At 36.3% G+C, this 60,715-nt stretch overlaps 4 long non-coding RNA genes across 8 annotated transcripts; 3 read left to right on the top strand and 1 right to left on the bottom strand.

Annotated features, from left to right (window-relative positions):
• Positions 1–18,604: 18,604 nt before the first annotated feature.
• On the top strand, positions 18,605–19,652 carry LOC108466526 (uncharacterized). Its single transcript, XR_001868645.2, has 2 exons — positions 18,605–18,929; positions 19,221–19,652. It is a non-coding gene; the product is annotated as an uncharacterized LOC108466526 (long non-coding RNA).
• On the bottom strand, positions 19,045–28,521 carry LOC128289365 (uncharacterized). Of its 5 annotated transcripts, none has more exons than XR_008278995.1 (13): positions 28,333–28,521; positions 28,028–28,245; positions 27,756–27,942; positions 27,464–27,559; positions 26,790–27,066; positions 23,465–26,624; positions 23,192–23,379; positions 22,914–22,977; positions 22,566–22,806; positions 22,370–22,468; positions 22,050–22,091; positions 20,602–21,892; positions 19,045–20,516 (listed from the first exon to the last, which is right to left on the bottom strand). It is a non-coding gene; the product is annotated as an uncharacterized LOC128289365 (long non-coding RNA). The 5 variants fall into 5 exon arrangements; XR_008278994.1 differs by having other exon boundaries at positions 27,464–27,527; XR_008278993.1 differs by having other exon boundaries at positions 23,465–25,380; positions 25,456–27,066; positions 27,464–27,942; positions 28,333–28,520.
• Positions 28,522–28,869: 348 nt separating this feature from the next.
• LOC128289367 (uncharacterized) lies at positions 28,870–30,168 on the top strand. Its single transcript, XR_008278996.1, has 2 exons — positions 28,870–29,127; positions 29,231–30,168. It is a non-coding gene; the product is annotated as an uncharacterized LOC128289367 (long non-coding RNA).
• A 2,638-nt stretch (positions 30,169–32,806) lies between these two features.
• On the top strand, positions 32,807–33,922 carry LOC128283981 (uncharacterized). The gene is made up of 2 exons (XR_008274286.1): positions 32,807–33,204; positions 33,698–33,922. It is a non-coding gene; the product is annotated as an uncharacterized LOC128283981 (long non-coding RNA).
• The last annotated feature ends 26,793 nt before the right edge of the window (positions 33,923–60,715 follow it).

Raw genomic sequence — 60,715 nt, 5'->3', positions numbered from 1 at the left:
AATGATTTTAAGAGAACTAATATATATATATATATATATATATATATAAAAATAAAAGATCTAAAATAAAATATATAATGGTTTGACAGAATACATATTTTTCTAAAGAATAAGCAAGCAAAATATGCCAAATGGTTTGACATTAGAAGGTTTATGACCAAATTAAAATAAAATTAAATTAAAGGGACAAATTTAAAAGAGAAAGGACTCGAATGGAATGCATGCAAAGAAAGAGGGACTTATAAGGAGAATATCCCCGCCCTTATACGCTTTATATCATGCAGGACCAAAATGCGACTAGTGTAAAATCCATGGGGCCAAATTAAAGCGCAAAATTAAGAGCCAAAGGGTGTTGAAAGCGGGTAGTAAAGTGAAGGACCCATAGTGCAAATGCCCCACTTTTGCCTTGAAAACAACTCTGCTGTTTCATGTTTTTTTATTAAGGCCAATTTTCATCTTTTTATTTTTTTTATTTTTGCATTCTTTTCTTTTAGAAAAAACAGAGTTCTTTAACTCTCTCCTCTCCCTTTTCCTTTGGCCAAAGGGCCACGACTGTCCGTCGCACCACCGCACCGCCATCAAATCCGGTGACCGGTGATGCGCAAGAAGGGACCTTTAGCCCTTTTTTGAACAGATCCGAGGATGAACCCCTCCATGCCCGCGAAGATCGAAAGAAAAAGGCCCACTTTCACTCCTTTCATGCCCGATTTCGACCGTGGAAAGAAACTTCCGACGACGGGCCACAAGGTAACTCAGGTGAGCCTTTCCTTTTTCTTTTATTCTTTATGCCCACTCTTGTTTAATAGATTTTTAAGTACAGATAAAAAAGAAATTGAAAAGGAATTGAAACGAAATGAAAAAAATCGAGAAGATAAACTCGAATATGAACCTTTTGTATATATTTTTGATTGTTGGTGTTCCTTCTTTTTTTCTTCCTCTCCCTTTACAAAATTTCTCCTTCGGTTTTATAACCGATTATAATAACAAATAAAAAATGCAACCATTCCTCATTGCTATTCATTGTTTTTGTTGGTGTTTGCGGGGTATGGGTGTGTCGACGCATGAAGGGAGCATATGGGTGGTGGTGCGCGAGGAGACTATTGGTTGGCCGAGTGTGTCTTTGAAGCTTGAGGGCTCTCGCTGTTTTCTCTTCTCTGCAGGGGCTAGAATTTGGGCTTTAGGATTTGTATTTAATTGGGTTTGGTCTTTTAGTTTGGGCTGGGCATAATTGGGCTTGTACAACTTACTCATCCAATTATTGCTTTGATGTACCAAGCTGCGGGTGCTTTGAAGAACCAAGATAACTTGTAGCGGCACCTAGTTTTCTTTGGTGAGTCAAAATCGTACTTCCATGTAGGTCCTATAAGCCGTGACACGGTGCTCCTCCAAGACGCCACATAGCTGAAATTGTAAGTTTAGATTTTGAACAATTTCGAAGTAAAACTCTAACTGTCAAGATAACGAAGAAGTATGGTGATTCTTATGATACGTAATCAGTTACTTTAAATAGCGGTATACTACAAGCACACGTGTAATAGTTAAAACTTACGTGTCCCCAATTATCAATGCCTATTGACATAAGCCCAATAGCATGCATCATCAACATTCATTACTAACATCCAAATGCAGCGCAAAAGCATTTGATGCGTTAAGAAAAGTCCGCTGAGGACGGTAGAGACTACACCTTTTTCGAGTAGTCATTGTATCACACCAATAACATAATGAAACTTGAATAAATCTAGACTTACTAAGGCAACAACTCTAGGGACTGCATTCGGTATATATGAGACGGGTTTATTGACATGGCTTCATACGGTTCCTCCAAATCTCAAATATTGAATTGCAAAAGCTTTGAATCATACCGTGTTTGGGAAAATAACTTGTGCCATGTGCTGCAGATCTTCTTGGTTATCTCGATCATACCTCGTCTCAAGACAAACACCGAACAAAACCAACTTTGACAGCCAAGAGATTGTCAAATGAGACAAATTCAGGCGATAAAAGCAAACAATTAATTTCCCAAGCAAAAAAACGAAAAGAAAGAAAACCTAGATTTTAAAAGCGGACAATCATTAGTTGGAAAAGGTTCTTAAGAACATTAATCTTATTTTGCGAATATGTTCGAGATGACTTACTAATCCAAAGATTGCACCTAATGCACCAACAAAGAGTGCTTTGCGAACAAGCAATTTATAAGGTATCAGAACGAGTTTAAAAGTTGTTACTTGAAAGAGCAGAGGTGAAGAAAACTACAAGGAATCTCCTTGGACCGCTTAAATTCTCCATCGTAGGTCCATCGAATTCAAAGAATAACAACCGACACGAAAATAAAAATTCTATTAAACCAAATATATAAATAAACTTCCTAGTTGAGTAATTTGAAACCATCTAATTTGAAGCCATACCATAAAGCGTCCAATATTAGCATGCAAAGAGAAGATGTGGCCAATCTCCAAATCTCTCTTTTGTCAATGAGGCGATTGAAACCTTAACAATGTAAGGTATTCTTCCCATGGCGGAGTTTTATCCTTCGAATTTGCTGAGAGCCCAACTGCTTTAAGAGGCTCGCCAGTAGGCATGGGTTCACAGAGAGGACAACACCTCGGTTGATGGAGATATGACCTGCAAAACTCACTGGAAAGGTGTTAATATATAGTGTAACATTAATTATGGAAATCATTTACGTGTGAGGAGGCTTGAAGCACCAACCTAGGGCATATAGGCAACCTACACTGCAAGTATGATACCACATGAGCCTCCCCGAATGTAGCTCAAGTGGTATTTTCTCAAAATCTAATACAATTCCACAATTTTATTGTGTATGATTAACTCATGCACCAAACGCGGTTATATTTTTTTGTAATAGTAAAGATAATGACATCTTCTATTTCACTAACTCTAAATGATAATCTAAAGGCGGTGGTGGATACGCATATTGCCATATAAGGAATTTTTATAAATGTTAGCATTAATTAAGTTTCCCTTTCTTTTAACGGATATAATTAAGTGTAATATTCATAAATGAGCGGTCAAGATTCAATGAGCTTCAATATAAGAAAAGGGCTATCTTCACTTCAAACTCCACTACACTACGATATCGAACACGATTGTTTTGCAAAATGCAACACGAAATGGTGGTGAACTCGAGCAGTCGATGATTTATCGAGAAAATAGCTAGGGAAATCATTATCATCCCTTCGATTGTTTCGTGTAAATCACCGATTCGATTAGAATTAACTTCTACCTCATAAACCCCTTGTAATACTTTGCATAAAGTATATCTACAACCAATTTAAATTAGAGCGGTGTCACAGCTTGTCAATACTTAAGGCCGGTTTAGCATTGCTTCTAAGAAGCACTTTTAGGACAAAAACACTTTTGAGATAAAAGCATTGCTAAAAAGATGCTTTTGAGAGAAAAGTACTTTTCAAAACCCAAAATTGGACCAAAGCGCCTTTGATGAAGCGAAAATCTTAGCTTTTGCCCAAAAGTGCTTCGTAGAAGCAATGCTAAAATCGGCCGTTAGATCGATTCATCAAGGTTTCACTTTACATCGTCAAGAAGGTAAAAGCGGTTTTCGATCGAGAATATTCTTTGGCCATTTCGCCATAGATTCATACTTCCATGCAGTCCTATGCAGAAGAATCGCTTGCTCCTCAAATCAAGCCTCCTATCCGAAATTGTAAATTAAGATGTTAAACAATTTGAGAATAAAGCTGTAAATGTCTCGTATTAATGAAGAATATGGAGATTCTTACAATACATAATCGTTACTTTAAATACGGGTATACTACAAGTACACGTACAAGAAGGCATTGTAGTTGAGACTTACATAACCACGATTATCGACGCCTCTTGACATAAGCCTAATAACTGCATGATCAACATTCATTACCACCGAGCTTGGAAAAATAAGAGCAAAAGAACTTGATGCACTAAGAAAGTAGGTTGGAGGATTACTAGATACTACAATTTTCTTCAAGGAAATCATCGTATCAAGCAATAACATGGCGAAACTTGAATAAATCTAGACTTACGAAGGCATCTAACTCTAGGGACTGCATTTGGTATGTATGAGACTGGTTTTTGATAAGATATTATATGGTTTTAAGCTCTCAAACATAGAGTAGCGAAAGCTTAGAATCATACCATATTTGGGGAAAAAACTTGTGCTATGTGTTGCATATCTTCTTTGGCATCTCGATCATACCTCTATGTCTCAATACAAACACAAAGAATGAAACAACCTATACAACCAAGAGAATGTCAAATGAAACAAAGACGGCAATAGAAGCAAACAATTGATTTCACAAGCACAAAAAAGAAGAAGAAGAAAGAAAACCTAGATTTTCAAGGCGGACAATCATTAGTTGTAATGAGTTCTTATGAACATTAATCTTATTTTGCGAATAAGTTCGAGATGACTTAATCAACCAATTATTGCGCTGATGTATCGATGCGGGTGCTTTGAAGAACCAATAACTTGTAGTGGCATTGTCGACGAATAGATTATATTTCATTAGTTTGGGCTGGGCATAATTGGGCTTGTACAGCTGCCCCTCTTTGCTCATTGTCGTGTAACGAGAATAGGGCAAAGACTTTCAGGAAAGACCAATTTACCCGGCCACCGAGTCGACTTCTTTGGTGCTCATTATTCTTCAAGTAGCTTTATTATGCTCCACCGCAACTTAGGGAGATAAGTCTTGCTATTTTAACCGCTCGTTTTAACTTTAAGAAGATAAGGTTTGTTTGGATCTCTCTCGCAACTTCAGAGAAATGAGATCTGTGATTTTCAATCTACTGAAACTTCAAGGAGATCTGTTGTGGCTTTTAGCCGCTCCAACGCCATCTCAGGGAGAAGATATTTGATTTCTAGCTTGTTACCCTACTACTTAGGGGGTTAAGATCTGTAAATTCACTGTTACCCTCTTGCTTAGGGGTTAAGGCCCTTCGCCTTCGATCTGTTTCCTTCATCGCTTAGGGGTTAAGGCCCTTCGCCTCGATCTATTTCCCTCGCTAGGGGTTAAGATCAGTAAATTTGCTGTTACCCTCCGCTTAGGGGTTAAGGCCCTTCGTCTTCGATCTGTTTTCCTCTGCTTAGGAGATAAGATCGTAATTCAACCTGTTACCCTACTACTTGGGGTTTAAGGTTCTTCGTCTTCGATCTACTCTACTACCGCTTGGGAGATAAGATCGCAATTCAACTGTTACCCTACCGCTTAGGGGTTTAAGGTTCTTCGTCTTCGATCTACTCCACTCGCTAGGAGATAAGATCGCAATTCAACCTGTTACCCTACTGCTTAGGGGTTTAAGGTTCTTCATCTTCGATCTACTCCACTACTGCTTAGGGAGATAAGATCTGCAATTCAACCTGTTACCCTACTGCTTAGGGATTTAAGGTTCTTCGTCTTCGATCTGTTACACCATTCTTTGGAGAACATGACCTGTTGAATTCGTTTCATGGACCTATTTATGCCAAATGATTAGGATGTCATGATCAGAATGAATCAAATGCTCCTAGCTAGACGTGTATGAATGACGTTTACATGAATGCAAAATGTCCCCCCTTTTTTAATCACTCGTTGTTCATCAAGATTTTATTATTAACGTATTATTCTGTCTTTTTCTTGACTGGTATCTCTGGCAGAATACCTGAAGGATAATCGCAATCTGGGCTATTCTTTCCCCAACTTTTCCAATCCTTGAATTTGGGCGATTCAAACTAATTAGCCCCGTTTCAGGTCCTTGTATCATTTAGAAGAATTTCAGAGTAATATGCAGAACTCTTTTCGAATATTATTAGTCCGTTAATCATCAATTTAATGAAAGATGTTTGAAAGAGATTATCGCAATAGGCAAGATGGAATTTTATTGAGAGCGAAGCTCAAGATGAACAAGGTAATTAAGATAGCACATTTGCTAAGGTACAAAATGTGAACCTACGAATTAATTACGGTGGCGCATTCTGCTAAACAGAATGAATAAGATAAGAATAGGTGCCCCAGATATCGCAGTATGAGCTTTGTTGCACAAACTTCTCGAGGGCTTTTGAACTCGGTATGTGTTTGGAGGACCAATAGTGCTTTGTTAATGCCCCAATATGTAGCATCCCTCCCTCCTGTTAATTCAGAGAAGGCAAAACTACCGCCTGCCCCGTGTTCGATCAAAATTTGAATTGCCCATTCTTGGGTTTTCAATTCAAACCCCTTTGGTCTCAAAGCGCCCTTTCACGGCTTTTCACCTTGGCCTGTCCCTTTTTTTTTTTTTTAGGTAAAATACCTCTTGACCGAATCCAAATTAACAGGATTAGGCAGGCTTTTACCATCCATCTCGGTCAAAATCAGAGCCCCTCTAGAGAAAGCCTTCTTTACTACATAAGGTCCTTCCCAATTCGGCATCCATTTCCCTCTGAAGTCATTTTGTATGGGGAGGATCTTTTTCAATACAAGGTCTCCTTCATGGAATTCTCTAGGGCGAACCTTCTTATTATAAGCCCGCATCATTCTCTTTTGATACATTTGACCATGATGGATAGCCTTTAGCCTCTTTTCTTCAATCAAGTTCAACTGGTCGTCGAGACTGGATCTATTCTGCTTCATCTAATTTTAGTTCTAAAAGTACGCGTAGAGAGGGAATCTCGATCTCAATAGGCAGAACCGCTTCTATTCCATAAACTAAAGAAAAAGGTGTCGCCCCGGTAGAGGTTCTGACTGACGTCCGGTAGGCGTATAGGGCAAATGGTAATTTCTCGTGCCAATCTTTATAAGTCTCAGTCATTTTTCCTATGATCTTCTTGATGTTCTTATTGGCCGCTTCGACTGCACCATTCATCTTTGGGCGATACGGTGACAAGTTATGATGTTTGATCTTGAAATAGCTACAGACTTCCGCTATCGTGCTATTGTTCAAGTTCAATACATTATCGGATATGATTCTTTCAGGCATCCCATATCGACATATAATCTCTTTCTTTAAGAACTTACTAACTGCCGACTTTGTGACGTTGGCGTAAGAAGTAGCCTCTACCCACTTGGTGAAGTAATCTATGACCACAAAGATGAATCGGTGTCCATTAGATGCCTTTGGTGAGATCGGCCCAATAACATCCATGCCCCACATGGAGAAAGGCCATGGAGAAGTCATGACATGAAGGGGTGAAGGAGGTATATGCATTTTATCTCCATAAATTTGGCATTTATGGCATTTCTTGGCATAGTTGATGCAATCTCCTTCCATGGTGGACCAATAATATCCGAATCTCATAATCTGTCTGGCCATGATGAAACCATTAGCGTGTGTTCCGCAGACACCCTCATGAACCTCTTCCAGGATTTGCTTAGCCTCGACAGCGTCTACACATCTTAAGAGTACCTGATCCTTCCTTCTCTTGTATAGGATCTCTCCATCCAAGACATAATCACTAGCCAGCCTTCTTAGTGTCCTTTTATCATTCTCAGTCTCTTGGTTTGGGTATTCACGACTCTTCATATATCGTAAAATACCCTGGTACCAAGGATGATCATCTTTCTCTTCTTCCTCTTCAATGTTGCAGCAATGAGCTGGAGCCTTACAAATACTCATTTGGATAGGCTTCATATCCTCTTGTTTATTCACTTTGATCATAGAAGCTAAGGTTGCCAAAGCATCAGCCATCTGGTTTTCATCTCGTGGAAGGTAGCGAAAGTGATATTGTCAAACTCCTCGATTAACTCAAGAACCACCTTCGATAATTGATCGACTTAGGTCTCTTGTCTCCCATTCCCTTTAAGCTAATAGATCACTAATGCAGAATCCCTATATACCTCTAGCATTTTAATCTTACGTTCTATTGCTGCACGAATTCCCATGATACATGCTTCGTATTCGGCCATATTGTTTGTGCAATCAAAATCCAGTTTACTGGTGAAAGGATAATGATCTCCGTTTGGGGATACCAAGACTGCCCCGATTCCGTTACCCACAGCATTTGAAGCTCCGTCAAAATTCAATTTCCATAGGTGACCTTCTTGAGAGTCTTCTTCCGTGGTCGCAACGTACATTAGGTCTTCATTCGGGAAGTCAAAGCTCAATGGTTCATAATCTTCTAAAGCTCTACTAGCCAGAAAATCTGCTATTGCACTCCCCTTTACAGCCTTTTGGTTCACGTAGACTATGTCAAACTCAGAAAGCAGAATTTGCCAATGAGCCATTCTTCCATTCAAAGCATTTGACTCCATTATATACTTCAAAGGATTTAGTTTCGAGATAAGCCAAGTTATGTGGTACAACATGTATTGTCTCAGTCTTCGGGTTGTCCAAATTAAAGCACAACACAACTTCTCGATCGACGAATATCTTGTCTCACATTCGGTGAATTTCTTGCTGAGATAGTATATCGCTTTCTCTTTTCTTTCTGACTCGTCATGTTGGCCCAACACGCATCCCATGGAGTTTTCAAACACTGTCAAGTACAGTATCAGTGGTTTATTCGGGCAAGGTGGCATCAGTACTGGGGCACTGGACAAATAATGTTTGATTTTATCGAAAGTTTTCTCGCACTCCTCATCCCAAACACCTGGATTATGCTTCCTAAGGAGACGAAATATAGGGTCACATTTCTCCGTTAGTTGTGAGATGAAACGGGCGATGTAATTTAATCTTCCTAGAAAACCTCGAACTTCTTTTTGAGTGCGTGGCGGGGGTAATTCTTGTATAGCCTTGACTTTATCTGGGTCAATCTCGATTCCCCTCTCACTGACTACAAACCCCAACAATTTTCCTGACCTAGCCAAGAATGTGCACTTTGCGGGATTGAGCTTTAGTTGGAACTTTTTTAATCTCAAGAATAGTTTCCTCAGGACTTGCACATGCTCCTTCTCGATTTTGGATTTTGCAATCATGTCGTCAACGTAAACTTCGACCTCCTTGTGCATCATGTCATGGAACAAAGTTACCATGGCTCTCTGATATGTTGCTCCTGCGTTCTTTAATCCGAATGGCATCACTTTATAACAAAACGTTCCCCACATGGTTATAAATGTTGTCTTTTCCATGTCTTCAGGATGCATTTTTATCTGGTTATATCCCGAGAAGCCGTCCATGAAGGAGAAAAGTGAGTAACCTGCCGTGTTGTCCACTAGTGTATCAATGTGAGGTAATGGAAAATTATCTTTGGGGCTGGCTTTATTCAGGTCCCGATAGTCCACGCACATCCGTACCTTCCCATCTTTCTTAGGAACTGGGACTATGTTGGCTACCCATTCTGAGTACTTGACCACTTGTAAGAAACTAGCGTCGAATTGCTTTTTGACCTCTTCCTTTATCTTTAACAAAACATCAAGTCTCATCCTTCGGAGTTTCTGTTGTACTGGCCTGCATTCTTCCTTTATGGGCAGTCGATGTACCACGATATCAGTATTCAATCCGGGCATGTCTTGATATGACCATACGAAGACATCCTTGAATTCCCGGAGTAACTCGATGAGGTTTTGCTTTGTTTCTGCAGCGATACTAGCTCCAATTTTCACCTCTTTTCCTTCTCCTAAGCTAACAATTTCCACTAACTCCTTATGAGGTAGGATTTGTTTCTCCTCTTGATCTACCATCCTTAACAAATCAGAGATAGACGTAATTTCGGTCATCCTCAAAATTTTCAAAGTGTCCTCCATACACAAATCTTGCTCGAAAGGAATCTCTGGGTCATTGGCAACGTTGCTCACATCATTGATATCTAGAGACCTATTATGGATGAAGAAAGAAATCCAAAGAACAAAAGAAACTAAGAATATTTGATTTGTGGCATGATTATGAATGAAGTAGAAAAATAAAAGAATATTTGTTTAATATGATACTAAGAATGCATTTTATTGAAATGACGATATTTGGACATATGCCTATTTCATAAAAGGGTTCTTATTGCCCCTAGGCATAGAGCAATAAATTTGTTTTGAACATTACTCTGAATTAATTCTAAAAGTTACAGGGATCTTCTCCACGGTCCAATTGTTCAAAACACTTCTAGCAATGTAAGGGCAAATTCCAGATAAATCGCATTCTTTAGCTTTTTCTTCAGATATGGCGTTAATGCTCCAACTTCCCAACATCTCTTCTGCCACTTTCTGCATTGTCATCTCTTATTTTGGATGGATAGTTCCTCCGGACACGAACGTTCGGGATAAATGAGGGAAGGTCATTGGTTCCCATTTGACCTCCTCACCGCACAGACGTGCTCTTATCATCTTTTGCCTTTTTTCCAGCTCCTTCTTCTTTTGCTTCGCGTCTGGCTTGAATCCTAAGCCAAAGCGATCTCGTTTTTCTTTTAGCATTGGTATCTCGCTTCTTCCTTGGAGGCACCTTCCAAGTCTTCTTCCCGGTAGGTCTCCTTTGCCGACCGTCAATCGTAGGCCTATCCTCGTAACTTTGGATATTTTGGGTATTGGGATCTTGTTTCCTTCGACAATGAATGTAGCATTGACGAATTCTAGCGATCGAAAGGAACATTCTATCGCCCCATCGTCCGTACCTACGTACGGTGCGTCATTGGTGACGGATGCAATAATATCTTCCTTCGCGTTTATCGTTACCAACCTGCACTCAGTTACCAACTTTAACTTTTGGTGTAGGGATGGCGGATCGCCTCGCCGAAAGTGAATCCACGGTCTCCCCAACAGGCAATTGTATGATGGCTTGATGTCCATTACCAAGAAGTCCACCTCGTATGTATTTGGGCCAATCAAGAGAGGTATCTTGATCCTTCCCATCACTTTTCTTTCTGTACCGTCGAATGCTCTCATGACGTTTTGACATGTCTTCATGTGGGAGTTATCCACTGGCAACTTATTTAACGTGGACAAGGGCATGGCATTCAATGCCGATCCATTATCAATCAATACCCCCGGCAATGTGTATCCTTTACAGCGAGTGGTAATGTGTAGCGCCTTTGTAGATCCCATGCCTCCCGGTGGTATTTCATCATCATTAAAGAAAATAAAATTATCCGCGCTGATGTTATTGACCAGACGATCGAGTTTGTTGACAGAGATGTCATCCGCAACATATGTTTCATTTAAAACCTTCATCAATGCACTTCGGTGAGTTTCTGAACTCAATAGCAAGGCTAGTACGGATATACGAGATGGCTGTTTGTGTAATTGCTCTACAACGCTGTACTCGCTGTGTTTTAAGAATTTTAAGAATTCTTTAGCCTCTTTTTCAGTTACAGGCTCATTCACGGGTGATTCAGGTCTGGTCGTCTTTTCCTTTTCTTGTTCAATGACCACAGATTTTCCTTTAGCTGATTCTGCCTTTGTGTTCGGAGTATAACGCCTTCCGCTGCGTGTATAGAAACCCTCGTCTTGACATTTCTCGAAGTGCTAATGGATTCTTCCTCCGGGATCGTTACGTTCGATCGTAATTCCAAGGAATCCTTTTGCTATCCTTATAAGGGAAAGTAATGGGCTTTTGAATTGTGACCTTTGGCATAATTGGTACTCGACTTTATTGACTCTTGGTTGGGATATAATTACGACCGGATGATTGACCCTCGGACATTGTTGGTCGGCCCTTGCTCGACGCACACATCTTCTCCCTTCGGCCCTCGGTGTACTCAAAGAATTTGATCTCTTTATTTTCTATCAATCTCTGTACCAGAGCCCTGAATTCATTGCACTTTTGGATCTCATGCCCTTCCTCGTCGTGGAATTCACAATAGTACTTCCCTCCTTCAGGCTTCTCCTCTAAACCTTGTATAAGTAAACCTTCTTCCACCATTTTCTTCCAAACCCATCTCAACGGGGTCTTTACCTCCGATACGTCCATCTTAGTTCTCCTTCCTCCACTTTCGCTTATCGCGTTTACCCCATTGTCTGAATGACTGGGTAACGGGTTTCCCGCCACATTAGGTTTTATGGGATCATCGAACTTCACAATACCCATCTTTATGAACCTTTCGACTAATTTTTTGAAGGCCGTACAGTTCTCAATTGTGTGCCCCGCAATTCCTGCATGGTATTCGCATTGCGCGTTTGCATCATACCACTTTGGGAATGGAGGTTGCATGGGTTTTAGGTAAAAGGGAGACACTATATGCGCATAACAGGTTCTGGTAAAGCTCCCTATACGTCATTGGGATTGGCGTGAACTGGACTCTTTCCGTGTTAGGCCTTGGGTTGGAATCTTGACTCGCGGAGCCCTGATGGCTAGTAGTCACTGCCCTCAGCTGGTTTACTGTGACTGACTTGGAATAACCCTTATGATATGCGCTCACATTGTTCACCTCGTTTTCTTTCCTTCTTGGAGCCGTTCTCTTGGCATTTTCCCCCGCTTCAATCTTCCCACATCTTACTGCGTTTTCTATCATCTCCCCGGACATTACTATGTCTGAGAAGCTTTTAGTAGCACTTCCTAACATGCGGTTAATGAATGGGGCCTTTAGAGTGTTGATAAATAGCATGGTTGTTTCCTTCTTCAAGAGGGTGGTTGGACTTGCATCGCTATTTCCTCCACCGTTGTGCATCTTGTTTGAAGGTCTCACTCGGCTTCTTTTCCATGTTTTGTAAGGTAATTCATCGGGTGCTATGTCCGTCACGTGGACCGTATTGTTTCATGAAAGCTTGAGCCAAGTCCTTCCACGAACCAATTTGGGCACGGTATTTGGTTATACCACTTGGCCGCAGATCCGATCGATCGTCTGGAGCAAGTGGATCAACAATCGATCATTGTTAACATACCTGTCATCCTTCGATAGAACATCGTAATATGAGTTTGAGGCAGCTCGTCCGTTATATTTTTCGAACTCCGGGTTTTAAATTTTGGTGGGAGCACCGGATCGGGACCAAGCTTAAGTCCTTAGCATCGATCCCATACGCTTATCGCCAGACTTCCATTGCTTTGAATTTTTCCTCAAGCCATTTGCACCGATTATCGAGTTGTTTTGCCATATCTACTTTTCCTTTCTCTATTTCTGCCATGTCATCAAGGACTGGGACAAATGGATTAGCTGGATTATCCCCGGGATTAGAGCCTGATCCTATAGGAATGTTTATTGGTGTCGAGGTATTGACCTGGTATTGCTGGGGCTTAATAGTGACAGATACCGTTCGTGGATGCACTTCCGATTGTGGTTAGGTGTTTATCGGAGCAAAGCCTGGAGGATAGATAGGGTCTTCATTATTGTTCCCCATGGTGCTCTTCCTTTCTCGCGTTCTCTAGCAAAGAATCGCGCCTAACCGGCCTATCAGATTATTTTGGGATTCTTCCATTTTTTCCTTCATATCTTGTTGTATCTTAGCCAGTTGCTCTTGCATCTGTGCTTGTAATTGCTCTTGCATTTCCTTTTGCATTTGTTCTATTCTCTCTAATCTCTGATCTATTGCTTTGGTTTTACGGCGGGTATAGTAGCTGTGTTCGGTTGGTTGATTCTCGTTGGTTTCCAGATTAACTGAAATAATTTTGTTTAATTAGGGTCTTTTCGCGAAATTTAATACACATGATGAAATGTAATGCAAATGAATGAATGCAAAAAAAAAGGCGTTGATTCCAATTCAATTTCATTAGAAGAACTTCACTAGAAGAAAAATTTCTTTACATAGAACGGATGGTTACATATACGACTTTCTCCTAATGCCCAAAGCCTTAATTTTTCTAAGGAGCCAAGCTAGTTTTCAGCCTTGATCTGATTCTGACTCGTACTTTAAGCTTAATACATCAGCTTGGACTGCCAAGGTTTGCAAGTGATCGGCTACCCCTCAAACCTGAGCCACAACTTCGCCCATGATATAATCTCTATCTCTAATCTGGTTCTGAGAGTGGTGAAGCTGTTCCCTGCAATGGTCGTTGTTTGCCTCAAGCAGTTCCACTCGAATTTTACTATCTCGTAGTGCAGTCTCGAGTTCTTCTACTTTCCCTTTCAACTCTTCGATCCTGCTCAGACTAGCTTTCAGCTCAATTATCAATTACGACTACGATGTTGATGAAGTGATTTTTCCAATTCAACCACCCGAGCACGTAACTTCTCCTTTTCGTTTTGGCTTTCTAACAAACTCTTTTTCAGAGTGTCCTCTCGTATTCGGGCATCTTGAAACCTTTTCTCCCAATGGTCGGCTCTAGTCTTTTTCACTTTGATCTCTTGAAGCCATTGCTCCGACATTTTACCTAAATCGGCAGTTCTTATTGACATACGTAACTTCTTGTAATCGGTTTTTAAACTATCCAAACCTTCCTCGGCTTTGTTCTTACCTTTCCTTAACTTCTCAGCCTCTAGCTTGTGGACATCGACGTCTAATCCCAATTTCATTTTCTTTTCTTCTAGCTGCTCTATCTTCTTCCCCAACTCTGAGTTCTTTTTCTCAAAGTCTTGTTTAATGATCTCTAACTCGGATGGGATAACCCGTAAATGCTCCTCTATCGGTTGAGTATTTCTTTGATTCGGCCTAGGGATGTTGTCGTTGACTCTCCTACCCCACCACCATTCATACCCGGGGTGGTCATCGGGCCTGTGGTAAATCTTTTCATTCTTCGAGCTTGGTTCCATGCATCTGACACCTCGCAAACTCTCTTCTTATAATTATTGTCTTTATAGGAGAACTCACATTGTGCCAAACCCTGTGTCACTGGTATAAATTGCCTTGATCGATATTGCCTTAACACTATCGATGGAGCGTATCCAACGGCTCCTCATATTCGGCGGAGAGGACTTAGTCAAAATCACCGCACCTATATAAGATCTCGTCAGGAATCAACCACGGAGCTCTCCATTCAACGTCTTCGGCCCGCAAATTCTGGAGAATAGTTATCCATTTCTCTTCTGAGATGTCGTCCCGCCTCGGTATGGCCACGAATTCCCTTAATGGGGAATAATCCTTAGAGAAAACCCGATAAGAGACCTTCTCCACCCTCTAGAAATGGCTATGGAACCAAGCCAAAAGAAGCTGAGCACAACTAATAAATCTTCCCTCGCCCGCTCTCCGGCATGCATTCAAGGATCTGAAAGTTTCTGCTAGTATTGCTGGGATAGGTGTAGTACCTTTATCAAGCCGATCGAATAGATCTGAGACCGCTTCATCTATGTGTCCTAGCGCCTTGGGAAAGATGATCAAACCGTAGAGGCTTAAGGCAAAAACATCAACCCTTTTCTTCGAATCCGGGTGCGCAAGAATCAAGTCCCTCAAATTCCTCCAAGGAATACACTTACTATCCCCTTTTTGCTTGATGCGGGCTGCAACCCATTGCTCGCTCATCCCCGTTATATTCATCAACTTCTTCAAAAAGGGAGGGATGTTGACAGGTCTTGAATAGGCCCTATCAGCCTGAATCTTCGGGCAATTAAGTAACGCCATGTATTCCTCCACAGTAGGTACTAAATCAACTTCTCCGAAGGTGAAGCAAGCTATGTGAGGTTCCAAAAGCTGCGAGAGCCGGAACAAGTACTTTTCCACCTTTACATCGAGCAAATAGGGTAAATCGCCGTAGTTTCAGTAAAAGAGTTGCTTGACTTCGCCATTCCAACTATTCCATATATCCTTTAACTCTTGCAGGTCATTTTGAGTCACACTAATGCGAGTGAAATCCCACAACTCCGATTCATATCCCTCGGTCAAACTATCTCCTTTCTCTTGTTGCGTTCTCTCAGACCACACTCGGACGGCCGCATTATCCTCCACTCTATCAAGAAATCCTTTTTCCATGCTAAACTCTTCTATTTAGTAACCGAACGTAAATCAATACCCTTTTATGATGAGATGCTATGCGAAAACAATCAAAAGACAACAAGTTAGTATTATATACAAAGAATAGAATTCAAAACAAATAAGGAGTAAATAAATGCCTAATAGGGTAACCACTAGGGTTCGGTGTGGTTCTACCTAGGGTAGCCTCCTAGGGCTCATTACATGTAGTTCGGTTCTATGGTAAAGGTACCTGAACCAGCAGATTCCTCGACCCTCGCCCATTATAGGCTCATACGGACCGAGTTCGATTCAGGGGAATACATTTCCCTACGGCTATACGGAGATGAAAACCTCACGAAGACGCAGGTACGGATGTATCCCGAAAACGATCCACTATCCTATACGGAGGTGAAGACCTCACGAAGGAGTAGTTTCTCACTTCCACTTAAGAGGGTGAAATTGACCAATAATGCGATGCAATATGCAAAGATACATCATAGAACTAAACTACTTAAAGCAAACATATTATGAAGAAGGCCATGAAAATAACAAACAATATGCAATGCAGATAATTTAAAACCGATTTTTAATTTTCGAAAAAAGACAAAAATTAACCAATTTAAGGCTTGACTCTCGAAGTCCCCAGTGGAGTTGCCAAGCTATCGAAACCATTTTTTGGATACGGGAATCGACTTTGGTTTTGAAAGTGGAAATTAAAACGGGAGTCGCCACCGATCTTTATTGGGTGTGATCGGATCACCTTTGTTTTAATAAAACATTTTAGTTTACTAAAACGACATTTTGGTCTACGAAATTTAAGAAAACGGGTTCGAGAGTCGGTTACGTACAAGGAAGGATTAGCACCCTCGTAACGCCCAAAATTGGTACCTAATTGATTAATTAGTGTCTCAAAGTCGAAAATTGAAAATCGGGAATGGATTTGAAATTGATCATTTCTATTAATATTGATTTTAAGAGTCTTGAATTAGCTCAAATCGATTGTTTAAAGATTTCTTTATCTCGAGATATCAGAGTATCACATCCCGTAAGTTAGGACACAATACCATGAATTCTCGAGCACAAGGTCGTCTTTCAATTTAAACGAGAATTTTATTTGTTTTGAAACTCGAAAAGGATATTTAGCTATTTAGGACCAATGAGAGAACTAAAACCACGTAAGTTAGGGCACAATTCTTCGATGTTCCAAAATGCGAAACATTGCCTTATTTTGAAATTTTTATATATATTTTTAATAGTAGCGAATTTGATATTTAAACGACGTGTTATTCGTTCGGATTCACATAAAACAATTTATTGGATGAATATAACGGGGCTTGATTTATAGGGTGATGATATGAAATGAAGGTGTAATGCGACATAGAATGATGATAAAAATATTACGCAAGTGAATGACAATAATATGACAATACAAATAAACGAATCATGTAATGGCAGTAATTGCGCTGACATTAATAATCAAAGATAAATGAATTAAATAATCAAAAAGATAATAGATAGCATAAAGTTAATTAAAATGGATAAGACGTAAAAAGAAACGAAACTAAAAGGATGATAAATGAGTTTTAAATAAATAAATAAATAATATGCAAAAAGAATTTTTAAAGAAAGATCAACCATATAAAAATAATTTTAAAAGATTATAATAAGGTTAAAATAGACAATGTATGTGTATACGAAAGTGTGAAACAAATAATGTAAAGAATCTTGAAGTAAATAATAATAAAACATTCCAAAATAAATAAATAGGGTTTTAAAATAAAGTATATATATAACGACTTAAAACAAGTAATGAAAACAATAATTCATAAAAGCAAGTTAAAAATAGTTTATAAAGCAAATTTAGAGTGAATAATATAAAATAACTTAAGATAGTTGATATATGATTCCAATTTAAAATAGAATAAAATAATATATATATATTAACCTTATAAATAGTTTCTTTTAAAAAAAAAAAAAAGGAAAAAATAAAAATAAAAACAACATATGAAAACTTAAAATAAATGATATATGGATAAAGAGCTTTAAAATAAATAATCTATAAATCCGGTCTTAACAAAAGTAATAGAAAAAGAGTTTTGAGTAAATAAAATATATGGAGAATAAGGATAAATGATGCTTAAGTGGTTTAAAATAAATAGTGTATAAGAATGATTCAAACGAATAAATAAATAAGAATCTCAAATAGATAATATAGACAAACTTGAAGTAAATAATAATAAAACGGTTTGTAATAAACTATATGTGAAAACTTTGAATATATAAAATAATTTTAACTACATAATATATATAAATTTAAAATATATGATATGTAAAACTTTAAAATAACCGTATATACATAAAATCATAAAATAAATAATATATAAGATAATTTGAAGTAATATATAATAAAACCGTTTAAAGTAGCTAATTAAGAAAATATACTCATAACCTAAAATAATATACAATAACAATTTGAAAAGAATACCATAAATCAGTTTTAAATAAATGGTTCATAAAATGATTTTAAGAGAACTAATATATATATATATATATATATATATATATATAAAAATAAAAGATCTAAAATAAAATATATAATGGTTTGACAGAATACATATTTTTCTAAAGAATAAGCAAGCAAAATATGCCAAATGGTTTGACATTAGAAGGTTTATGACCAAATTAAAATAAAATTAAATTAAAGGGACAAATTTAAAAGAGAAAGGACTCGAATGGAATGCATGCAAAGAAAGAGGGACTTATAAGGAGAATATCCCCGCCCTTATACGCTTTATATCATGCAGGACCAAAATGCGACTAGTGTAAAATCCATGGGGCCAAATTAAAGCGCAAAATTAAGAGCCAAAGGGGTGTTGAAAGCGGGTAGTAAAGCTGAAGGACCCATAGTGCAAATGCCCCACTTTTGCCTTGAAAACAACTCTGCCGTTTCATGTTTTTTTTATTAAGGCCAATTTTCATCTTTTTTATTTTTTTTATTTTTTGCATTCTTTTTCTTTTAGAAAGAAACAGAGTTCTTTTAACTCTCTCCCTCTCCCTTTTCCTTTGGCCAAAGGGCCACGACTGTCCGTCGCACCACCGCACCGCCATCAAATCCGGTGACCGGTGATGCGCAAGAAGGGACCTTTAGCCCTTTTTTGAACAGATCCGAGGATGAACCCCTCCATGCCCGCGAAGATCGAAAGAAAAAGGCCCACTTTCACTCCTTTCATGCCCGATTTCGACCGTGGAAAGAAACTTCCGACGACGGGCCACAAGGTAACTCAGGTGAGCCTTTCCTTTTTCTTTTATTCTTTATGCCCACTCTTGTTTAATAGATTTTAAGTACAGATAAAAAAGAAATTGAAAAGGAATTGAAACGAAATGAAAAAAATCGAGAAGATAAACTCGAATATGAACCTTTTGTATATATTTTTTGATTGCTGGTGTTCCTTCTTTTTTTTTCTTCCTCTCCCCTTTACAAAATTTCTCCCTTCGGTTTTATAACTGATTATAATAACAAATAAAAAAATGCAACCATTCCTCTGTTGCGGCTGCTGTTTTTGTTGGTGTTTGCAGGGTATGGGTGTGTCAGACGCATGAAGGGAGCATATGCCGGTGGTGGTGCGCGAGGAGACTATTGGTTGGCCGAGTGTGCTGCTGAAGCTTGAGGGCTACTGCTGTTTTCTCTTCTCTGCAGGGGGCTAGAATTTGGGCTTTAGGATTTGTATTTAATTGGGTTTGGTCTTTTAGTTTGGGCTGGGCATAATTGGGCTTGTACAACTTACTCATCCAATTATTGCGCCTGATGTACCAACTGCGGGTGCTTTGAAGAACCAGTAACTTGTAGCGGCACCTAGTTTTCTTTGACTGAGTCAAAATCGTACTTCCATGTAGGTCCTATAAGCCAGGACACTGGTGCTCCTCCAAGACGCCACATAGCTGAAATTGTAAGTTTAGATTTTGAACAATTTCGGAAGTAAAACTCTAACTGTCAGTATTAACGAAGAAGTATGGTGATTCTTATGATACGTAACCGTTACTTTAAATAGCGGTATACTACAAGCACACGTGTAATAGTTAAAACTTACGTGTCCCCAATTATCAATGCCTATTGACATAAGCCCAATAGCATGCATCATCAACATTCATTACTAACATCCGAAATGCAGGCGCAAAAGCATTTGATGCGTTAAGAAAAGTCCGCTTGAGGACGGTAGAGACTACACCTTTTTTCAGAGTAGTCATTGTATCACACCAGTAACATAACAGAAACTTGAATAAATCTAGACTTACTAAGGCAACAACTCTAGGGACTGCATTCGGTATATATGAGACGGGTTTATTGACATGGCTTCATACGGTTCCTCCAAATCTCAAATATTGAATTGCAAAAGCTTTGAATCATACCGTGTTTGGGAAAATAACTTGTGCCATGTGCTGCAGATCTTCTTGGTTATCTCTGATCATACCTCTGTCTCAAGACAAACACCGCAACAAAACCAACTTTGACAGCCAAGAGATTGTCAAATGAGACAAATTCGGGCGATAAAAGCAAACAATTAATTTCCCAAGCAAAAAAAACGAAAAGAAAGAAAACCTAGATTTTAAAAGCGGACAATCATTAGTTGGAAAAGGTTCTTAAGAACATTAATCTTATTTTGCGAATATGTTCGAGATGACTTACTAATCCAAAGATTGCACCTAATGCACCAACAGCAGGTGCTTTGCAGAACAAGCAATTTATAAGGTACTGTAACGAGTTTAAAAGTTGTTACTTGAAAGAGCAGAGGTGAAGAAAACTACAAGGAATCTCCTTGGACCGCTTAAATTCTCCATCGTAGGTCCATCAGAATTCAAAGAATAACAACTGACCTGAAAATAAAAAATTCTATTAAACCAAATATATAAATAAACTTCCTAGTTGAGTAATTTGAAACCATCTAATTTGAAGCCATACCATAAAGCGTCCAATATTAGCATGCAAAAGAGAAGATGTGGCCAATCTCCAAATCTCTCTTTTGTCAATGAGGCAGTTGAAACCTTAACAATGTAAGGTATTCTTCCCATGGCGGAGTTTTATCCTTCTGAATTTGCTGAGAGCCCAACTGCTTTAAGAGGCCTGCCGTAGGCATGGGTTCACAGAGAGGACAGCACCTCGGTTGATGGAGATATGACCTGCAAAACTCACTGGAAAGGTGTTAATATATAGTGTAACATTAATTATGGAAATCATTTACGTGTGAGGAGGCTTGAAGCACCAACCTAGGGCATATAGGCAACCTACCTGCAAGTATGATACCACATGAGCCTCCCTGAATGTAGCTCAAGTGGTATTTTCTCAAAAATCTAATACAATTCCACAATTTTATTGTGTATGATTAACTCATGCACCAAACGCGGTTATATTTTTTTGTAATAGTAAAGATAACAGCATCTTCTATTTCACTAACTCTAAATGATAATCTAAAGGGGCAGGTGGTGGATACGCATATTGCCATATAAGGAATTTTTATAAATGTTAGCATTAATTAAGTTTCCCTTTCTTTTAACGGATATAATTAAGTGTAATATTCATAAATGAACGGTCAAGATTCAATGAGCTTCAATATAAGAAAAGGGCTATCTTCACTTCAAACTCCACTACACTACAGATATCAGAACACAGATTGTTTTGCAAAAATGCAACACAGAAATGGTGGTGAACTCTGAACGGTCAGTGATTTATCAGAAAATAGCTAGGGAAATCATTATCATCCCTTCGATTGTTTCGTGTAAATCACTGATTCGATTAGAATTAACTTCTACCTCGCAAACCCCTTGTAATACTTTGCATAAAGTATATCTACAACCAATTTAAATTAGAGCCGGTGTCACAGTTGTCAATACTTAAGGCCAGTTTAGCATTGCTTCTAAGAAGCACTTTTCGGACAAAAAACACTTTTGAGATAAAAGCATTGCTAAAAAAGATGCTTTTTGAGAGAAAAAGTACTTTTCAAAACCCAAAAATTGGACCAAAACTGCCTTTGACAGAAGCAGAAAATCTTAGCTTTTTGCCCAAAAGTGCTTCGTAGAAGCAATGCTAAAAACTGGCCGTTAGACTGATTCATCAAGGTTTCAGCTTTCTGTCAGTAAGGTAAAAACTGGTTTTCAGTCTGAGAATATTCTTTGGCCATTTCTGGCCATAGATTCATACTTCCATGCAGGTCCTACAGACCAGTAACTGCTGCTCCTCAAATCAAGCCTCCTATCTGAAATTGTAAATTAAGATGTTAAACAATTTCAGAATAAAACTGTAAATGTCTGTATTAATGAAGAATATGGAGATTCTTACAATACATAATCGTTACTTTAAATACGGGTATACTACAAGTACACGTACAAGAAGGCATTGTAGTTGAGACTTACATAACCACAGTTATCGACGCCTCTTGACATAAGCCTAATAACCTGCATGATCAACATTCATTACCACTGAGCTTGGAAAAATAAGAGCAAAAGAACTTGATGCACTAAGAAAGTAGGCTGGAGGATTACTAGATACTACAATTTTCTTCAAGGAAATCATCGTATCAAGCAGTAACATGGCAGAAACTTGAATAAATCTAGACTTACGAAGGCATCTAACTCTAGGGACTGCATTTGGTATGTATGAGACTGGTTTTTTGATAAGATATTATATGGTTTTAAGCTCTCAAACATAGAGTAGCGAAAGCTTAGAATCATACCATATTTGGGGAAAAAACTTGTGCTATGTGTTGCATATCTTCTTTGGCATCTCTGATCATACCTCTATGTCTCAATACAAACACAGCAACAGAAACAACCTATACAACCAAGAGAATGTCAAATGAAACAAAGACTGGCAATAGAAGCAAACAATTGATTTCACAAGCACAAAAAAAGAAGAAGAAGAAAGAAAACCTAGATTTTCAAGGCAGACAATCATTAGTTGTAACAGGTTCTTATGAACATTAATCTTATTTTGCGAATAAGTTCGAGATGACTTAATCAACCAATTATTGCGCCTGATGTATCGACTGCGGGTGCTTTGAAGAACCAGTAACTTGTAGTGGCACCTAGTTTTCTTTGGCTGAGTCAAAATCGTACTTCCATGCAGGTCCTATAAGCCAGGACACTGCTGCTCCTCCAAGAAGCCACATAGCTGAAATTGTAAGTTTAGATTCTGAACAATTTCAGAAGTAAAGCTGTAACTGTCTGTATTAACGAAGAAGTATGGTGATTCTTCAGAAGTAAATCTTTGAATCATACCGTGTTTGGGAAAATAACTTGTGCCATGTGCTGCAGATCTTCTTGGGCATCTCTGATCATATCTCTGTCTCAAGACAAACACAGCAACAAAACCAACTTAGACAGCCAAGAGATTGTAAAATGAGACAAATACCGGCGATAAAAGCAAACAATTGATTTCCCAAGCAAAAAAAAAAAGACATAAAGAAAACCTAGATATTAAAAGAGGACAATCATTATATGGAACAGGTTCTTATGAACATTAGTCTTATTTTGCGAATATATTCGAGATGACTTACCAATCCAAAGATTGCACCTAATGCACCAACAGCAGGTGCTTTGCACAACAAGCTATTTATAAGGTACTGTAATGAGTTTAAGAGTTGTTACTTGAAAGAGCAGAGGTGAAGTAAACTGCAAGGGATCTCCTTGGACCGCTTAAATTCTCCATAGTAGGTCCATCAGAATTCAAAGAATAACAATTGACCTGAAAACAACAAAGTCTATTAAATCAAATATAGAAATAAACTTCCTGGTTGAGAAATTTGAAACCATCTAATTCGAAACCATACCATAAGGCTTCCAATATTAGCATGCAAAAGAGAAGACGTGGCCAACTTCCAAATCTCTCTTTTGTCAATAAGACAATTGAACCCCTAACAATGTAATGTATTCTTCCAGTGGCGTAGTTTTATCCTTCTGAATTTGCTGAGAGCCCAACTGCTTTAAGAGGCCTGCCGTAGGCGTGGGTTAGTAGAGTCAAGAGCACCTCGGTTGACGGAGATATGACCTGCAAAACTCACTGGAGAGGTGTCAATATATAGTGTAACATTAATTATGGAAATCATTTATGTGTGAGGAGGCTTGAAGCATCAACCTAAGGCATATAGGCAATCTACTTGCAAGTATGATACCACTTGACCCTCCCTGCATGTAGTTCAAGTTGTATTTTCTAAAAAATCTAATATAATTCCATAATTTTATTGTCTACGATTAGCTCATGCACAGAAAGCGGTTATATTTTTTTGTATTAGTAAAGATAAACAGCAACTTCTATTTCACTAACACTAAATGATAATCTAAAGTGGTAGGTGCTGGTCTGGTGGATATGCATAATGCCATATAAGGAATTTTTATAAATGTTAGCATTAATTAAGTTTCCCATTTTTTAACGGATATGATTAAGTGTAATAATCATAAATCAAGGGTCAAGATTCAACGAACTTCAATATAAAAAAAGGGCCATCTTCACTCCAAACTTCACTACACTACAGATATCAGAAAACAGGTTGTTTTGCTAAATTGCAATACAGAAATGGTGACGAACTCTGAACGGTCAGTGATGTATCAGAATATAGCTAGGGAAATCACCATCATCCCTTCGATTATTTTCTGGTAAATCACTGGTTCGATTAGAATTCACTTCTTCCTTGCAAACCCCTTGCTATACTTTGCATATAATATAGCTGCAACCAATTAAAATCAGAGCCTGTGTCGCAATTGTCAATGCTTACACTGGTTCATCGAGGTTTCAGCTTTCTGTCAGTAAGGTAAAAAGTGGTTTTCAGTCTGAGAATATTCTTTGGCCATTGCTGGCCATAGATTCATACTTCCATGCAGGTCCTACAGACCAGTAAACTGCTGCATCAAACTCTAGGAACTGCATTTGGTATGTATGAGACCGGTTTTTTGATGGTTAATTATATGGTTTTAGGTTAGCGAAAACTTAGAATCATACTGGGCTTGTCGAAATAACTTGTGCTGTGTTGCAGATCTTGTTTGGCATCTCTGATCATACCTCTATATCTCGTTACAAACACAGCAACGGAACCAACCTAGACAACCAAGAGAATGTCAAATGAGACAAAGACACGCAATAAAAGCAAAAAATCTATTTCAAAAGAAAATCTAAATTTCAAGGCAGACATGCATTAGTTGGAAGAGGTTCTTATGAACATTAATCTTATTTTGCGAATAAGTTCGAGGTGACTTTCTAATCTAAATATTGTGCCTGATGTACCAACTGCGGGTGCTTGGAAGAACCAGTAACTTGTAGTGGCACCTAGTTTTCTTTGACCGAGTCCAAATACAATATGCATAACCGGTAATCAAATATCAACCCACAGTTTCTAAAACTATAATGAAACCAAAGCAAGAGCTTCCCTTGTGTTGCCAATTGTGCAACATAAATTCTGCAAATTATATAATTTACTTTTTGTTTTTATACAGACAATTCAATCCTTTGTTGAATGAACATGTAATTGTTTTCACAAGCGAAAACTCACAATGGGCAATTTCCTTGTGTTCAATGAATTCCTCCTGTAAGTACATATCTTGGATGATCCACTATTTCCAGCATTTCCAAACTTTTTTCTTTGTTCTTCTGCATTGAAGAATAAGTAAGATCAACACGAAGGACAGACAGTATCATTTCCAAACCTTTTTCTTTGTCCTTCCGCATTCACGGACATATGACCTGCAAAACTCACTGGAGAGGTGTCAATATATAGTGTAACATTAATTATGGAAATCATTTACGTGTGAGGAGGCTTGAAGCACCAACCTAAGGCATATAGGCAACCTACTTGACCACTTGAGCCTCCCTGCATGTAGCTCAAGTGGTATTTGCTCAAAAATCTAATACAATTCTACAACTTTATTGTGTACAATTAACTCATGCACCAAACGCGGTTATATTTTTTTGTAATAGTAAATATAACAGCATCTTCTAATGCACTAACTCTAAATGATAATCTAAAGTGGTAGGTGGTGGATATGCCTATTGCCATAGAAGGAATTTTTATAAATGTTAGCATTAATTAAGTTTCCCTTTTTTTTAATGGATATGATTAAGTGTAATAATCATAAATGAACGGTAAAGATTCAACGAGCTTCAATATAAGAAAAGGGCTATCTTCACTTCAAACTCCACTACACTGCAGATATCAGAACACAGATTGTTTTGCTAAAATGCAACACAGAACTGGTGGTGAACTCTGAACGGTCAGTGATTCATCAGAAAATAGCTAGGGAACATCCCTTCGATTATTTCTGGTAAATCACTGATTTGATTAGAATTCACTTCTACCTTGCAAACCCCTTGTAATACTTTGCATATGGTATATCTACAACCAATTTAAATCCGAACCAGTGTCACAATTGTCAATACTTAGGGCCAGTTTAGCATTGCTTCTAAGAAGTACTTTTGGGACAAAAAACACTTCTGAGATAAAAGCATTGCTAAACAAGATGCTTTTTGAGAGAAAAAGTGCTTTTCAAAACCCAAAAATTGGCCCAAAAGTGCTTTTGACAGAAGCAGAAAATTTTAGCTTCTCCCCAAAAGTGCTTCTTAGAAGCAATGCTAAAAACTGGCCTTTAGACTGGTTCATCAAGGTTTCAGCTTTCTGTCAGAAAGGTAAAAAAATACTTGTCAATCTGAGAATAATCTTTGGCCATTGCTGGCCATAGAAGCATATTTACATGGAGGTCATACAGACTAGTAAATTGCTGCTCCTAAAATCAAGCCTCCTATCTGAAATTGTAAGTTAAGGTGTTAAACAATCTCGTAAGTAAAACTGTAAATGTCTGTATTAATGAAGTATAAGGAGATTCTTATGATACACAACCGTTACTTTAAATACAGGTATACTACAAGTACATGTACAAGAAGGCATTGTAGTTGAGACTTACATAACCACAATTATCGACGCCTCTTGACATTGGCCTAATAACCTGCATGATCAACATTCATTACCACCGAGCTCAGAAAAATAAGAGCAAAAGAACTTGATGCACTAAGAAAGTAGGCTGGAGGATTACTAGATACTACGATTTTCTTCAAGGAAATCATTGTATCAAGCAGTAACATGGCAGAAACTTGATTAAATCTAGACTTACGAAGGCATCTAACTCTAGGGACTGCATTTGGTATGTATGAGACGGGTTTTTTGATAAGTGGTTTTAGGCTCTCAAACATAGAGTAGCGAAATAACTCAATGTTTGGGGAAATAACTTGTGCTATGTGTTGCATATCTTCTTTGGCATCCAGGCAGCCAGGCAGCAGTTAGCATAGCTCATAACCCTGTACACCATGACCGTACCAAGCATGTGGAAATTGATCGCCACTTTATTACGGAGAAAATTAACAAAGGGGAAGTTTGTGTTTCATATCTACCTACAAGACAACAAGTAGCAGATGTGTTAACCAAAAGCTTGAGCAGAAAACTGTTCGAAGAAATTATGGGCAAGCTGGGTTTGATTAACATCTACACTCCAGCTTGAGGGGAAGTGTTGGAATTCCTTAAATTAAGCAGATTTTCTACCTTAGTTCTAGGAATTTCCTTGTACTATTAGCCATAATCAAATTACTAATTTTTAGGAATAGGCTAATTTCTAGAGATTATTTCCTTTTTATTTTTCCTGCTATTCTTTAAAAAGGCTGTATTCAGATTAGAAGAAATAAGAATTATTCTTCTTCCTAAACTTGTTCATATATGAGCCCGGTTTATTGACATGTCTTTTACAGTTCCTCCGACTCTCAAACATTGAATTGCGAAAGCTTTGACTCATACCGTGTTTGGGAAAATAACTTGTGCCATGTGCTGCAGATCTTCTTTGGCATCTCTGATCAAACCTCTGTCTCAAGACGAACACAGCAACAAAACCAACTTAAACAGCCAAGAGATTGTAAAATGAGAAAAAGACTGGCGATAAAAGCAAACGATTGATTTCCCAAGCAAAAAAAAGAAAAGAAAACAAAACAAAAAGAAAGAAAACCTAGATTTTAAAAGCGGACAATCATTAGTTGGAACAGGTTCTTATGAACATTAATCTTATTTTGCGAATAACTTCAAGATGACTTACTAATCCAGAGATTGCACCTAATGCACCAATTGCAGGTGCTTTGCACAACCAGCAATCTATAAGATACTGTAATGAGTTTAAGAGTTGTTACTTGAAAGAGAAGAGGTGAAGTAAACTACAAGGAATCTCCTTGGACCGCTTAAATTTCCATAGTAGGTCCAACAGAATTCAAAGAATAACAATTGACCTGAAAACAACAAATTCTATTAAATCAAATATAGAAATAAACTTCCTAGTTGAGAAATTTGAAATCATCTAATTCGAAACCGTACCATAAGGCTTCCAATATTAGCATGCAAAAGAGAAGATGTGGCCAACCTCCAAATCTCTCTTTTGTAAATAAGACAATTGAACCCCTAACAATGTAAGGTATTCTTCCCGTGGAGGAGTTTTATCCTTCTGAATTTGCTGAGAGCCCGACTGCTTTAAGATGCCTGCACTAGGCATGGGCTTGCAGAGTCGAGAGCACCACGGTTGACGGAGATATGAACTGTAAAACTCACTGGAGAGTTGTCAATATGGTGTGTAACATTAATTATGGAAATCATTTATGTGTGAGGAGGCTTGAAGCACCAACCTAAGGCATATAGACAACCTACTTGCAAGTATGATACCACTTGACCCTCCCTGCATGTAGTTCAAGTGGTATTTTCTCAAAAATCTAATATAATTCCTTAATTTTATTGTGTACGATTAACTCATGCAGCAAACGCAGTTATATTTTTTTCTATTAGTAAAGATAAACAGCAACTTCTATTTCACTAACACTAAATGATAATCTAAAGTGGTAGGTGCTGGTCTGGTGGATATGCATAATGCCATATAAGGAATTTTTATAAATGTTAGCATTAATTAAGTTTCCCATTTTTTAACGGATATGATTAAGTGTAATAATCATAAATCAATGGTCAAGATTCAATGAGCTTCAATATAAAAAAAGGGCCATCTTCACTCCAAACTTCACTACACTACAGATATCAGAAAACAGATTGTTTTGCTAAATTGCAATACAGAAATGGTGGTGAACTCTGAACGGTCAGTGATGTGTCAGAATATAGATAGGAAATCACCATCATCCCTTGATTATTTTCTGGTAAATTACTGGTTCGATTAGAATTCACTTCTACCTTGCAAACCCCTTGCTATACTTTGCATATAGGATAGCTGCAACCAATTTAAATCAGAGCCTGTGTCACAATTGTCAATACTTAAACTAGTTCATTGAGGTTTCAGCTTTCTGTCAGTAAGGTAAAAGATGGTTTTCAGTCTGAGAATATTCTTTGGCCATTGCTGGCCATAGATTCATACTTCCATGAAGGTCCTACAGACCAGTAAACTGCTGCTCCTCAACTCAAGCCTCCTATCTGGAATTGTAAGTTAAGATATGAAACAATCTTGGAAGTTAAACTGAAAATGTCCGTATTAATGAAGTATGAGGAGATTCTTATGATACACAAACGTTACTTTAAATACAGGTATACTACTGACATGATCAACATTCATTAGCACCGAGCTCAGAAATTTAAGAGCAAAAGCACTTAATGCGCTAGGAAAGTAGGCTGGAGGATTACTAGATACTATGATTTTCTTCAAGGAAATCATTGTATCAAGCAGTATCATAGCAGAAACTTGAATAAATCTAGACTTACGAAGGCATCTAACTCTAGGGACTGCATTTGGTATGTATGAGACGGGGATTTTGATAGGTAATTATATGGTTTTAGGTTCTCAAACATAGAGCAGTGAAACCTTAGAATCATACTGGGTTTGTGGAAATAACTTGTGCTGTGTTGCAGATCTTCTTTGGCATCTCTGATCATACCTCTATATCTCGTTACAAACACAGAAACAGAACCAACCTAGACAGCCAAGAGAATGTCAAATGAGACAAAGACACGCAATAAAAGCAAACAATCTATTTCAAGAGAAAATGGAAAAAGAAAACCTAAATTTTCAAGGGAGACATTCATTAGTTGGAAGAGGTTCTTATGAACATTAATCTTATTTTTCGAATAAGTTCGAGGTGACTTTCTAATCTAAATATTGTGCCTGATGTACCAACTGCGGGTGCTTGGAAGAACCAGTAACTTGTAGCGGCACCTACTTTTCTTTGACAGAGTGAAAATACAATATACATAACCAGTAATCAAATATCAACCCACAGTTTCTAAAACTACAATGAAACCAAAGCAAGAGCATCCCTTGTGTTGCCAATTGTGCAACATAAATTCTGAATATTATATAATTTACTTTTCATTTTATACGGACAATTCAATCTTTTGTTGAATGAACATGTAATTGTTTTCACAAGCGAAAACTTACAACACATTAACATCTATAAGGGTGTTGGGCAATTTCCTTGTGTTAAATGAATTTCTCCTGTAAGTATCTATCTTGGATGATCCACTAAAACTCTTTTCTTTGTTCTTCCGCATTGAAGAATAAGTAAGACGAACACGAAGGACAGACAGCGTCGTTTGCAAATCGAAAATTGCCAGTTCTCATGAGTTTGGAAGTTGTTTCAGCCCATACATGCTTCAATCTAGACACATTACATAGATGGAAGAGTTTCTGAATGACATAAGAACCAAAGAATCAATCTTTTTATTCTCTCGTTTTTGTTTTTTTTTTGCCCTTAAAAGATAAATTTGATGGGATTTGTCAACTGGGAAATGGAAAGTAATAGATGGGGGAACCTTGAAGGCGGAGCTGGTGGCGGGGAGAAGCAGCTGTGGTGATGTGGCACAGCTGAAACCATCAACCCAACAACACCAACACCAGAGAAGAACAGTGTCTCGGCGAAACCAAACTGCCCTTTGAGTAATCGAAAAACCTTGGTAAAAAGCAATAATTTTGCAGTACTTTTTTGAAATTTCATATTTTTTTTAAAAACTCTAAATTCAATTTAAAAATTAACCTGCAAAATTGAGTAAAATTGAAAAGGAAAAAGGTTCATATACTACTAGTTTATTTTGGTTGAAATTAGCTTATAATCTCCTTACTTTACAAAAATTAGGAATTTAGTTCCCCTACTTGTACTTGTATTTTTAGAAATTTAATTTTCTACTTTTAAGACCATTAATATTATTTTTAATTTTTAATTATGTTTCTATGACAATTTGAAATAAAAAATTATTCACTTGATAAATAATAATTAGTACTATTAAGTATAATATATTAAGTATAAGTATATAATTAGTTATATATAGCGCATATTTTCTTTATATATTTATTTGTATATTATTATATTATTTATATATTATTATATATTATTAATATATTTAAATTATATATTTAAATGATAAATAATAATAAAATAAACAAATCAAATCTTATTTATTATATTAATTCTATAATTTGAATTTTCAAAATGGAATAGTGATAGGGATAGGATTTTGTTTAGAAATAAGGAATAAAGAAATTATAGATAAATCCAAGCGACACTTTCTTAAATCCAAGTGATCTTTTCGTAAGTGTTTGCCCTCGATCCAATCGAGAGATCGAATTGATTATAGAAACATGAGCTTAATTAGTCGATTTATTAGTGAACAAGGAAAAATATTATTTAGGAGAGTAAATAGATTGACCTTAAAACAACAACGATTAATTACTATTATTGTAAAACAAGTTAGTATTTTATCTTTGTTACCCTTTCTTAATAATGAGAAACAGTTTGAAAGGAGTGAGTCGACTACTAGAACTACTACCCTTAGAACCAAAAATAAATAGGCTTATCCCTTCAATTGATTCAACATTATCAGACGTAGACTGGTGCTTTTGTCAAAAAATTCAATAACCAAAATAGTAGTGTCATAAGAAAAAATAAATAAAAGAATCGAATCCGATTGCGGAAGAAAAAATCTTTTTTTATTGAGCGTCTTCGCTCATCTTGTTTTGATGACCTTATCAAAATCAAAACTTTTTATCATATTAATTTTTACTTTACCTTCCCCGAGTTCATTCTCGAGGGAACCCCATTTCATTCAAAGCATTTCATTGGATTCCTTTCGATCTCCTTATTTTCTAATTTCATTGGAAATCATATAAAGAATTTCTTATTTGAGATAGCTATTTGTGCAAGTATTTTACTATTCAGAAGCAAATCTTTCTTGTATAGATTGTATATTAATCTACGATAACTCTAGGATACCCCCACTCTGCAAATTATTACATTTATTTGAGTGATCCACAAACAATGAAAATCCCTTTCTTTCCTATCTCTATCTTCATCTCTATCCCGATGAGCTAAAACCTAAGCTCTTATTCTTTGTTGAGTAATAGTTCGAGTAAGTCTTGAATAAGCCCCTCAAAAGCTTGAAGCAAATAAACTAATTTTTGTTTGACATCTACGAGCTATATATCCCTGTTTAATTCTGGTCATTGAATAAAAGAAATTTTGATGAATAACTAATTATTTCTATAATAGCCCAGTTCAGGCCCTAGTTGGAATAGTAGTTTCGGGACCACAAATTCGAGTCAGAAAAATATTTTAATATTATTTTCAGTGTTTACAGTATGTGTTTAAACATGTGTGAAGTTTCGTATGAAAATTTTATCATTTGTGTGCTTAATTTGATAAAAGGACCTAATCGCGTAAATTGTAAAATTGGCCTTCTAATTGTTAAAGTGCCTATTTGCTATGTCTCCTTAATTGTGAGGTCCTTATGTGGTTATTTGACCATGGATTTTATTAAATGACATAAATGGACATTAGTTGGTGGAATTTTAATGATATTAATAAGGTTATTTAAGTAAAATGTATATTAATGTTATTAGATTAATTAAACAAACATGAAAATTAAGCCATTATCATCATCTTGTTGCCGAAATTCAAAGAAAAAGAAAGGAAAAAGAGATAGTTAGGGTTCGGCTAGTTCAAGCATCAATTAAGGTATGAGTTTTGTTCCGTTTTTGATAATTTCTACATTTTTGTAATCGTTGCTTAGAGTTCTATCAAGCCCATGCTTCAATTTCTTAAATTTATTATGATTTTAAGATGTGCCATTGTTGATAATGTGAGTTTTATGAAGCTTGATGATATTAAATGGAAGATAGGTGTTAGATTACTAAGTTTTGTCTTTGAATTTTTGATTAATTTGAGTAATTTGGACTAAATTGTAAAAATAAGATTTTGAGGGACTAAATGTGAAATAAATGATAAATATGGGCTGATAGGGACCATAGGAAAATTCGAATAAGGCATGGTTTTGATGAATTTTGTATATTTGGTGTTTTGTGTAATAAGGACTAAAATGTCAAAATGTGTAATTTTATGGGCTAAAGTGTAAAAATGCCCAAAGATGTGTTTGTGTATTAAATTAAATGTGTTGGTGATTAAATGCATTAATTTTGAATATATATAGATCAATAAAGGAGAAATTTGGACCTAGATCGAGGCAAAAACAAAGTGCTCGATTGATCGACTAATATCGTCATTTTTACGTTCGAGGTAAGTTCATGTATAATACATATTGTTTGTATAATGTTTGTATGTGATGAAATAAATAGAAATGAGATTGAGAAGTTGGAGTATGTGAAATGTGAATCGAATTTGAGGCGCTAAGTGTGCGAGAAATGAAATAACTACGACTATTAAAAATGGCATTAAGTGTGCGATGTTATTATAGTTGCTGCTAATTAATTGGCACTAAGTGTGCGAGTTTATTGAATGTTCAAGTATGATCGAATGAAGTAGTGCATCGAGCATCGAAGTGATAAATGTGATAGACAAAAACGTGATTATACAGGTATGTACGGAACCTATGTGGTTGATGATATTGAGTATGAAGTAGATGAAAGGTTATGTAAATGAAGGATGAGATAAGTTGCATTAAAAGTTAGCTAATTGCTAAAATTATATTTTAATTGATGAGTTAAATGTGTTATATCATGAACTTACTAAGCTTTAAAGCTTACTGTGTGAAATGTTCTCTGTTTTACAGTGTTATAAAGCTAGCTCAGATTCAGGGATCGTCAGCAACTCACTCACACTATCGAACATCTATTTTGGTACCATTTTGAGAGTTGTATATTTGGTATATGGCATGTATAAGCTAAAGGTATTTTGGTATATTTTGTGATGTGAATATCTAGCCATGAGATTTGGCTTATAAATATTGGTATGTATGACCTTTTAAATTGGCCGAAATGATGTGTTTGATAGGTAAGTTATATGATGTATATAATGCTTATGTGATGGTTAAAATGTGTTTTTCATATAGCAAATGGATCCCAAACGAGCGATAGCTAATGATGTTGAGAGCAATGCACCTACTCCCGCTCAAGAGGCAGTGCCGGCCGAATCTAGGCCGGAATCTAGGCCGAAATCTAGTAGTCAGGGAGGAGAGGCTAAGTAAGCCTTCTTCCAAATAATGACTGAGTGGTTCACGGAATTCGTACGAACAAATCCGTCTGCTCAACAACCTCCACCCCCACCTATTCCTCAACAAGTTTCGGTTGTGCCACAAGTAATAGATCTGATTCGATTGAATAAGCCACCTGTTGATAAGATTCGTAAACATGAGGCTGAAGAGTTTCGGGCTACGGTTGATGATGATGCCGAGAGGGCTGAGTTTTGGCTTGAGAATACTATCCAAGTATTTGATGAGTTTTCCTATACTCCATATGAATGTATCAAATGTGTAGAATTCTTGCTTAGAGACAATGTATATCACTGGTGGAAAACGTTGACATCAGTGGTTCCTAGGGACCGGGTTACCTGAGAATTCTTTCAGACCAAGTTCCAAAAATAGTACATAAGCCAGAGATTCCTCGATCAGAAAAATAAAGAGTTTCTGGAATTGAAACAAGGCCGGATAACTGTAATAGAATACGAAAGAGAATTTGTATGTTTGAGTAAGTATGCTCGAGAATATGTGTCTACTGAAGAAATCATGTGTAAAAGATTTCTTGATGGATTGAACGAAGATATAAAACTGTTAGTCGGGATACTTGAACTGAAAGATTTTGTAGTATTGGTTGAGAGTTCCTGTAAAGCCGATGATCTCAGGAAAGAAAAGAGAAAAGCTAATTCAGAGGCTAGAGATTCGAGAAAGAGATCAATGAATAAAACTTATCATTCTTCATCAAAAAAATCTAGAGATTTTAATGATCGATAAATAGCTTCAGCGGGATATCAGAATAGAGATCGAGAAAAGCAATATACCAACCCTAAAGCTTAAACTACCTCCGTATCTAGTGTTGGTAATGCAGAGGATGTAAAGCCTGAGTGTAAACAATGTGAAAGACGACATTTTGGAGATTGCTGGGGAAAAACTAATAACTGAGCTTGTTACAGTTGTGGTTCACGAGATCACTTTATAAAAGATTGCTTGGAGTTAGCTGAAAAAGATAATTAGCTGAAAAAGATAATGCTCAGAACATGAGGCCGAGTAACACTGCAGTTAGAGGTAGACCACCGAGAAACACGGGAAATACGAGTGGTGGTAGAGGTGTAACGCGATACACTACAGCGAGATCTGATGCTAGAGAACCTGCACGAGCTTACGCTATTTGAGCCCGAGAAGAAGTGTCATCTCCAGATGTTATTATCGGTACTTTTACTCATTATGATACTAAAGTTATTGCATTGATAGATCCAGGGTCTACTCATTCATATATATGTATGAATTTAGTATCCAGTAAGACTTTACCGGTAGAGTTTACTGAATTTGTAATTAGAGTATCAAACCCCTTAGGTAAGTGTGTATTGGTTGATAAAGTATGCAAGAATTTTCCGTTGTTGATTCAGAATAATTACTTTTTAGCCGATTTGATGTTCTTACCATTTGACGAGTTTGACATAATCCTAAGTATGGATTGGCTAACGATGCATGATGCTGTTGTAAATTGCAAACGAAAGATGATTGATTTGAGATGTTAGAATAGTGAGATTATCCGTATGGAATTAGATGATTTGAATGGATTGCCAGCAAGGATTTCAGTGATGTTAGCTTAGAAATATGTGAGAAAGGGTTGTGAAGCTTATTTAGCTTATGTGCTTGATACGAAAGTGACTGAAAAAAAGATTAAATCAGTGCCAACTGTTTGTGAATATCCAGATGTGTTTCCTGATGAGTTACTGGGATTACCTCCGATTTGAGAAGTTGAATTTGGCATTGAGTTAATACCGGGAACCACTCCGATTCCGATAGCTCCGTATAGAATGGCTCTGACCGAGTTAAAAGAGTTAAAGTCTCAGTTGCAAGAATTAATCGGTAAAGGATTCGCAAGACCGAGTTTCTCATCTTGTGGTGCACCTGTTCTGTTTGTGAAAAAGAAAGACGACACGATGAAAATGTGTATTGATTATCATCAGTTGAATAAAGTAACTATTAATAACAAATATCCTCTGCCCCGAGTTGATGATTTGTTTGATCAGTTGAAAGGAGTTACTGTGTTTTCAAAGATAGATCTGAGATCGGGCTATTATCAGTTGCAAGTAAAAGATTCAAATATTCTGAAAACTACTTTCCAAACGAGGTACAGACATTATGAGTTTTTGGTTATGCCTTTCGGATTAACAAATACACCTGCTGTTTTTATGGATTTGATGAATAGAATTTTCAGACCGTATTTAGACCGATTTTTCATTGTATTCATTGATGACATTTTGATTTATTCGGGTGATGAAACTGAACATGCCAAACATCTGAGAATGGTACTACAGACTTTATGAGATAAGTAGTTATATGCGAAGTTTAGCAAATGTGAAATTTAGTTACGAGAAGTCAGTTTTCTAGGACATGTTGTGTCGGCATCTGGTATCCGAGTTGATCCGAGCAAGGTTTTGGCTATTTTAGATTGGAAGCCTCCTAGAAATGTTTATGAAGTCCGTAGTTTTCTAGGACTTGCTGGTTATTATCGACGGTTTGTAAAAGAATATTCTATGATCGCGACTCCATTGACGAAATTGCTTCAAAAAGATGTTAAATTTGATTGGTCTGAAAAGTGTCAGAAAAGCTTTGATCAGTTGAAAGTCCTATTGACTGAGACTCCAGTATTAGTACAACTAGAATCGGGTAAAGAATTTGTGATCTACAGTGATGCTTTGTTGAATGGTCTGGGTTGTGTTTTGATGCAGGAAGGCAAAGTTATAGCTTATGCTCGAGATAGCTAAAACCGCACGAAAAGAATTATCTGACGCATGACCTTGAATTAGCTGCGATTGTGTTCGCTTTGAAGATTTGCCGCCATTATATGTCATGTGTATTCAGATCATAAGAGTTTGAAATTCTGATGACTTAGAAATATTTGAATTTACGACAGAGAAGATGGTTAGAATTGCTAAAAGACTACGAGCTTATTATGAATTATCATCCGGGAAAAGCAAATGTTGTTGCTGATGCTTTGAGTCGGAAATTATTGTTTGCATTATATGCCATGAATGCTCATTTAGTTTTGTCTGATGATGATTCGATTTTAGCGGAATTGAAAGCGAGACCTTTGTTCTTACAATAGATTATTAATGCTCAAAATATTGATAATGAGATTTTAGCAAAACGAGCTCAGTGTGATATGAATTCTGATTCTGAATTTCGAGTTGATAATGATGATTGTTTGAGATTTCGAGGTCGGGTTTGTGTTCCGAAAAATTCAGAGTTAATTCAGATGATTTTGAATGAAGCTCATAGTAGTCAGTTATCTGTGCATCTGGGTAGTACGAAAATGTATAATGATTTGAAACAGCTTTATTGGTGGCATGGTATGAAAAGAGATATTTCAGAATTTGTTTCGAAATGTTTGATCTGTCAGCAAGTTAAAGCTGAACATCAGGTGTCATCTAGTTTATTATAGCCGATTATGATTCCGGAGTGGAAATAGGATAGAGTGATAATGGATTTTGTATCGGGTTTACCTCTATCACCGAGTAAGAAAGATGCAATCTGGGTTGTTGTTGATAGATTGACTAAATTGGCTCATTTTATCCCGGTTTGTACAAATTATTCACTTGATAAGCTTGTTGAGTTGTACATTTCTCAGATTGTGAGATTGCGCGGAGTACCTATTTTTGTTGTATCGGATAGAGATCCGAGGTTCACATCACGGTTTTGGAAGAAACTGCAAGATGTTTTAGGTACGAAATTACACTTTAGCACTGCTTTTCACCTATAGACAGATGGTCAATCTGAGCGGATTATTCAGATACTTGAGGATATGTTGAGATGTTCTATTCTTGAGTTTGAAGGTACGTGGGAATGATATTTGCCACTGATTGAATTTGCATATAATAATAGCTGTCAACCAAGTATCAAAATGGCTCCTTACGAAGCTTTGTACGGTCACAAATGTCGAACACCGCTATATTGGACAGAGCTTGGTAAGAATAAGATTCACGGGGTTGATTTGATCAGATAAACAAAAGAAAAAGTGAAAGTAATACGAGATAGTTTGAAAGTAGCTATGGATTGTCAGAAATTGTACACAAATTTAAAAAGAAAATATATTAAATTTGAAATCAGCGACAAAGTATTTCTGAAAGTGTCTTTGTGGAAGAAAATGCTTCGATTTGACAGAAAAGGCAAATTGAGTCCAAGGTTCATCGGGCCCGTATGAGATTATGGAACGTATTGGGCTGGTTGCTTATAGATTGTCGTTGCCACCAGAGCTAGAAAAGATTCATGATGTGTTTCATTTATCGATGCTTCGAAGATATAGATCAGATCCTTCACATGTCATTTCTCTGACTGAGGTTGAAATTCATTCTAATATGTCTTATGATGAAGAACCGATACAGATTTTAGCTCGTGAGGTCAAAGAGTTGAGAATTAAGAAAATTGAATTAGTGAAAGTGTTGTGGCATTGGCATGGGGTTGAAGAAGCCACATGGGAGCCCGAGGATACTATAAGAAAACAATATCCAAACCTATTCACTGGTAAGATTTTCGGGGACGAAAATCCCTAAAGGGGAGAGTTGTAATAGCCCGGTTCAGACCCTAGTCAAACTAGTAATTTCGGGACCACAAATTCGATTAAAAAAATATTTTAATATTATTTTCGGTATTTAAAGTATGTGTTTAAACATGTGTGAAAGTTTTGTGTGAAAATTTTATCATTTGTGTTCTTAATTTGATAAAAGGACCTAATCGCGTAAATTGTAAAATTGGCCTTCTAATTGTTAAAGTGCCTATTTGCTATGTCTCCTTAATTGTGAGGTCCTTATGTGATTATTTGACCATGGATTTTATTAAATGACATAAATGGACATTAGTTGGTGGAATTTTAATGATATTAATAAGGTTATTTAAGTAAAATGTATATTAATGTTTAATTTAATAAAAATATGAAAAACCAGCAACTTCCAAACCTCCCATGGTATTTTTTCTGAATAAAAATGATGATATCTCTAGATTTTTCGATTTTTTCTTTATTTTATATGTTTAATTTGCAAAATTTCCAATTTTGCCCTTGTTTCTCCTTATTTTTTTACGGATTTTTTTGCCCAAACCGTCCAGCCCATATAATTTGGGTCTAATTCTTTTTAAATCCCTCCTTATTAGTCACTTAAGCTATTTAATCACTTTAGAAAATTTTGCACTATTTTCAATTTAGTCCTTTTTAATTAATTGACTAACTAAACGTTAAAATTTTTTAACAAAAATTTAATACTAACTTAATAACACTACATAAATATTTATAAAAATATTTATGGCTTGGTTTATGAATTCGAGGTCTTGATACCTCGTTTTCAACCCGATTTTACCTAATTAATTCTTTTAAATCACAAAATTCACCAATTAAAAAAATACTTCTATAATCACACTTGACTCATAGGTATTAATTTATTAAATTTTCAACTCACTTCTCGGATTTAGTGATCCCCAAATCACTGTTTTCGACATCACTGAAATTTGGGTTGTTACAAGTTGTTTCTTTTTTTTCTAAGCCCATGATCTAAACAAGTCACACATACACCCTAGTACATGTTCCTCGGCGCTAACGACATCCCCTAAGAGTAGGGGATTTCATGACATTTCTAATCGGTTGTCTTGCATTTCTAATAAGTTGTTTAATAGTTGGCATACTAAATCATATACGTAATAGACTGGTTTAGATTGATCTTAACCAGATGATTTTGAATTACTTTTTTTCTATTTAATAGATTAATAAAATATTAACCCTTTAGGCTTAAGTTAAGAAGGAAATGAAGAAAGGGATTAAATCAATCTTGATTGAATTATGGATTGGTGTTAAATCGTTTCTATTGCTATTTGTTATTTAACTTATTTAACCGCTACGAGTTCCACAATTCCATGAGCTTGGGCTTTTGTTGCTGACATAAAAACATCTCTTTCCATATCTTCAGATACAACCCATAAGGGCTTGCTCGTTCTTTGTACATAAACCCTTGTGAGGGTTTCGCGAAGTTTCAGTAGTTCTTTCGCTTTCAAGATAAATTCTCTTGTGTGTACCTCATAAAAAGAACTAGTAGGTTGATGGATCATTACCCTGATGATATAACATAATAAAAGGATCTTTTAACTCACATAATGAGGCAAGAAGAATAGCTAAAAATAGCTAAAAATAGCTAAAGAATAGAAATAAGAAAAAAAAAGATAGAACTGAACAACCGTACATGCATTTTTATGCATTGCACACTACTTTACAATGGAATTCTATTTTTTCTTTCATCAAAAAAGGAAAAAGAGAAAATATAGAGTGCGTCTATTAGACCCAAGTCACTAAATAATCCAATTATCACCCTTCTTTTTTGGAAAAGTTCAAAAAACTATGATGGCTCCGTTTCTTTATATATTTATTTAAATGCGTGATTTATCAATCCCAAAGTTTCTTTTCTTTTGAAAAAAAAGAAAGAAAAATAGTCTTTTTTCATACTCTTTTATTTTATAACATAAATATTGTTAATAGCCTCTCGTGTGAAAAGAAAAAAAGTTTGTGACACTGAGATGGGCCCACGACAACTAAGATAAAATTGGAAATGCTCTTTCTCTCATACTACTCTTTCGATACATAATCTTATATTTTGAAAAAAAAGAAATAAAAAAATTTTCGTATTGAATTCGAAGTGTCATGCTATTATTACTTACTAATTCATATTGCATATGGTGAAGATATAGTCATATTTCATATGGTGTGGGCATAGTCTTCTTTTTTCTTTCCATCAAATAAAAAAAAACTCATTGGCGCCGAGCGTGAGGGAATGCTAGACGTTTGGTAATTTCTCCTCTGACCAAGAAAAAAGATCTGTAACAACCCGTTTTCAATGAAATTAGAATAGTGGTTTCGGGACCACAAATCCGAAGTTAAAAGAAAATTTATTTTAATATTATTTTATGGTCTACTGTATGATAGGAATATTGTATTAAAATTTTGTTAAGAAAGTTTCCTGATTACATGTCTAATCTGATAAAAAGGACTAAATTGTATAAAGTGCAAAAGTTGAATTCTAGTAGCTAAAGGTATCAAATAGCTATGAAATTTAAAATTAGAGGTCCTTATATGGAAAATAAACCATTTAGAGGAGTTAGTAGATAAGGATGATTATTAATCATTGGAATTTAGTAAATTATTAAGGTTAATTTTGGAAAGTAAATGACAAAATGATGATAAATAAATAAAATAAAACGAATTGTCATCATTTTCATTATCTTTCCTAAAATAAAACATGGAAACCCTAGCCATGAAAGCTTGAAGATAGACAAGCTTATTTTACTTAATTAGGTGAGTATTCTTGTCCCTTTTTTTAATGATTTTTATGTTTTCGAGATCGTAATAGCTTAATCTAGCTATCTTGGGGATTAATTTGCAAAACAGTTAAAGCATTAGGGTTTTTTAATGAATGAATATAGTTTAATTTTGAAGTTTTATGGTAGAAAATGAAAGGTTATTGTTAGATAAATAACTTTTGTAAAGAGAATTTTGATGAAATTATGAATTAGGGACTAAAATGAAAAGATGATAAATTTATGGAAAAATTCTAAATTTTTTTGAAATACATCGGCAGCTATTGATATGTATGAAAATTCAGCTAGGTTTGAATAAAAATTAAATTGTATGAATTTCATTTTTCGAGCCTAGGGACTAATTGTAATTAATTAAAAGTATAGGGGCAAAATACAAATTTTACCAAAATATCTGTGTTGGATTGAATTAAATATGTATTATATTAAATTGAGTTAAATTCATTCGTATAGATCCAGATAAACTTGGTACAGAATTGGATCGAGGAAAAGAAAAAAGTATTAGATTAGTAGCTTATAAATCTATGTATACTTGTCGAGGTAAGTTCGTGTAACTAAATTGTATATTTTTATGTTTTGAATTGAATATTGTTATGTATGTGAAATGTGTAATTTCCATGTAAAATACTGATCACATATCCAGCAAGTACCGAGTCCCATTTGAACTTTAGAAATTGGATGGATACAAATGACATGTCATTAAGGGCTCCCGATTGGTTGTCATCTTGCATGCGTTGCAGATACACCACAGCTCTCACGAGCTTTCCATTATTTATCTCTTATGAGCATCCCAATATTTGGCTCTCTTGAGCTTCCCGATAAATTGCTCATAACAGCTTCCCGTTATGCAGCTCACACGAGTTTCCCGTTATATGGCTCAAAAGAGCTTCCCATTTACATGTTCGTATGAGCATTCCTAAATATGAATTGATGGATTACAGTTTTTTTAAACATTGTGTGTACTTTCCGTGTATCCAACAATATTTTAAATGTTTCAACGGGCACAGTTCTGTTACGAGATTATATAAGAATGACATGAACTGTGTAACACCCCGTACACGAGACCGTCGCCGGGGTCGGATACGAGGGGTTAACAGACTTCGTTCACTTAATTTCACCGTTCATAAAAAAAAGTTTCCAGACAGCTGGCTAACTGTGTCACTGTCACCTTAAAAATCATATCTTGAGTTCTACAACTCGAAAATCAGTTTCGTGATTTTTCCCTGAAACTAGACTCATATATCCATCTACAAATTTTTTTCTAGAATTTTTGGTTGGGCCAATTAGTACAGTTTATTAGTTAAAGTCTCCCCTGTTACAGGGTTCGACTACACTGACCTTCTTGCATTGCGACTTAAATAACTCCTTGTGTAGGACTTCAATGCTTATGCCGTTTGTTTCTAATGAAATTAGACTCAAAAAGGAATCTGTACATATATGGCATGATTTCTAATTATCTCTGGTTAATTTATAATGAATTTCCAAATTCAGATTAGGGGATCCAGAAATCGCTCTGGCCCTGTCTCACGAAAACTTAAATATCTCTTAAAATACAGCTCATATGACCATATCATTTCTTCCATATGGAAGTAGATTCACCAAGGTTCGATTACATAATTTATTCACTATTTAATTCCATTTCTAATATTTTTAGTGATTTTTTTAAATTCACACCACTGCTGCTGTGAACATCTACCTTTAGGGTAGACTTTACCTATTACATAGTTTCTATGATTCAACTAACCCTTTAGCAAATATAGCACAAATTATGATCATGATGAACCATTCTAATGGCTAATCGTTGCCAAACATTCCATGCCTCTTAATGAACATATACATTCAAGATGACTATAACATTATGCTCAAAACGTATATAAGCCATTTTCGCATGGCTATCCAAAGTTTTACATACCAAAGTTCAAACAAAACATAATAGCCTATACATGCCGAAATGTTCTCTTAGACCAACTAAGAAGAAGATACCAAAAAGTTGCAAACTGGTGTGATGACTTCGATGACGGTCCTGAATACGCAAAAAGTCGAGTCCAAGAAACCTAAAATGGGTGACAAGCAAACACCGAATGAGTATATAACTCAGTAAGTCATAAGCATCACACTACCATCCATTAATAAAATTTTCACAAGAGGAAACAGCGAAATGAGGCTAAGTACTCCATCCATACCGAACTATGCCATAGTTTCTTAGACCTTACGATTCAATCTCATTCCAGGTCCTACATTGACATTTCATACGCTATTCGATAGGATAATTGAGGCATTTCCATACATCATTTTATTTTCGTTACAATCATACAACTAAACGAACTTTCACCTATTCCATGATGAACCTTATGTACGTGACTTCAATTATAATCATCGCATAGGTTCAAAACTTACCACGCTCAACTCCATATATAAACATAGCACCTATTAGCCATGAACTCAAGGTACTTACCCTTTCCGCTGTCCGAAATCGACTCGGTAAGGTCGCACCCTTAATATAAATAATTGATAGAAAATATATATATATATATATATATAGTGGGTTCGCACACATAGTGCTTAATAATCAACCACGCACACTTAGTGCCATGTACTTTAAACTCGCACACTTAGTGCCATGCATTTCAAGCCCGCACACTTAGTGCCATTCTCTCAACCGTGAACACTTATTGCCCGCACACTTAGTGCCGAAAACCAGCCACTATATACGCTTCACTTCCTTTTTACATTCGACAATTTCATCTCTACATACATATACATTTGTATACATTTCATCTCACTAAACACAATTGCATAGGTATTACGATCATTTAAATCAATACCAACTATATGCTTAATGACTTACCTTGTGTTGGGTAAAATAATTCCAAGTCGGCTACTCGATGACCTTCGATTTCCCCTTGTTGGACGCCTCTCCTTTAGGATCTTGAGCTTAAACAAATAAATTAACTCATTCAACCGCTTTGCTACATATATTGGTATTCACATTTTAATGATTTTATGACATACGGAACGGCATGGTAAAACTTTTATCTTGCTACCTTATGCTCTTAGCTATTCAGCTAATAACCATATGCTATCGCCCTACTATCAATAATCCAATCACACATGCATATATATATATGGCCGAATGTACAAAGCTTAGACTCATCATCACCTATGCTCTTAATTTGATGGCCGAATATGCATACATATATATATATATATATATATATATATATATATATATAATATCAACTATACTATCATCTTTAATTCACCTAAACACAAAATTTCATCTCATGAACACTTGACTGAATTTTTCCTAATCTAGCATGGCTTCACATATATTTGTAACATCCTATAAATCCACATATATCACATTTCTACATAAATTTTCTTTTACTTTTCCTCTACTTCCATTCACAACATCAAAAGCACCATACACATATATCATTACAAAGCTTCACACTTAGCATGCAAATGACATCAACACAAATCCACCTTAGCCGAAACTTAACTCATCTTCATGCCTCATCACCACAACATCAAACATCAAACATCAACCAAGAAGACAACACCCATGGCTGAATATCATCCCCATCTCATAGCAAAGATTTAAACCATGGGCTAGGTAGAACTCAAACTAACAACTAAAAACATGCATGAATCTCATGGACAACATCAAACATACCTTAGTCTAGCAAACTCCCATGGCTGATTTTCTCAAGCTCTTCCCCCCCTTCTTCTTAGAACATTCGGCCAAGCCAAAAAAAATGTGAAAGGATGGACACTTTTTTTTTCTTTTCTTTATTTTCATCATATTCCTTTTTTCATTATTTTATTCTTTCTAACATAACCACTAACTAAACATGTTTGCAACATGTTTCCACTCATAGCATGGCCGGCCACTATGCTTAAATTTTGGGTAAATTGACATGCAAACCCATCATTTTCACAACATGCATTTATAGGCCACCTTACATTTGCCTAGCACATTTCTAAATTTTCTCACATAAGTCCTATTTGATAAAATTCACTTACAATTAACAAAATCCAAACATGAAATTTTCACACATGCATATGTACATATAATGAGCATCAACTATGACGGTTAATTATTTTTATGACTCGGTTTAGTGGTCCCGAAACCACTTTCCGACTAGGGTCAATTTAGGGCTGTCACAAACTGTTACTGGAATTTATGTGAAATACATGGAAATGATCTTACATGATATACTGAAACATGAAATGGAATGATACATGTATATGGAACTTGCTTGGTGATTATGTTCACCCATGTTTATGGAATATTACATGCGAATCACATGGCTAACATGTTGAGGATATGTGTATAGGCTTTTGGCCAAATTGGTTTGGATATGTTATGAATGCTTACCTTAAATGTGAATAAATGGTAATTGAAATTCCATGTTATACGAAATTACTAAGCTTAAATGCTTACTTTTTTTTATTTTCCATGTTTTATAGTAATTCGGAAGCTTGATTTTGTTGGAAGTTGGTTGGAGCTACTTCACACTATCCATCAGCCTTTTTGGTACATATAGTAAACTAATTTTGGTTGTAATAGCATGTATAGGTTTATTTGACCAGTGATGGCATACAAATATTTTATTGATATTAGCAATTTGTATGGCTTGTATTCGGTATATTTTGATGTATATATACTTGTGGCCTTATCATGTCTGATGTGTGCTTTGAAGTGGTTAAATGATGGATAATTTATAAGTATATTTATGATTGGTATGAGATAGTATATTTGGTAAAAATATGCATATTTATGTATTTGGTCAATTTGGTAAGTTTGAATACTTAGATATATGTGGTGATATGTTGTAACAACCCATTTTTAGTGAAATCGAAATAGTGGTTTTGGGACCACAAATCCGAGTCCGAAAAGAAAATTTATTTTAGTAATATTGCATGGTCTGCATTATGATAGTAATGTCGTATAAAAATTTCATTAAGAAAATTTTACCGATAACATGTTTAATTGATAAAAGGACCAAATTGCATAAAATGCAAAAGTTGAATTCTAGTAGCTATAGGTATCAAATAGCTATGGAATTCAAAATTGGAGGTCTTTATATGGAAAATAGACCATTAAGAGAAGTTAGTAGATAAGTATGGTGATTCAACCATGGAAAATTAATTAAAGAAAATGACTAAATTGGAAAGTAAAAATAATAAAAGGTCATAAGTAATTAAATGATGAAAATATCATATTTTTAATCATCTTTCCCAAATTATTTTATGGAAACCCTAGCTAAGAGAAGAGAACTCAAGCAAGCTTATTTGGCTTAATTGGGTAAGCATTCAAGTCCTGTTTTTAATGGTTTTTATGTTTCTGAGATCGTAATAGAATAATCTAGCTATCTCTGGGATTAATTTGCTAAGTTATCAAGGTACGAGGGTTTTTCCATTGATGAATATGCATGAATTATGAAGTTTTATGGTAGAAAATGAAAGGTTGTTGATAGATAAACAACTCTTGTAAAGTGAATTTTGATGAAATTATGATTTAGGGACTAAATTGAAAAGTTGTAAAATTCATAGAAAATTATAATTTTTATGAAATACATGGGCTGCAAATGTTATATGTAAAAATCTGTTAGGCTTGGAATAAGGATTAAATTGCATGAATTTCATTTTCGAGCCTAGGGACGAAATCATCATTAATTAAAAGTATAGGGGAAAATGGTAATTTTTCCTAGGATGTGAATTGAATTGAATTGAATATTAATTGTATTAAATTGAGCTAAATTTACTTGTATAGATCCGAATAGATCAAATACGGAGCTAGATTGAGGTAAAGAAAAAGTAAAGGATTAGTAGCATATAAGTTTACGAACATTGTCGAGGTAAGTTTGTATAACTAAATTGTGTATATTTATATGTTTGAATTGGATATTGTATATGAAAATTTTATAATTGCCATATGTATGAAATTGATCACATATTCGATGATACCTGATAAATAATAAGTCCCGTTTAGATAAATGAGATTCGATGGATACAGGGTTCCCGAATTGGTTGTAGTCCTACATATGTTGCGGACACACCATAGCTCAAAAGAGTGTCCCATTATTAGCTCTCATGAGCATCCTGATATTTGACCCTATCGAGTTTTCTGTTATATGGTTATTGAGAGCTTCCCGTTAATAGCTCTTCGGAGCATCCTGATTGGTTGTGATTTTGCATGTATTGTGGATACACCACAACTTTTATGGGCATCCCGATATATGGCTCTTCGTGAGCTTCCCGATTAAAGGCTCTTTGTGAGCTTCCTGATTAATAGCTCTTCAGAGCTACTTGATATGGCTTGCTCGAACTTCCTAATATATGGCTATTCGGGGCTTCCCAATTAATGGCTTTTCAGAGCTACCTGTTATTGGGTCGCATGAGCTTCTTGATTATGGCACTTATGAGCTTTCCATTATATAGCCCAGATAAGCTTCCCGTTACATGGCTCACATGAGTTTCCTGTTATATGGCTCGAGAGAGGGCTTCCTAATTATGTGCTCTAATGAGCACCCCTGAATATGAATTGACGATTTCAGATTTGTACACTTCAAGTGTACTACCCTTGTATCCATTGATATTTTAAATGATTCAATGGGTAAAGTTCCGACATGAGATGATCTGAATTCTAGATGAATTACTATGAGAAATATTTGAAATGATAAATACATGTATGTGGAAATTGAATATTGATGAGCTCATACATGTTTCTTGATATTTATGTGAATTACATGACTAACATGCTTGATAAGGATATGTGTTTAGGCAAGTGGCCAATTTACTTTGGATGTATTTTGTATACTTACCTTAAATGTAAATGAATGGTAAGTTAAATTCCATTATACAAACTTACTAAGCTTTAAAGCTTACCTGTTTATTTTCCTATTATATAGTATTCAAAGCTCATAAAGGTTGGAAGCTGGTGAGCTACGCTACACTATCCTTCACTCGTTTCGATATAAATAGTAAAATTTCTTTTAGTTATAATGGCATGTATAAGTTAAGTTGCCAAATGATGGCAAATTTGTGTTGGTTGTAATTTTTTATTGTTATGGTTTATGTGAACATATTTTGAAGTAAATATATATGTGTGTGGTTTTATCATGTTTGATATGTGTTTGGTATAATTAAGCAAATATGAGTTTTGATCATCATAGTAAATGTGAATGCTAAGATATATGTGATAAAATGACTTGTTTAAGACTTGGTTTGGTTTGATTTGAGTGTTTGGCATTGCCTTGTGAATGTATTATGTGTTGAAGTAGGTGTGAGACAAGTTGGGTGAGAAATAAGGCTTAAAAATGACCTTATTTTGTCCACACGGGTGTGTGTCTCAGCTATGTGTGACACAAGGCCTGTCACATAGACATGTGTTTTAGCCATGTGTCCTCTATGTAGCACCCCAAACCCGGCCCAGAAGTTATGGCCGAATCCGGCATGCCACATCAAAAACGTAAAAAAAATTTTCCATTCTAAGTCCAGAAAATCGTACTTGATGTTCAAAAGATTAATTCATTAAGGGTTAAGGTGAATGGAAGTTGTGCACCAGGTAGGAAACCAGAAAAAGAGGAGGTGAGTCCATCGGACTACTTAAGTACTATGCTCCCTTCGGATCCAATCCTAGACATGCACACCGCCATTGCCACACCTTAACGTCATGTATGTTTTCAGCAACCAATTTGATTAAGTCCATTTTAGGAAAAAGATAAATTTTGGAAAATATCTTCATTGCGGAAGCTTTTTGATTTTCGTGTTGTTTTGAAATCGCCATTCTTGTTTTTGAAAACGCGCCTAAAGCTATCCAATTTCAACAGTTAAATTTAAATGTTACCTATCTTAATAAAACATATAAAACCATCAAAAAAATTAAGCGGCCTTATTACATTTAAAACCCAAAACTTCAAACGTAAATATAATGATGTCTAGTTCACCGAAGAAAATCAAACTTTCGAGCGGTGGCCACTCAAATTCCCTCACGACTCCAAGCCTACTATGGTTGGCGATTACTGCGTGGATGAAAATAAAAGGGTGAGTTTGGGGAAACTCGGTGTGTAAGGAAAACCCATTCAAAGCCCAAGTCACTCAAGCCTATTGGGCCTAAGCCCATTCAGTAATAAAGTGATCTTGGGCGAGCCCTTTTCAGATTATAATAAACGGGCCTTAGCCCTTATTCAGATAACAAGATGGCCCATAGGCCCATTTCAAAATACATGCAATATCAGTAAACATATGCAAGCCCATTTGGGAGACTACTCAACCCACCAACCACTACACTCCACCCGTACCAGCCATACTCCATGTGGGGAATAGCTCAACCCACCCAAATTAACACTCCACGCTTGCAGCCTTGCTGCTCGATTATCAATAAATTGAGGCAAAGCCTCCAAGACGTGGACAAGCCACTTTCAGTACTTCCTCTGTTAATATCCCGTCCCATGCATCGATAATAACATGGCATGCGATAAATAACAACAATCAAACATGCATTTAGGTCAATTTAACCCTAGGGGTATTTGGTAATTTATCTCCTAGGGGTAAAACGTAAATTTTCCACTTTTAAAGGTATTTCAGTAATTTATCTATTTTAGGGTTTTTCATGCATATTCCTACCTTTCACGTACTAATGTAATCACGCATCGAGGGTTCTACCGAATTGGGCCCGTTGGCCCATCATTCCAATTTTGACCCATTAAGCCCAAAAATATCGAGGCACGTAAATCATGCACTTTGCGGTCCAAACATTGCAGCTTACCAAAAACATTAATCGATTTACCTCACGAGCATTCGTGACACTCGAAATCTACAAAATACGGTTTTCGGCATTTGACTTTTCGGCTTTTGCCGATCTAGACTAAGAAAAAGGGTGTTAGTTACACACTGTGCATGCGACGATATCTTGTGAGATCCACACACGAACCGCCTACAATTGGATTACTAACACGTTAATCTAACTATTCAAAGACGAACTACGATTAACCCCTTACAATATTTGGCCAACCACACCTACAGATCATAGTAAGCTTATAAGAAATCAATAAGCAACTCATTAACAAATTTTTGTCAATGTTTACCACATAATCATAATTTCACTGCAAGCTGTCTTCCTGAGCAACAGTCACTAAATTATTTATAATTGAGCTACGAAACTCCAAATCAAGTGCCGTTAATTTTCCTGAAAATAGACTCATATATCTTGTATCCATAAAATTTTCAGAATTTTTGGTTTACCCAATCAATACCAGATTTTTCTCAAAGTTTCCCATGTTTCACTGTTTGACTAATCTAACCACCCTTCATTACGAATCAAATTTCTCATTGTACAGAATTCAAAATATGTTTTTGTTTATGTCATTAGAAACTAGACTCAATAAGCTTTAATTAAATAATTTATTCAGCTTCTAATTCTTCTCCCACAATTTATGGTGATTTTCCAAAGTCACGTTACTGCTGCTGTCCCAAGCAGATTTATTACCAAATCACTCTTTCACACATACCTTGCATGCATGTTATTTAAACATGTATATCACCAATCAATCATCAGATATCTATGATTTTACTTAAGTATAATCTCCATTTCATAATTTTAAAGCACAACATGTTAGCTGATTTTTCCTTTAACATCTAAGGCACATGCATGCTCATTTGTTTGGCTCAACTTCCCTATCTTCCATTTTTCATCAAAAGAACATGAAACAACAACCATTTCCTTCATTTTAATTCATGACTAAATGCTCACAACACAACTAAAAATCAAAATATACTTCAAGAGTTAAGGTAGAATCAAGAAGAACTCATAAACCTCAAAATAGAAGCAAGGTACCAAGAACTTACCTTCAATTTTCCTCCTCCTAATGACCGAATACTCAAGAGCTTTCTCCCCTCCTTTCTCTTCTCTAACTTTCAGCTATGATGAACAAAGATGGACAAAACTTTGTTCTTTTCACCCCTTTTTCTTTTAATAAAACTTCATATTTCATCCATTTAATTCTTTAATACAAAAGACATGTAATTCTTATCATGAAACATTTACCTAACCCATTATCATGAAATATTTACCTAACCCATTATCATGGAACATTTACCTAACCTATTATCAATTTGTATCAATTTGTACCATAAATTATGGATATCAAGTGTACATTATGTCTACAACAACATGATGGCAGGCCACTTCATGTAAAATGGGAGGTTTGTCATGCAAATCCCCCTATTTTGCACTCCTATTTATTTGGCCACTTCAATTTAGCCTATAGCATTTTCAAACATTTTCACATAGGTTCTATTTCATAATTTCACCCCCTTTTTGTTATGGAACAAAAATTAACTAAAATTGTCGGGTTCTATCTTAAGTTTGGGCTTTCTAGAGGCCCACTAACATAATTAAACCTATGCCAACATTCACAGGATTCCCGAAAATTGGGGCGTTACAACTTACCCTCCTTAAAGAAATTTCGTCCTCGAAATTTACCTAATCCAAACAGATGAGGGTATTGCTATTGCATCGTCTCTTCTGGCTCCCAAACTCAGAAGTTTCCCCTTCCTTAACTTGTTGAAAACGAGCGACCAAAGACTCATCATTCAACTGTTTTTCCTTAATCTGATCCACCCAGGTTGGCCTCACTTGCAACTCAGCCAATAGACTTCTATCATCATACAGACTCAGACGAGCAAACATTGCTCTCAGATCAGATACAGCTCTACGACTTAGAGCATCGGCTACCACATTAGCCTTGCTTGGGTGATAGTCGATCGAACAGTCATAATCTTTAAGTAACTCAATCCATCTCCTTTGCCTAAGGTTCAGCTCCTTCTGAGTCAACAAATACTTAAGACTCTTATGGTCAATGTATATAATACACCTTTCTCCGTACAAGTAATGTCTCCAAATCTTAAGTGCAAATATCACTGTTGCTAACTCTAAATCATGAGTCAAATAGTTTCCCTCATGAGGCTTAAGCTATGGTGATGCATATGCAACCACCTTACCCTCTTGCATTAACACGCAGCCCAAACCCACGTGTGATGCGTCACTGTACACAGTAAAATCATTCCCAGACTCCGGTTGAGTTAACACAGGTGCTTTAGTTAGAACTTTCTTCAACTTCTCAAAAGCTTCTTGCTGTTTCTTAGTCCATACAAACGGTACTCCTTTCTTTATGAGTTTTGTCAGGGGTGCTGCCATCACAGAAAAACCTTCTACAAACCTTCTGTAGTATCCTGTCAGTCTTAGGAAACTCCGTATTTCCGACACTGACCTAGGCGGCTTCCACTCCAAAATCGCTTCAATTTTTCGAGAGTCCACCTTAATCCCTTCAGCAGAGACCACATGTCCTAAGAAGGTTACCTCTCTCAACCAAAATTCACACTTGCTGAACTTCACAAAGAGTTCCTTCTCCCTTAATACTTACAGCACTATACGGAGATGCTCATCATGTTTCATTTCAGTTCCAGAATATACCAGGATATCGTCAATAAAGACGACTACGAACTGATCCAAAAATGGTTGGAACACACGATTCATCAGATCCATAAATGCTGCAGGAGTATTCGTTAGTCCAAATAGCATAACCAGAAACTCGTAATGACCATACCGAGTCCTGAATGCTATCTTATGGATATCTGCCTCCTTGACCCTTAACTGATGATATCCAGATCGAAGGTCGATCTTGGAAAATACAGAAGCTCCTCTAAGCTAGTCAAACAGATCGTCAATCCTTGGCAGTGGATACTTATTCTTAATTGTCAGTTTGTTCAACTGGCGATAATCAATGTATATCCGCATCGTACCATCCTTCTTTTTCACGAATAGCACCGGTGCTCCCCATGGAGACACGCTTGGCCTAATAAAGCCCCCATCCAAGAACTCTTGAATTTGAGCATTTAACTCTACTAACTTCTTCGGTGCCATCCTATACGGTGCGATAGACACAGACGTCATTCCAGGCAACAAGTCTATTCCAAACTCAACTTCTCGATTCAGAGGCAATCCTGGAAGCTCCTCCGGAAAAATATCTTAGAACTCCTTTACGGTCCTAACCTTATCCACTGTCAGTCCCTCCTCTTCCGACTGACTTACAAATGCCAAATAGACCTCACAACCTTTCCGAATCCACTTTTCGGCTCTTAATGCCGACACCACATTGGACAAATAATCCCTTCGCTCACCTATCACCATAACCTCCTCATCCTTTGTGGTCCTTAACACCATTCGTTTAGCAAGACAATCCGAGTCGCTTTATGCTTAACAAGCCGGTCCATTCCCAAAATGAGATCAAACTCTTGAATGGTAACTCCATCGATCTCCAGGAAAATCTTACCTTGAGTTTCTAGGGTACATTCCTATACGCTTTGTCTACCCTAACCGAGTGACCCAAGGGACTTAGTACAAATACCCCACTCACAATCTCCTCAGAGCAGTCCAAGTCATCCATAATCCGTTCTGTGGCTTCCAACCAATATTCCGCCATATTCGGGGCTATACTAGACACGCCCTTAAAGATCTCCGTTCCGTTAGTCCCGAAGTCATTCAGAAATAGATCCCTGAATTTCGTTGCCTGAACTTGCTCTGGCAACCCTTTCCAAAACATGAAGCATTGCCTGTGACAGGGCATCATCCTCGGCGGCTCTATCATACAGCCCATTCTCATCCGTCGGTGGTGGTCGGGCTACTCCAGTGGGTATGTGTTCAGAAGACGAAGATCCAGCTTGAGTACTACCTCGGCCTCGACCACGGCCTCTTCCCTGAGTAGCTCTCGTACTCATATCGATTTATCTTGATTAAAAATTTTTATGCATCAATTCAATATTCCAGTGTTTATTACGGATGTTTTATGAATCGCATGATAATTCAAAGTTTGTTTTCGCAGAATCAAGTCTAGCTACGATTTCATCTCTTATCGATTTTTCTATGGTTTCAGAATCATCCTATCTAGAGTATCCTAGTAGGGTTTCAATACAGACAGATAATTTAGAAAAATATTCAGAAGAGTTCAGAGTAATACTTACAGGCTTGAGCCGGAGATTCAGAATGCCACCTTCTAAAGATCTAAATTTTGAAAACCGCGTTTTTCGCAATCTTTGTAAAATTTTTGTTTTCGAATATCTAAATTTTGTAAACCCATTCCACAGCCGAGTTGTTGTAACTGGGCTCTGATACTACTAAATGTAGCACCCCAAACCCGGCCCAGAAGTTATGGCCGAATCCGGCATGCCACATCAAAAACGTAAAAAAAAATTTCCATTCTAAGTCCAGAAAATCGTACTTGATGTTCAAAAGATTAATTCATTAAGGGTTAAGGTGAATGGAAGTTGTGCACCAGGTAGGAAACCAGAAAAAGAGGAGGTGAGTCCATCGGACTACTTAAGTACCATGCTCCCTTCGGATCCAATCCTAGACATGCACACAGCCATTGCCACACATTAACGTCATGTATGTTTTCAGGCAACCAATTTGATTAAGTCCATTTTAGGAAAAAAGATTAATTTTGGAAAATATCTTCATTGCGGAAGCTTTGCTGATTTTCGTGTTGTTTTGAAATCGCCATCGTTTTTTGAAAACGCGCCCTAAAGCTATCCAATTTCAACAGTTAAATTTAAATGTTACCTATCTTAATAAAACATATAAAAACCATCAAAAAATAATTAAGCGGCCTTATTACATTTAAAAGCCCAAAACTTCAAACGTAAATATAATGATGTCTAGTTAACCAGAAGAAAATCAAACTTTCAGAACGGGTGGCCACTCCGAAATTCCCTCACAGCTCCAAGCCTACTATGGTTGGGGATTACCTGCGTGGATGAAAATAAAAGGGGTGAGTTTGGGGAAACTCAGTGTGTAAGGAAAACCCATTCAAAGCCCAAGTCACTCAAGCCCATTGGGCCTAAGCCCATTCAGTAATAAGTGATCTTGGGCGAGCCCTTTTCAGATTATAATAAACCGGGCCTTAGCCCTTATTCAGATAACAAGTATGGCCCATAGGCCCATTTCAAAATACATGCAACATCAAGAAACATATGATGCCCATTTGGGGAGACTACTCAACCCACCAACCACTACACTCCACCCGTACCAGCCATACACTCCATGTGGGGAATAGCTCAACCCACCCAAATTTAACACTCCACAGATTGCAAAACCTTAACGCTCGATTATCGAAGAATTGAGGCAAAGCCTCCAAGACGTGGACAAGCCACTTTCAGTACTTCCTCTGTTAATATCCCAGTCCATGCATCGATAATAACATGGCATGCAATAAATAACAACGATCAAACATGCATTTAGGTCAATTTAACCTAGGGGTATTTCGGTAATTTATCTCCTAGGGGTAAAACGTAAATTTTCCACTTTTAAAGGTATTTCAGTAATTTATCTATTTTAGGGTTTTCATGCATATTCCTACCTTTCACGTACTAACAGAATCACGCATCGAGGGTTCTTACCGAATTGGGCAGTTGGCCCATCATTCCAATTTTGACCCATTAAGCCCAAAAATATCGAGGGCACGAAATCATGCACTTTGGTCCAAACATTGCAGCTTACCAAAAACATTAATCGATTTACCTCACGAGCATTCGCACACTCGCAAATCTACAAAATACTGGTTTTCGGCATTTCGGCTTTTCGGCTTTTGCCGATCTAGACTAAGAAAAAGGGTGTTAGTTACACACCTGTTTCGACGATATGCTGACGAGATCCACACACGAACCGCCTACAATTGGATTACTAACACGTTAATCTAACTATTCAAAGACGAACTACGTATTAACCCCTTACAATATTTGGCCAACCACACCTACAGATCATAGTAAGCTTATAAGAAATCAATAAGCAACTCATTAACAAATTTTTGTTAATGTTTACCACATAATCATAATTTCACTGCAAACTGTCTTCCTGAGCAACAGTCACTAAATTATTTATAACTGGAGCTACGAAACTCCAAATCAAGTGCCGTTAATTTTCCCTGAAAATAGACTCGTATATCTTCTATCCATAAAATTTTCAGAATTTTTGGTTTACCCAATCAATACCATATTTTTCTCAAAGTTTCCCATGTTTCACTGTTTGACTAATCTGACCACCCTTCATTACGAATCAAATTTCTCATTGTACAGAATTCAAAATATGTTCTTGTTTATTTCATTAGAAACTAGACTCAATAAGCTTTAATTAAATAATTTATTCAGCTTCTAATTCTTCTCCCACAATTTATGGTGATTTTCCAAAGTCACGTTACTGCTGCTGTCCCAAGCAGATTTATTACCAAATCACTCTTTCACACATACCTTGCATGCATGTTATTTAAACATGTATATCACCAATCAATCATCACATATCTATGATTTTACTTAAGTATAATCTCCATTTCATCATTTTAAAGCACAACATGTTAGCTGATTTTTCCTTTAACATCTAAGGCACATGCATGCTCATTTGTTTGGCTCAACTTCACCTATCTTCCATTTTTCATCAAAAGAACATGAAACAACAACCATTTCCTTCATTTTAATTCATGACTAAATGCTCACAACACAACTAAAAATCAAAATATACTTCAAGAGTTAAGGTAGAATCAAGAAGAACTCATGAACCTCAAAATAGAAGCAAGGTACCAGGAACTTACCTTTAATTTTCCTCCTCCTAATGACCGAATACTCAAGAGCTTTCTCCCCTCCTTTCTCTTTTCTAACTTTCAGCTATGATGAACAAAGATGGACAAAACTTTGTTCTTTTCACCCCTTTTTCTTTTAATAAAACTTCATATTTCATCCATTTAATTCTTTAATACAAAAGACATGTAATTCTTATCATGAAACATTTACCTAACCCATTATCATGAAATATTTACCTAACCCATTATCATGGAACATTTACCTAACCTATTATCAATTTGTATCAATTTGTACCATAAATTATGGATATCAAGTGTACATTATGTCTACAACAACATGATGGCTGGCCACTTCATGTAAAATGGGAGGTTTGTCATGCAAATCCTCCTATTTTGCACTCCTATTTATTTGGCCACTTCAATTTAGCCTATAGCATTTTCAAACATTTTCACATAGGTTCTATTTCATAATTTCACCCCCTTTTTGTTATGGAACAAAAATTAACTAAAATTGTCGGGTTCTATCTTAAGTTTGGGCTTTCTAGAGGCCCACTAACATAATTAAACCTATGCCAACATTCACAGGATTCCCGAAAATTGGGGCGTTACACTCTACATCTTTAAAATTCAAAATAGAATGGTCAGGATTTTTCATATAGCCTGGCACACGGGCGTGTGGCTTCGCCGTGTGACCTCTACACCTACACACGGCCTAGCATACGGGCGTGTGACTTGGCCGTGTGACCCAAGTTAGAGAGTTACACAGGTACAGACACGGGTTGGGACACGATTGTGTGCCCTACTTGAATGTCCACACGGCCTGATCACAAGGCGTGTGTCCCCTGCACATTGGAAAAATTTTGGGATTTTGCCAAAAAATTCTCTGAGTACCCAGCTTAGTCCTGACCTGTTTCTAATGTATGTTTTGGTCCATGATACATTTATTGGTATGAAAGCCACGGTTTAGCCGATTCTTGGACTAACATATCATGTACGAGTCTAGCTATACATGTCATTATATATAACCTGTGATAGTGTGATATCTCATGACCATTTTAAACATGTTTTTCATATAGTAACGTCATCCAACAGAGCTGAATCTGAAGTAGCTAAGAGCAATGCTCAAGCTTTAGTTCAAAGAGCGGCTTCAAGTAGTAGAAGGCCCGTATCTGAGGGCCGAGGAGGATAGGCTAAAAAAGCCTTCTTCCAAATGATAAATGAATGGTTTACCGAATATATAAGAACAAATCTGGCTGTGCAACAACCTCTACCCCCTCTTGTTTCTCAACCAGTTCCCGATATGCACAAGGTACAGAACTTGATAGAGCTAGTAGCTCTATGTAGATAAAATTCGCAAATATGGGGTAGAAGAATTTAGAGCTACAGTTGAAGATGATCCAAAAGGGCTAAATTTTGGTTGGAAAATACTATCAGGGTTCTGGATGAATTGTCTTGTACACCAGCTAAATGTCTGAAATGTGTTGTATTCTTGTTAAAAGACTCAACTTACCAGTGGTGAAATACACTATTTTTGTTGTATCGAAAGAGATGGTCACTTGGGAATTTTTCCAAACTGAATTAAAAAAGAAGTATATCATTAAGAGATTCCTAGATCAGAAACGGAAGGAATTTTTGGAGCTTAAACAAGGGTATATGACTGTATCTGAATATGAATTAGAATTTGTTCAACTGAGTAAATATGCCAAAGAGTGTATCCCAACTGAAATTGCCATGTGTAAACTGTTTGAAGAGGGATTAAATGAAGACATAAAGTTGTTAGTTGAGATTCTCGAGTTGAAAGAATTTGTTGTACTGGTTGATCGAGCTTATAAAGCCGAAGAGCTGAGTAAAAAAGAGACAAGATGAGATGGAAGATTGGACTTTGAGTAAAAGATTTACACGGAAGTCATACCAGTCAGCTTCAAAGAAATAAAAAAGTGAAAGACTCATATGTACCAAAAACAACCTTTCAGAACCAGATACGGGTATTATGAATTTTTAGTAATGCCATTTGGCTTAACTAATGCACCTGCAATATTTATGGATTTAATGAATAGAATTTTTAGACAGTATCTAGATAAATCTGTGGTGGTATTTATTGATGATATTCTGGTTTATTCCCAAGATGAAACCGAACATGTTGACCATTTAAGAATTGTTCTGCAAACACTGCGTGAGAAATAGTTGTATGCTAAATTCAGTCAATGTGAATTCTGGCTTCGGGAAGTTGGTTTTCTTGGACATATAGTATCTGCTGAAGGATCAGAGTTGATCCAAATAAAATTTCAGCAATTGTTAATTGGAAACCACTAAAAAATGTGTTTGAAGTCGAAGTTTTCTGGAATTAGCCGGTTATTATTGAATGTTCGTACAAGGGTTTTCAATGATAGCTTTGCCAATGACATGGCTATTACAGAAAGATGTGAAATTTGAATGGACCAAAAAATACAAGTAAAGCTTTGATCGGTCAAAAACCTTGTTGATCGAAGCACCAGTTCTGGTTCAGCCTGAATCAGGTAAGGAATTTTTGATTTACAGTGATGCATCATTGAATGGTTTAGGCTATGTATTGATGCCAGAAGGTAAAGTAATAGCTTATGCATCTAGACAACTAAAACCATATGAAAAAAAATTACCCGATACATGACCTGGAATTAGCAGCTATTGTATTTGCTTTGAAAATTTGGCGAAACTATTTGTTTGGTGAAAAATGTCACATTCTCAAGCATTTTGAAACCATAGGGAGAAGAAAGAAATATAGGTGATAGTGGAATGAAAGAAAATTTCATTCTCATTCTCATGGATTTTGAAACCATAGGGAGAAAAAAGAAAGCTCGGACGACCAAAAGGGTTTTTAAGCATTCAAGCTTCAATTGGTTAGTCATTTTAGTTTTTTTCTTGTAATTTTTACTTTTTTGGAATCCCGGTACTTAGAGCTAGTCGACCCATATTATAAATTTTAGTATTTTTCAGGATTGATGAAGTTACCATTGTTGATTTGTTAGAGTTTCAAGGGTTTAATTTGATATATTTTAAAGTTAGAAGTGAAAAAGGACTAAATAGTGAAATTTATTGTTGATTTTGAGCAATAGGGACTAAATTGTAAAAATTTTAAAATTGAGGGGTAGAATTGAAAATAGGAAGATAAATTTAGCTTAGAGTGAACTTAGTATAAAAATTGGAGGTTAAATGTGAAGATTTAATTAGTCTCAATTTGGGGACTAAATTGAAGATTAAGCAAAATGTAGTATAAAATTTGAAATTTAATGAAAGTTTAGTTGTGTATTATTGATATATTTTAATTATTTTATTTCGTAACGAATGTTGTTCTAGAATCTTCGAGTAAAAAGGGGAAAGACAAGGTCGACATCGAGTAGCTCGAAATATACAGTTTGTATTTCTATAATCCGAAACAAATGAATTGTTTGCATATGATAAGTATTTGAGGTGAACATTCTTGGACTTTGGGTTGAATTGAATTGATTGATTATTAGAATGAATTAATTATGAATATTAAGAAATGTAATGTTTTTATGAATATTGAATGGAATATGGGTATTAAGAAAAGTTGGTTGCTATCAAATTGAATATATTTTTATACGTGAGAATGTACATATATGAAAAT

Source organism: Gossypium arboreum, chromosome 2 (genome assembly GCF_025698485.1).
Source record: "Gossypium arboreum isolate Shixiya-1 chromosome 2, ASM2569848v2, whole genome shotgun sequence".
NCBI classification, from domain to species: domain Eukaryota; kingdom Viridiplantae; phylum Streptophyta; class Magnoliopsida; order Malvales; family Malvaceae; genus Gossypium; species Gossypium arboreum.
Note: the sequence above shows the minus strand (reverse complement) of the source record. Positions and strands in the feature narration are given on the sequence as shown.